General features: G+C 34.8%; 4 protein-coding genes across 4 annotated transcripts; 3 read left to right on the top strand and 1 right to left on the bottom strand.

The window, feature by feature from the left end:
• Positions 1-21,068: 21,068 nt before the first annotated feature.
• Positions 21,069-25,328, top strand: LOC120092164 (V-type proton ATPase subunit d2). The gene is made up of 10 exons (XM_039050393.1): positions 21,069-21,546; positions 22,450-22,570; positions 22,678-22,785; positions 22,925-23,027; positions 23,416-23,496; positions 23,586-23,671; positions 23,799-23,858; positions 23,940-23,988; positions 24,639-24,773; positions 24,906-25,328. The coding sequence occupies exons 1-10, from the start codon at positions 21,366-21,368 to the stop codon at positions 25,035-25,037; spliced, it is 1,056 nt and encodes a 351-aa protein (XP_038906321.1). The 5' UTR covers positions 21,069-21,365; the 3' UTR covers positions 25,038-25,328.
• A 2,478-nt stretch (positions 25,329-27,806) lies between these two features.
• LOC120091060 (uncharacterized WD repeat-containing protein alr2800-like) lies at positions 27,807-33,754 on the top strand. Its single transcript, XM_039048867.1, has 8 exons — positions 27,807-28,084; positions 28,172-28,364; positions 28,525-28,622; positions 28,973-29,078; positions 29,393-29,611; positions 31,575-31,616; positions 32,239-32,486; positions 33,139-33,754. Exons 1-8 carry the CDS (start codon positions 27,918-27,920, stop codon positions 33,542-33,544), a joined length of 1,479 nt encoding a protein of 492 aa, XP_038904795.1. The 5' UTR covers positions 27,807-27,917; the 3' UTR covers positions 33,545-33,754.
• Positions 33,755-34,622: 868 nt separating this feature from the next.
• LOC120091059 lies at positions 34,623-37,087 on the top strand. Its single transcript, XM_039048866.1, has one exon. It carries the CDS (start codon positions 34,919-34,921, stop codon positions 36,935-36,937), a length of 2,019 nt encoding a protein of 672 aa, XP_038904794.1. The 5' UTR covers positions 34,623-34,918; the 3' UTR covers positions 36,938-37,087.
• Positions 37,088-37,247: 160 nt separating this feature from the next.
• Positions 37,248-41,248, bottom strand: LOC120091062 (AP2-like ethylene-responsive transcription factor At1g16060). The gene is made up of 8 exons (XM_039048868.1): positions 41,023-41,248; positions 40,366-40,448; positions 40,223-40,231; positions 40,033-40,121; positions 39,725-39,798; positions 39,583-39,633; positions 39,386-39,462; positions 37,248-37,896 (listed from the first exon to the last, which is right to left on the bottom strand). The coding sequence occupies exons 1-8, from the start codon at positions 41,238-41,240 to the stop codon at positions 37,316-37,318; spliced, it is 1,182 nt and encodes a 393-aa protein (XP_038904796.1). The 5' UTR covers positions 41,241-41,248; the 3' UTR covers positions 37,248-37,315.
• Between the last annotated feature and the right edge of the window lie 30,841 nt (positions 41,249-72,089).

A 72,089-nucleotide genomic window follows, 5' to 3' on the forward strand; every position in this document is an offset into this window, starting at 1 on the left:
ATATGAAAGTAAGAAGTGATGTCCAAGAAAGAAAAAAAAGGAGATAGGTTCAACAACTTAATACTATTTTCTTTCTAATTAATAAAATTGGATTTCATTTTTAATCATATGCCATCAGCATGACAACATATGTTGGGTTTTATGTCCTAAAACTCGTTGTTTGTAAACAATAAAACTTATTCTGAAAATTCAATAAATTGTTGTTGAATATATGTATTGCTTATTTCGTTTTAGAAATCCAATAAACTAAAAGACTCATGACTATTACATGAGTACTTGAACTTTATGTGGAGACATAAATGTGGATCGGGTTCAAGTAAAAAGTCAAAATGATCTATAGTATATAAATGAGGTTGGGTGCTTATTCTAGGAACACTATAGGATGCGGCCCACTGGGTTTGTATAAGATCATACCACAAAATAAGTCACTCTTATTCCATAACGTCGTTTACTGTTTAAGACTGACTATTTCAAAACGATGACCTAGGTAACTTGACCTTAATCCTGAGCTAACTATGAACTCCTGTTTATTCAGGATTATCCTTAGATTTGCATAGGGGTGGGCTCAACAGCGCCGACTCAATAAACCTCAATTTCAGGGATAAGACCGGGTAGATAGCTAAGGACATAGGGTGCAAGACGGAATTCACTCCTACCCGCTTTCAGAGATAGCAGAGAGGTTGAGCAAGGGGCCCCACCCTCTCACTGGCCCAAGAGGACTCGGTTTATTGATTGGATCATAAATCAATTGTTCATTAGAGGATCAGTGAGACTTAAGGAACAAGAGTTAATATCGGAGGTAAAACAAACATTTGACCCAACCGTTATTACAAACAACCCGTGAAGGGTTAACCTACTAATCATGGTTATATCAAGTGGACATAATATATCTAGGGGAGTGTAACTATGGGTTTTAGTGGAGTGACTAATTAGTTAACGAATGAGTGTTAATTTGGTGTAAAAAGTTTAGCCAATTAATCTCGGATCGTTGGAGCTCATGATCTGTAGGTCTGCGAGTTCTCTTTACTAGCTCGTAAATGAATTACCTTTAGGATAATGTGATAAGTTCAAATTAAAATTAACGGAATTAGTAATTATATAAGATATAATTACGCGTTCAATTTTGAAATTAAGGAAATTGGATAATTAATTAATATTTAAATATGATTTAAATATTAAATTCATGAAGGTGGAATTTTTGTAAATTAATTTAATATTGGATATTAAATGAATTAGAATTAATTAAATTATTTAATTAATTATCAATTAATTTTATTTAGAAAATTAGTTTGTGAAATTAATTTTTAAAAAATTAATAAAATTTTCAATTTTCAAATCAAATTGATTTTTTAAAATCATTTTGATATTTGAAAAAATTGAAAAACACAAACTTTTTGGAAAGTTGGATTTCTCCACTATCCTGAAGAAGCTAACTCAAAACCCACTTGACTCAAGCTTCAATACTTCTAGCATGAGCTGCATCTCATGCAGTCATCTTCTTTGCATGGATGTCCTGTAATAAATAGAGAAGATAGAAGTGGAATTGAGACATGCATCAATAGAGTTTTTGCTGAAAAATTCGAGTTGAAGAAGTTGTTCTTCAAATGGGTTGTTGCAGTAACTTCTTCTCCAAGTTTCCTTCATTCAAGCTTATTTTGAGTCCCACAACTCAATCTAAAACTCCAAGAGAATAGTGAGGAAGATCTTGAGGTGGTTCACGATGAGATTTGGAGTTGAAAATCAAGATTCTAAAGGTTCTACAAAGGTATTGCTTGAAACTCTTTTATTATTGTATGAGCATGTTTTAGTTACAACCAAAATTAATGAATTAGAATATTTATTGATCCTTGTTGCTTCCGCTGCATGCTGACATACTCTACATCATAGTCTAAATAAACCAAATAAAACAATAATTCGATAAATATCAACTTTTTTGCCAAAAAAAAAAAAAACCAGAAAAGTTTTTTAAAATTTATTTTTTTAAAGAAAATAATATTTATGTATTACTTGCCACAAGGGCATGATTTTTACAATTCTCCCGAAGGAGTTGATTTAAGAGCCATTCGAGATAATTTGAGAACAATTCTCATTTAGGCCACATATTTTTGCTTTTTTTTGCTATACAATCTACCAGATAATTTCCATATCTTCTAAAAAATTTGAAGCTAATTGAGGAAAATTCTTCGATCTTGTCTCTGATTTCTTCTATCCAACATTCAACTATGCAGTGTTTTTCTCCTTCATTTTTGAACAAATTGATTGCTTGAATGTAGTCAGATTCTACCATTAGTCTCGGAAGATGTTGAGTTGTTGCGAAGCGTATTCATGCTTTTAAAGCTAAGGTTTCTGCTAGTGGAGGATTGAAGGTCATCTTCAACGATCAAGCTGAAACGCCTAAAAGATCTCCTTCAGAATTCAAAGAACAACACTTAATCCCGTAGAAGGTGTAGGGATCGAATCCCAAGCAGAAGCGTTTGAACACCTTGCATCTCAAAAGTCGATTGTTTGAATAAACAAAAACAATGTTCTAAATAGAACACATGAAGGATAAACATATGAAATAACATGTTTTGGAGGAGGAAAACTAGGAAAGAACCATTTTTATATTTGAAGATTCTCGAGCTCCACGAAAAATCCTCTCGATCTTGGCACGAACTTTTTATCTATCGAACTTGAATACAACCATAAGAATAGCGTTATTCTCATAGATTCCAATAGAAGAATAGGTGGTATCCAACTAATTGGAAGAGGAAGCGGTAAAGAGATTTCTCTTAGAAGAGTAAAGAGAGGATTTGTGTTTTGGTGGCTACGGTAAATTCACCAAAATGAAATTCTTACCTTAAAAGGGTCACAAGGAAGAATTTATATGGAGAAGGGTTAACCCCTTCTCCAAACCTTTCTCAATTTATCCTTGTGCCTAATTAATTAAATAAATTTTATTTAATTAACTACATTAATTAAAAAAAATCTATACATTAAATCCAATTTAACGTATATATTTAATTAACATAAATAAGCATCATATGTTTCTATGCATCACTTCTTTATTAATTTAATTAATTAATTCTTTATGAATCTAAATCACTTGAATTAAATATTTGAATCTTCTCTCCATTTAATTTAAATTATAGATCACATCCATAATCAATTACATATTAATCACATTAATATACGATTTCCTCAAATTAATTTGAACAATTCAAATTATTCCTCTTTAATATCCTTTAGTGAGTTAACAAGGGGACCTCGTGGACCTGCAGATCAAAACCTCCAAGATATGAGATTGATTGGTTAAACTCATTAACCAAATTAATCAATATTCGTTAATTGTGAGTACACTCCACTAAAGACTTACAACTGCACTCTTCTAATTGCAGTTATATTTCAGTGTCCGCGGATATAGATCAATAACAACAAGTTAGTTCTTCATGAGTGTCCACAACATCAACTGGGTGAAATTACTGTTTTACTCTTGGATTACCTCAATATCCTTAAATACTAGTGTTCCTCTAATGAACAACCTGTTTATAAGAAATCCTTTTCGGGCCAATGAGAAGGTAGAGCCCTTTGTTTAAGTCCCAGAGACACCACCTAAGGAAATACTCATTTACTTACCGAGAAGCCGGGAAGGAGTGAATTTCATCTTATATTATTATGTTTCCAGCTCTCCACTCGTTCTTATCCCAAAATGGTAGGCTTATTAAGTTGGAAAACTGGTCACTCTCACCCATGTAAATCAAAGGACAATCTCTTATGAACAGAAGTTCATAATACACTCAGGATTAAGACTAAGTTGCCTACGCCATCCAATTGAAATAGGATCCAAACTAGTAAACGACGTTACATTTAGTGGTTACTATTTTGTGGTCCGGTCTTATGCAAACTCATTGCATAGGATATCCTTACTCGTGTGTCACCTAAACGAACACATTAAATCATTGCATTTATATTAAATGCAAAGTTGGTCGTATCCATAGTGTTACCAAGACAAGGTACCCAGTCTTATCCTTATACTATAGACTCTTTAGGTTGTTTCTTGAACATTGATCCCTATATGTCTTCACATATAGTTCAAGATTCATAAGGCAGCTTTGGATGTTAGTGTATTAGATTTAGGGTTATTAAGAAAAAATAGAATAGAATACAATCAATACCATTTATTGAATTAAAATCGATAACTCTTTATTGATGACAGTCAATTGATAACATTTACTATCTATGGATTTTAGAGCATAAAAACCAACAGAAGGGAATCTAAAATCCCATGTTGCGTCTACATTCAATTTTATAAAATTTTGAGAAGGAGCTATTCATATGGGGGAGTTTAGGTAATTCGGTCTTCTTCAGAATATCAGATCTTCTATTTTTTTTTTTCCATAGCTTTTGAGAATTATTCATGATATCTTAGAATCCAATATGCTCTCAAATCGTGATCAGAGGTTGGTTGTTCTAATCTTATTTTTTTTCTGTCATTCCAAATTGCTCAGCATGCAACTGCGTAAATGCTCAATTTCACCATAGAGTTGGAATGGTTGATTGCTTGCCATATGTTCTTGAAGCTTTCTTTATAATTTTCCTGGAATATCTTCTAGGATGATAATTTGTTCCAGATTTGGTTTGCTCGTGTATAGCTGATCAACGAGTGATCTGTGGATTTCGAAAAGCTATAACATAGAGGACATTTAAGTGTGGTACTAATTCTCTTACGCTGAAGATTTATGTTTGTTGGAGTTAAATCATGAATTGCCCTTTAGCAAAAGATTTTTATTTTCTTTGAAGTTGTTAAACTCCATATTTTATTCCATAAATCTTCATAATAGTTTCTGCTTGATGATTCTTCTCTAATTTTTTGAATTAATGAAGACTTTATATCGGCTTCTAATCGAATAAAAAGCTTTTTTTTTTGGTCAAAATGCCAGATCCATTTATCTTGAATTATTTTGATGGTGGATAGGTTCTTAATCACATCAATATCCTCTTTCATTAAAATTTTTTCTAGTTTTTCAAGGAGCCATTGGCCATCAAAATCAAGTAATTCAGAGACTCAGACATTGCTGAGATTTGATAATGGAATAATTTGTTTAAAAGTAGAGCTTTTTGGTATCCACGGATCACTAAATAGTCTAATTGATTTTCCATTTTCAATTCTATATCTCACTCCTAATTTGAGTAAGTCCCAACCCCACAAAAGGCTTTTCCATAGATAAGAAGGATTAAAGCTCAAATTGGCTTCTAGAATAGATGAATATGTATGATGTTTACTCTTTATAACCCTTGCAATAAGAGAATTACATTTTTTTTTAATAGTCTCCAAACTATTAAATTTGTGACGTGATTAAAACCCATAATGTCTCTGAAGTTTAGTCCACCTAAGGCTTTAGGTAGACACAAATAACTCCATTTCTTCGAATGTATCTTCTTATTATCATCAGTTGATCTCCTCCAAAATCTAGCGAAACTACGGGTGATTTCTTCACAGTTTGTTTTTGGCATTTGGAATAGGCTTATTGCATAAGTAGGTAAAGCTTGACCCACACTTTTGGTCAAAGTTTCCTTTCCCGCCATTGAAAAATAGGAAATTTTCCATCCTTTTACCGATCCCCAAACTTTCTCTAAGATATGTTGAAAGTCCTTTGTTTTATCTTTGGTAAAATTTCTCGATAGACTAAGATAAGAACTAAGATTATCCATCTTAGTGACACCCAGGATATCACCGAGATAGATTTTTCATTCTTTTTTAACATTAGTAGAGAAAATTATGGTTGATTTTGGGTAATTGACTCTCTTTTGAAGCTTTATCGTAGAATTTTAAAATGTATTTGAGATTTTTGTAATTCTTTTCATCCGTTTGACAGAAAATCAATTGTCATCAGTAAGTAAATAGTAAGTGAGATATTTGTATACATGATCTGAAACATTCAATACCACAAAGTGCTCCTTCATTGTTTGCTTCTTACACAAGAGAAGACAATCTTTCAGTAATGATTAAAAATAAGTATGGAGATAAAGGATCACCTTGTCTCAAGCCTCTACTTGGAACAATTGATCCTTTAAATTCTCCATCGATAATGTTGGAGAAGGTAATTGTTGATATACAATCCATAATCGGAGAAATCCAACTAATATCATATCCAAGTTTAGCAATGATATCCTTGAGAAAATTCCATTCCATCTTCTGAGTGTTGTTCCATTTTCTGATGCTTTCTTTTTTTATTCAAAAGGTCGAGGCAAATGCTTATTGTGTTGGGGCTAACTACATCCTAGTAGTGTTGATAGAATAAAGCTGGATATCCGTATGGTCCTGGGGCCTTTGTGGGAAACATTTGAGCTATTGCTTTTTCCATTTCCTGCTTTGTATATGGGGTAAGCAGTTTGTTATTCATAGTGCTATCAAATTTTTGTTTTATTGATCTGAGCACGTCATTGATAACTTCCTGATTTGGTGATGAAGTTGAAAAAACTCTTGAAAGTAGTTGATAATTGTCTGCCCAATAGTTTTAAGATCTTCTGACTAGATTTCCTGGGAATTAAGAATTCCATAATCTCATTTTTCCTTTTTCTCTTTGTAACTTTTTTATGGAATCACTTGATGTTTTGATCTCCCCATTTTAACCACTCCTCTCGAGACCTTTGTTTCCAATGTTTTTCCTCTTCTTCCAATAATTTATCAAGCTCAAATTCAATTTCATGAATTTTTGTGAAAGTCAATAGAATGAAAATTGCTATAGACATCTTTAATAGCCTTTTTGCATTTTACTATTTTGTTTTTGACCTCTTTTGTTTTGGTTTTTCCCCAGCTTCCAAAAGCTAAGGAGCAGCTATGAAGGTTCTCTTGAAGGAAGGATGAAGATGAGTCACTTTGATTCCACTTGCCAATTTTTTTCAATAATTTCTTTACAGTCCGAGTAAGTAGTCCAACTTTCTTCAAATTTAAAATTATATTTTCTAGTTTTCCTTAAGGCTTGTTTGTCAGAAAGAAGATTGAATTTGATCGGTCTATGGTCAGAGTTGGTCCAATCAAGATGGTAAACTATATAGTGGTTAAAAAGCGAGTCAAATACTGAATTACATAGAAAACGGTCTAGTCGTTCCCAAATGTAAGAATCCTAAATTCTTCTAAACCAAATGAATGTCTTTTAGGTTGCAATCGTATAATGTTTCCTTGAAATTCTCAATTAGCCTTTTGTCTCTTTGAGCTCCACCTAATTTTTCTTGATTTCTCAAAATTTTGTTGATGTCATCTCCTAACAACCAAGTCTCTTTCATTATGAAGGTACCTTATGAGATTCTAAGTTAAGTTTTTTTTTTTTATCGCTTTTAGGATGATCATAAAGACCAGTGTGTAAGAATGTATTAGCAAGCAGTGGAAGCAACAACGATAAATAAGCACTCTAATTCATTAATTTTGGCAGAAACTAAAACATGCTATTTGCAGAAACGAGTGGGTTTCAAATCATACCTTTGATCATGGGCTCCAACAGTTTGAGATTAATTGGCTAAACTCATTAGCCTGAATCTTCATTAACTAATGAGACACTCTACTAAAGCCCATAGTTGAACTCCCCCACTGTAGATATATTATCTCCACATGATTTAACCTAAGTCTTCACAGGTTGTTCGTAATAACAGCTGGGTCAAATGTTTGTTTTACCTCCGAGATCACGTCTTGTTCCTTAAGTTGTTACTGATCCTCTAATGAACAACTGGTTTGTGATCTAGTCACTAAACCAAAACTCTCTCAACCTAATGAAAGGGTGGGGTCCCTTGTTCAAGACCTGGATTCAGTACTTGAGAGAACAACTTTTCTCCTATCCCTAAATCGGCTAGGCATGAACTCCGTCATGCACCCTATGTCCCCAACTATCTATTTGGTCTTACATTTGAAATGGGAGGCTTATTGAGCCGGCGCTGTTGAGCCAACCCTCACCTATGAAAATCTAAGGATATTCCCGAATAAACAGGAGTTCATAGTTAGCTTAGGAGTAAGATCGAGTTACCTAGGTCATCTAAGTGAAATAGTCAGTCTTATACAATAAACAACATTATAAAGTAAGCGTGACTTATTTCTTGGTCTAATCTTGTGCAAACTCATTGCATAGGACGCCTCTCACTCCTCATGTCATAACATGTACGAATTAGGATCACTTCGTTTGTAGCACTTTACAACTCTTTGTAACAATTACAGAGTAGGCTGCATCCAATAGTGTTACCAGAATAAGGCACCCAACCTTATTCGTATACTATAGATCATTTTGACTATTTACTCAAACATGATCCACTTTTATATCTCCACATAAAGTTCAAGTACTCATATAATAGTCATAGGTCTTAGTTTATTGGATTTAGACTTTTATGTATACAATTTATAAAATCAATAATAAATTTATTGCCTATAGAAAATGTTTATCTTTTTACAAACTTCGAGTTCTAGGACATAAAATTAAATACAGTGAATCTACAATATTTGTTATTCTAAGCAATATCTGAGTCGATATGGTTTTGGGAATAAGAAATAATTTTTAAGTTCACTGAGATGTCCCATAATAAACATAAGTCTTCTTTAGATCCAATTCTTTTCACTGTTAAACATCTATAAAAGTTCCTGATTCGCTTAATTTTTTCAGTTTCTTCTTTTCCACATTTAGTTTATGAAAGAAATGGTATTAGGGGACGTCTAACCCTACTTAGATCAGACAAAACTCAGAATGCTCTATGATTTCTCACTCCAACTTAGGATTTTCATTGTTCCAGGCGGGACTGCGAAGCAACCACTGCCATTTGGTTTTGATTATCATTCAGAATATTTGTGTAAGATGATTCTCGTCTCCTTTTAAAATACAAAGAATTGGACGATGATTCATTCTTTCTCTTTTGCTCACTTTGAATTTCCATTAGTAGACTCGTATGTTTGTTTTTTGACTTTGATTTTCTTTTCCATGCTTTCTGATTTTTTTATTGGTAAATCGTTTTTAATCGACTGAAGTCTATTCTAATCATTGGTCTCTTTATTACGTGGGTTCTCATTGTGAATCTCTTGGTTATGCAGATTTTTATCATCTTTAAAGGTCAAATTTTCAGGTTCTGCATTATTATCTATTTCAATAGGACCAATATTCATTATGTTTATCCTAATGGTAAGTTGGCATGTCCTCATGTTGATGACGTGTACAACAATTATAAAAAGTTTATATAATATTAATTACGGAGTGGAGTTGTGTGTTGCATGTGAATCACTTAAGATAAATCTCATTAATGTGGTCCACAAATATTTGTAAATTTCTAGTACGATCACAAGGTTATGATATTACTGGAGTATTATAAATTTTTCCCGTGTAGTTGTATCCATCTATGGTGCAACTTATATTGCACCCAATTAAAGACTGTTATGTGGTCGTTAGAATTTTTTTTAAAAAAATTATTTCTTATTTGGATAAGAAAAGAGAGAGAATGAACTTAGGTGCAACCTAGATTACACCTAAGTATTGCACTTTATTTTATTTACATTTTTATCCATATTTTTAACATTCAAAATTGACTATAAATATAAATCAAGTGAGTTTATATTCATAATAAATCTGACATGCACTGCTTTTTCTATTGTTCTTCCATTTAAAAAATTATTTTGATTTATTAAACATTTGATATAATACATTAAAACAAAGATACTTCGATATACAATCGTATCCTTAAATATTGAAAATTTGAATCTTTAACTATTTAATTAAGACACTAATATTAAAATATAAATATAATTAATTTAATCATAACTTGTAAGTTTAAGTTTATGATCTTACATAATATTAAATTAATAGTAGGACCAATATTCATTATAAATTTAGGTACAATTAGGTAATTATTATTATTATTTTTTTAAATTAAGTCCATTTCATTGAATTCTTAGTAAAATTTCAAAAACAAAAACAATTTTTTGAAAGCTACTTTTTTTAGTTATCAAAATATGGATTAGTTTTTAATCCGTTAATAAAAAGTAGATTACTAAAGAAGAAATTTGGGGGTGAAAATAGTGTCCATAGGTTTAATAACAAAAACAAAAAACGAAATGGTTATCAAACATAATCTTAGATGTATTTATTTGAGAATTTTTAATGAGATTTATACAAAAACGAATATATTCTTTTAATTTTAATCAATATGTTTATCTTAAACGATTCACATGCAACACGCAACTCCACTCCGCAATAAATATTATATATACTTTTTATAATTATTGTACACCTCATCAACATAAGGACATGCCTACTTACCACTAGGACATAGATATATATATGGATTTTTACGCTATAAACTAAATAAGCAGAATTAAATTGTTTTAAAGAAATATAATTAACTACACTATTATCTAAATTTTCATATACCCATTTTTTCGTGATTTTTTAATGAACGTCGACAACTCAAGATATTCAAATACATTTATACGTTCGAGAAAAAAAATAAAAGTTGCATTTTCATTATGGTCTATATAATCCAATGAATTATTAATTTTCACAAAAATAGAGTCTGAACTACTTTTTCAATTTTTCTTACCATCAAGTTCTTTTTTCAAAAAAACATATAATATTAATATCAACATATGTATGTAAGAGAGTCTCATCGTGATCATGAACTTCTAAAACTGTCTTATTTTCAAAACCTACGTAAATAATGTAAAATTTATTAAACAATCTAAAAATTATTCCTCTCATAAATGAAAGAAATGGATAAAACAAAGTATATTTATTATATACAACACAATAATCCATATATATTATCTGGTAAGTGCACAAACTAACAATTTGTAAAATACGTCGTTTATATGTCAAATGATATATACAAAGTATATCTATATTTTTCAATTTATTTGTAAATACACCAAAAATAAACAATGGTATGTGCAATATATATTTATTTTTAGTACATTACTAGTGTATTCGACATATACTTGAGATCTCAATTGAGAAACAATCAACTTTTAGCTAAGAATATGGAAGAACATAAATGAAATCTCCTATAATAATAAATGAAGCATTAATTTGAAATATCATGCATTAAATAAATCTCAACCAAAATTAATAGATAACAAGAACAAAGTCAAAATTTGAAAATAATTTTAATAAGAAAAGAACTAAATATTAAAAATTATGAAATAATGGTGAAAATATTAAGTTGATCCAAATATTAAAGTTAAAAGCTCTTATGGATCATTTGGTTCATAGGAATAAGAGGTAGGAATGAGAAATGATATTATGTCACCATGTTTGTTATAACTTTTTAACCTTGTGAATGGGAATATCTTATTCCAATGCATTTCATATTCGCATCAATGGAAGTTTTTCATAACCACCCAAATAGATAAGTTTTCTCCATTTCCAATGGTTTTTTCTCTCTACCTTTTTATCTTTCCATTTTATTTGTTTTTCTTCTTCATTGATAGTAGTTAATATGTTCAATTTTTATAAATATGTTTAAATTAAATTTATAATTGACACATATAATTAATTTTATTAATAATAATGCTAATATAATAATTTATTCTATTATTATGAATTAATATGAAAAACCATAATCTTTTTTTAAAAAATATGAATAACCATAATTATATTTACTTAAATCCTTTTTATTGGTAATATATATTGACATCATAAATTGTTTATTAAAATTATTAATTAGTCTTTAAAAAATATCAATTAGTTAACTAATAATAAAATAATTTGTTTTTTTTCAATTAAACAATCTTGTACACTTGTACTTCAAAGTTTTAATCTATAATCATAGTTATTTTTAAAATTAAAAATATTGTTTGATGATTTAACATCAATTAGTTTATATCAACTTCTTTTGTATATATGTGGCTTATAATTGACATTAAATAATTAGTTAATTAACTCTTCAATTATAAAACTACATGAATAAAAGAAAATATATATTTAAATTAATTAACAATATTTTTTAAAAATAAAATTGATAATATAAATGTGCAATATAAAAAGTTTAATTGATAATAAATATATTAAATTGGAGGGTGAGTGGCTAAATTTAGTTAAATTCTAATGGCTTAAATTTGATTTAATAACTTAATGTAATAAAAATAAATTAACAAACGAAAATTGATTATTGAAATTAAATTTTATTGATTTTATATTTTATAATTGCATAAAAAAGTATAACACATTTTCGACATTTTATCCCTATCCTTATACATAACCAAACACAGTCAAATTTCATTTCCAGACCACCTTTATTTTCAACACTTTTATCTAGAATCATCACTATATGCTTGACTTTTATAATAAAACTTGAACTGTAAATTTAACTTCACTTTAAAAGGAAGGAGTGGAAAAGCATACATAACCCACTTTTAACCAATATTTTAAAAAAATAGGTTTGCATTGGCACCCTACTAAAACAAATAAAGAAATGGTTCAAATAGGAAACAAATCTGCCAATCCTAAATTTTAATATATGCATCTAAATAAATTTAAAAACAGGACTAAATGGGAAGGAAAACAATTCTAGTCCCATGACATTGTCAATAAACCACCTTGACACACATTTGGTACGTTCTTAAAATGAAGATTTTAAAAAGGATGGGTAAATACTAAATAAAAGACCCACGGCTGGGATCGTTACATGTACATACACAATCAACATGCAAGTACAACTATAATGATACTTAAACTTTCCTTCTTTGGTTTCTAGTCATCTTAATCATTCAGAATATGCACATCTTTCATACCTATAGTTATGTATACATCTCTTTCATATACATAGAACTCAGTGGGTGTGCATATCTTCTATACACCCTACTCTCTCTAAGTATGCATCACTTTCATATGTACCGATATTGTTACATCATGTTCATGCACTGGAGTTTTTGGATATGCAACCTCTTCTATACAATTCAAACTCCCGATGCATAATATATGGCGTCAGGAGTTGAACAAACTCTTGATGCATAATATACGACGTCAGAAATTCATTCACTCCTTGATTTTTATGATACTGCATATCTATCCAACCGACATGCTTGAGCTGAATTAACAAGTTCATCGTAAAGTCTCTGAAGTTCCCTCAAGGTGCCTACCTGCAATAGGACTATGAGAATTAGTCTCAATAGGTATAAAGCAGATAGATAGACATGTAATTTATCAACAAAAACATAGTTTCAAATCAAAATAAAATAGCATTAATGTTAAGCCAACAATATCTTCACAAAGATGTAGTGCAAAAATTCTACATACTTTATTTATTCCTGTTTGGGTTGATTAGCCATTTTGATTCTTAAAAGCATGCAGAGGCAAAAGGAAAAAAAACATAAAATAAAGTTTCCAAAAGTGAATTATCATGAACTATTCCATATATAACTCACTTTCATTTCTAAATATAAACAATGAAGATGTAGGGAAAACTGGTGACCTTACCTAACAACTATCACCATCCACAAGCTCATTAGCAGCAATTCTTCATTCATACTCAACAAGTGGCCTTGCCACGTTATAATATGCAATTAAACCCCCAAATCCAAATTAAAAACGGAAGTATCCAGTTTCACTCATACAACTTAAAATGCTAGGTTATATTAATGGGAAAGGACAGGGGGAGAGAGATATAAACCTCCATTAGACGAACGAACATGCGGATGAACGAGAGTTGGGTTGACCGGATGGATAAACGAGCATGCAGACAGATGATGATCAGATGAAGGTTGAAGATTTGGGGAAGTGGCGGATGATTTTCGCTGCTGTGCTACGGTTTAGAAGGGAGAAAATGAGCAGATTTGGGGAAAAAGACGAGAGGCTGGGATTTAAATGGGAACTCCCAACAAATTATTTAATTCATCGGGAGTTCATAACATGGAGATTGTCCTTTGTCCTCAATGCCCGACGGACATAGTTAAGTGTCAGGAGTTAGATCGAACTCCAAATGCCTATTTTTGAGGCGTCGGGAGTTTTAGCCTCCTCGTCGGGAGTTATTCCGAACTCTCGATGGCCTTTTTACTTCGTAAGGAGATGGGCTTTCTCTCGGCGACCGATGTTTCAACGGTTGTTTTAGGCGTCTTGAGAGTCCTTTTTTTTTTTTTTTTTGTAGTGTGGGTCACATATGAAACATCTTAGTTTGTCCCAAAATGCTGCTACATTGTTGCTTGAATATGCTAAAGTTTATCTAGTTTCTAAGCATTGGGTAACTCGATTTAGTCCAAAGGAAGGATTAGATTACGATAACCTCTCGCGATCGAAGATTGGGAGGTAAAGAGAATTAGTTACTTACTTAAGGTTTGAATATTCCACAAAGAAGTTGATCAAACCTACCTAAATATTCTTGAAATGAACCTTAATTAACTAAAAAAATTGCAAAAACATGGGATGAATTTATCATCAAGCCCAAATTTCATTGAACAAACTAAGAAAACCTAGATTTTAAATAGCGAATTTTAGGAATGAAGTCCTAATTTGATGTCAAATCATCACTCTAAACATAGAGACCCTTACTTAACATGCTTAGAAGGATAAAAATAAAAAACAATAAAAAATCTCAAATAAAAATATAGATCATAATTAATGTTTTTCTATCTATTCATATAATACGAAAATATATGTCAATTATCGTTGAATTATATTCACTTTAATAGGTAAATTTATTTTTATTAAAAAAAAATATAGACAAAGTTCAAAGGTACTAATACAACATTTGAAATAAGATATAAAGTTCAATGGTATAAACAAAAATAAATATCTTCACTTTCCTCTTATGAAAATCAACAGGGTATTTTTGTAATAACACCTATAACTTGAACAACACCATCGTGCATTTTTTTAGCTATTCCTCGTACTTTCTCTATTTTCTAATAAATGATGGGTTTTTTTATACATATAATATAAATACATAGATATAGTTACATAGCTGTTAAACTTCCCATTTTCTTTCATTAATAGTCTTGCTATTATTTTATGCAAAAATCTAACTTAATTTATTTTTTTTAGCCATCCCTAAAAATTTATTTTTTTTAGATTATGTATATGCTAAAAGAGACATGTAAATGAAATTTCTCAAATCAGAAAGCTAAAAGAGGAATGAAGAGGCAGAGACAACACTGATATAGTCGATGAAGGTAATTTTCTTTTTCCTTCTCTTTTTCATATATTGAAAGCTTTCTTCTTCTTTTCAATATGTATTGTACAGAATGAATAAATGATATTTATACATCAAAAGAGTATATAAAACGACAAAGGGGAGGAATCTGTTATAAACAAATTTTGTCTTTTTGGTGTGCAGGTGAAGGAGTAGGCGACCGTTGTACCAGAATTGGTTGGGGAGAGAGAGATGCCACGGTGGCTGCAGCGTCAGCTCCACATAGGCTGGTTCCACCTACTGTTGAAGCCAATGTGTCATCCTTGTCATCCCTCCTCAAGCGAAAGGCTAACTATATTAGATCAAGCTTGCTTCGAAGATTTGAAAAGGTGTGAATTGGAAGAGCTTTGGTGAGGCAATCAGAAAGCTGCTCTATAGAGGGAACATACCGCACATGGAGTTGGTCACTTAGGACAAGATCTCGAATGAAATGCACATCAATTTCGATATGCTTAATCCGAGCATGGAAGACAGGATTGGCGGCCAATGCACCTGCACCCATATTATCACACCAAAGAACGGGGATGCCAGTTAGGGAGAAGACAATTTCAATGAGAAGGTTACACACCCATATGATTTCAGTGGCAGCATGAGCAAGGGCTCTGTACTCTGATTATGTGCTTGAGCGTGCCACAGTTGCTTATTTCTTAGAGGACCAAGAGATGAGAGTGGAACCAAGGTAAATGTAGTAGACTGCTATAGACTTTCGATCATCAAGGCTTGAAGCCCAATCAGCATCAAAATAGATTGAGATGTTAAGATGTGGATCAGAATTGATGGTTAGACCAAGCTGAGTTGTTTCAGGTAGGTAGCGAAGTACTCGTTTGACAGCTGACCATTGCACATTAGTGGGAGATTGGAGAAATTGGCTTAACTTGTTGACAATGAAGGCTATGTCTGGTCGGGTATTGGTAAAGTACTGAAGAGCACCAACTGTGCTTCAATAGAGAAAAGGGTCAGGAAGAGGTGTGCCTATATTAAGTGACAATAGGGTGCCAGGAGCAGTAGAGGTTGGACAAGTCTTCACGTGTTGAAGGTTAAGCTTGGCTAACAGATCAGTGATATACTGAGCCTGATGAAGGTGAAGACCAGATGGCGTATAATGTATTTGAATACCTAGGAACTGACTGAGTATGCCGAGGTCTTTAAGGGAGAATTGTTTATTGAAGGTTGACACAAGATAATCAATGTGAGCTGGATCACTACTTATAAGATTCGGATCATCCACATAGACAAGAAGTATGGTAATTGTAGATGAGGTGCACATATAGTAAAGAGAGGTATCAAGTGAACTTACTTTGAAGCCGGTTCGACAGAGGAAGGCTTTGAGTTCATCATTCCAAGCTCGAGGAGCTTGTTTAAGCCGTAGATAGCTTGATTGAGCTTGTAAACATAGTAAGGGTGAGTTGTACTTTCAAAACCAGGAGGTTGAGACATGTAGACAGCCTTCTTTAGTGTGCCATTGAGGAGGGCATTATTGAAGTCTATTTGACGAAGTGGCCAATGATTTGATATTGCCAGTGTGAGGACAATTCTGATAGTAGAGGCCTTGACAATAGGATTGAAAGTGTCGAAGTAATCAAATCCAAGGTGTTGATGAAAGCCCTTGGCAACAAGGCGTGCTTTGTACCGCCAAATAGACCCTTTTGCATCACGTTTTAAACGGTAAACCCAGTTGCGTCCAACAACAGTGTTAGCAGAGGTATGTGGGACTAATGTCCAAGTGTTTGTGCGCTGTAGGTCTGCAAGTTCTTCAACCGCTGCTCTCCATTGTGGAATTGATAAGGCTTGAGAGACAGTGCACGGTTTAGTTTGAGTAAGGTCGGTGACAAGCTCAGCGGTCCAGGATTTTGGCTTGAAGACACCAATCTTCCCTCTAGTGATCATAGGGTGATTGCCTATTAAGGGTTGAGTAGGAGGTGGTAAGTGTTGTAATAGGGACGGTGGGGAAGGATTTGTTGGAGGTGAGTCTGTAAGAGGACTAGGAGAAAAATGTAAGGACTAAGGTGATAATATTGGAGGAGAGTTTGAAGAAGGTAAGCGAGGACTGAATTGTGGGGTGGTTAGAACCAATAAGGGATCAGGGAAGTTATGTGGGGGCTGAGATGGACAAGGAGAGTTGGTGACAGGTGAATGACAGAATGAGGGCAAATTTATAGAAGCTTGGGGAAACCAAGTAGTGATTGGGGGAGCTAGGGTGGAAGGGTTTGAGGACTGGACATTTGTAAAGCCATTTTGAAAGGGAAAATCTTTTTCATTGAATATCACATGACGGGAGATGACAACTTTCCCATCATCAGTGAGACAGCTGTAGCCTTTGTGCATTGGTCAGGGACCAAGGTACACACATTTTTTGCTGTGGAAGTCAAATTTGTAAGACTGATAGGGTCGGAGATGAGGGTAGTAGGCGCAAACAAAGACTCTGATGGATGATAGGTCCAATTGGCAAGTAGTTCTTCCATTGTGCTGATGTCCTGAAGAGTAGAAGAAGGAAAGGCGTTAATAAGTAAGACAACAGTTTGAAAAGCATACCACCATAGATGCAGAGGCACCTAGCTTGAGCAAGGAGAGTTAAGCCTGTCTCAACAATGTGCCGGTGTTTACGCTTAGCACGACCATTTTGAGCTGATGTATATGGACAAGACATTCGTATTTGAATTCCCAGCTAATTGTACATGTGAGCAACAGGTTTATATTCATCTCCTCCATCCATTTGTAAAGTCCTAAGGGTTTTATTAAACTGAATGTGAACAAGAGCTTGAAAATTCTGAAAAGTAGCAGTGGTTTCACTCTTTCTTTTTAAAGGGTAGAGCCAACTGAACCTACTGAAGTCATCCACAAATATTACATAATATCTATATCCATATGTTGATAATATTGGAGCTGGTTCCCAGAGATCAGTATGAACCAAGTCAAAAGGTTGCTTAGCACGAGATAAAGAATCAGAGAATGGCAAATTGTGTGACTTCCCAAATTGACAGGCTTCACAAAAAAAACTTTTCATTAACAACGTTTATCAGATTACATCCACTAATAAGTTTAGACAAAATTTTAGGGGATGGTTGGCCTAATCGCCTATGGAGAAGTGACTTAGAGACAGTTGTGCTAGTTGCGAATAGAGAGTGTGAAGAAGACTGATATGACCAAGTAGTCAAGCGAGCACCTAAGATCCTGATGTAGAGGGTACATTATTTATCAATTGGTTGAAATTGTCCAATTGGTAGAGTCTATCTTTAAGCCGGCCGGTCAGAAATGCCACTCCCGAGTCTTTGTCCTTAACTATACAGAAATCAGCATGAAATTCAACCACAATATTATTATCATTGGCTAATTTGGATACACTGACTAGATTTTTGGCAATATCAGGCACATATAGTATGTTTAGTAAGGACAGGATACCATTCTTAGTATGTAGATTTGAGTGTCCAGACCGAGATATAGTGAGAGGAGTACCATTACCAACTACAACTTTATCAGTACCAGTGTAGCTGGAAGAGGATTCGAGGAAGGTGGGGCTACTGGTTACATGAGTTGAGATGCCGCTATCAGCATACCAGTTGGAGTCAGCTACTATTTTAGGGGAGGCAACCGTCGAGTGAGCAAGTAAAACAGACGTAGGCTGTTCTTGTTGTTTGTTTGATGGAAGCTGAGTAGATTCAACTCGAGTGTTTGTCTGTCGAGGGTTGTTGAACTTCTTATTATACCTGAAGTAGCAAATGTCAGCATTGTGGCCTATTTTTCCACAAGTTTGGCAAGTTGGCCTAGTTATAGAAGCACTATTCCATCGGCCACGCCCTCTATTTCTTCCTCCTCCACCCCTATTGTTTGAAGACTGGTTGTTCCCATAGGGATTTCGATAGGTATTTGATGAAGTGTTGGGACTATTTTGTACGACATTGACTGAGGGTGAGCTAGAGGAGATGGACACGTTTTTCATTCCAGTAATACTAGTTTTGATACCAAGTTGATACTCAAGTCTCTTCTCATAGGACAACAAATCAGATTGAAGATCAGACCACCGAGTTGTCCCTTTGCTTTACACTGCTACGACAACTGGATTATACTCTTCATAAAGACCAGACAGCACTTGGGATATAAGATAAAGAGGAGACACTGGTAAACCTGCAAGAGCAAGACCGTCAGCATACTTTTTCATTAAGATTAGGTACTCGCTCATCTTCAAGGCGCCCTTGCGAGTTTGTTGAAACATCCTCTTAAGGTAATCAGTTTCATCCCTTGACTGAACTCCAACTAGTACTTTGACAGCTTCCCATAATTCTCTGGTAATTTGGTATCCCATTACCTGTGTAGCAATCTCTTGGTTCATCGAATTGTAGAGCCAACCTAGAAGTAATTGGTCGACAACTATCCAGGCTTCATAAGCTGGATTGGGTTGTAGTTCAGCCTCTGTTAAGGTTACAGGGCTTGGGTCAGCACTCGAGCTTTCACCGGAATGCTCATTCGTTTGTCTGATGATGAATCGATTGGGGTAGGGGTTTTCTCTGGTTAGGAAACCTTCCAATCGATAGCTTCTGAGTATCGACCAGGCTAAATTTTGCCAGAGGAGAAAATTTGACCTATCCATTTTTATGGATGTAACCTGGTTTAGTAATTGATTTAAGGGTGGACCTGTGATATTTCCATTGCTGATGATTCCAGGAATGGTAGGCAACAAGGTAACTGGTGGGTTTGCCATTTTGGATCATTTTTAGCTTGTTAAAAGTTGGAAGAGCTCTGATACCAAATCAGAAAGCTAAAAGAGGAATGAAGAGGCAGAGACAACACAGATATAGCCGAGGAAGGTAATTTTCTTCTTCCTTCTCTTTTTTATATATTGAAAGCTTTCTTCTTCTTTTGAATATGTATTATACAGAATGAATGAATGATATTTATACATTAAAAGAGTATATAAAACGACAAAGGGGAGGAATCTGTTATAAACAATTTTTGTCTTTTTGGTGTGCAGGTGAAGGAGTAGGCGACCGTTGTATCAGAATTGGTTGGGGAGAGAGAGGTGCCACGATGGTTGCAGCGTCAGCTCCACGTAGGTTGGTTCCATCTGCTGTTGAAGCCAATGTGACATCCTTATCATCTCACGATTATGAACTTCATAAAATGATATTTTTTTTCCCAAAACCTATTCAAGTAAGAAAAGTTTTTTCAAAAATCTAAAAATTGTTTATCTCACAAATGAAAGTAAAAACCGGCAAGAAGCTCCAAAGGAAAAAAATAGTATATGTTTGATATATACAATATAATACAATCGGTGCATATTTGAATTTTTTAGAAATAAACTAGGGAATATTTGATAAATGCAAGAACATAAAAATTGTAAAATATATCGTCTTATATACCAAACAATATATGCGATATATATTTACATTTTTCTGTATATTTGTAAACACATTAAAAAGTAAACCATGATATATGCTAGGTAAATTTACATTTTTACAGTATATTAGATATATACTTGAGATCTCAATGGAGATGTGATCAATTTTTAGCTATAAATGTAAAAAAAAAAAAAATGAAATATACTAAAATGAAAGAAACATTAATTTGAAATATTATTTGCATTAAATAAATATCGAAACTAATAAATAACAAAAATGAAGTCAAAAATTGAAAATGATGTTAATAATAAAAGATTTAAATATCTCGAAAATTTATTAGGAAAGATAATGTAATTAGTGATATTCTAAAAAAAAAATCGTTATATAATTAGTACTAAATTGCTCATATATATATTTTAAATCTTTTGCAAAGGAACATAGCTTTGGAACGCAATAAAGCCCGTTTAGTGAAGACGAAAACCCAAAATAAAAAGGGCCGAGACCAACACTCCCAGTCCAGCCCATTTGTTCCAGCTGGTCTATTCATACAGATAATAAATAATAATAAAAAGGGTAATACGGTAATATCACAAATTATTCGGACTCTTTCTCCAATCAGAATCAGATCGATCGGCATCATCATCATCTTCTTCCATCTGTTCTTGATAATCGAATTGCTGATTCTGCAACTCGGATCGCAAAAAAAGAGCTTCAAATTCTCCGATTCCCAGGCCCTTCTCTTCCTTCGTCTTCAACTAGCCTTGCAAATTCCCCCTCACAGTTCTGCATCGTTAGGTTTCTTTCGGAGGAGGCGTTTGGTTTCTTACCATTGCTCTCCCCTTCCCTTTCCCCACTCCAGATCTTCTCCTCTTTCAATTCCTTACCGTTTCGATCATCTTTTAGAGAATGTATGGTTTCGAAGCGCTTACCTTCAACATTCATGGAGGCTATTTGGAGGCCATCGTCCGGGGACATAGGGCTGGGTTGCTCACCGCCGCTGATTATAACAATTTGTGTCAGTGCGAAACCCTAGATGATATCAAGATGCATCTCTCTGCCACTGAGTATGGCCCTTATCTCCAAAACGGTGGGTCAGCCTTGATTTTATTTCATTTTATTTTTTTAAAAATTATTATTGTTATTTCCATACATGATTTATGAAATTGGATGTGGAAGTTGGGGGAATTTTTGTATATTTAGATCGTTGGATTAGTTGTAGAGGGAGCAAATTGGTACAGTAATTTATTTGCTGGGAAACAAACTGGTAATGAAATATGGAAATGGAAGGCTTGGATCTTGTAATGGTTTTTCAGGGAGTTGAGTTTATCGGTGTTTTGACACAGCTAGAAATTTGACTTGAACAAAGAATATGGATTCTGTTGTGATATTTGGAACTTGAACTTAGGCCTCTGGTTCCACCAGATTTGCAGTATACTCTCGAGTCCCATGTCTTCAATGTAAAGCATAATCATTAAGTAACTATTTTGTGATTTACTGTTTAAATGCAATTCTATTTTTGGCAATGTAGCTGGTGGGTACAATAGTTAACACGGCCTCTTTGTGATTGACTTTTGAGTCATGGAGCTGATGGGCTATTTTTGGAACTGGTAAATACAGAGGATCGATGTGGTTTTGGTTGAGACTCTCCGTTTTTCTTTTCTAATGAACGTTGAGGCATCACACACTGTATCTATCCCTGCCTTTCAAGGAGAGAGACTGTCTTTGCTGTTGTGTGATAATTCATGATGAGAAATTGTAATTCAGAGTTCATTAAGGACATGAAGAAACCACAATTATAGTTAATAGTATGAGAAATAGAATGTTGTGCAGTATTTAAATTTTGGAACAATTAATATTACTCTGTAAATATCTTATGTGATTAGTGCACAGGTGAGTCTAACTCGTCAAAAATTTCCTGCATGGACAAGCTACATTTCTTACTTGAAGGTGTCAGATGTTGTTTACATGCTAATTTCAACTTATTTTGCAGAACCATCTCCATTACATACAACAACCATTGTGGAGAAATGCACCCTTAAACTGGTTGATGAGTATAAGCACATGTTGTGCCAAGCCACCGAGCCTCTGTCTACCTTCTTAGAGTATATCACGTATGTTGAGTTCCTTTTCTGCAAGTTAGTTTTGTATTTTCAGCGTCTGGTGTTTTGTTGCCCTATCATAATCTTGAACTTTCAACTTGATGGCATTTTTTACTCAGATATGGTCATATGATAGACAATGTTGTCCTTATTGTTACTGGAACCTTGCATGAGAGGGATGTTCAGGAACTGTTGGAGAAGTGCCACCCTTTGGGCATGTTTGACAGGTACTATCAACTGATAACTTTTATGTTCTGATTGTGTTGCCTGATATTTCCTTCCAAACAAGAAAAATTGTATATCTTACCCTTAAGTTGACAGTATCAGAAAATTTTCTCACTTTTTCTTCTCTTTATTCTTTGCTAGCATTGCTACCTTGGCAGTTGCTCAGAATATGCGGGAACTTTATAGATTGGTGCTTGTTGACACCCCCTTGGCTCCATACTTCTCAGAGTGTATCACATCTGAGGTATAATGCTCGATTCCATTCATTTTCCATTATTGGCTTCAATTATTATTATTATTTTTGCATTTTACTTTAAAATAGTAGCATATATTTCATGGTATGATGATTGTTGTATTTACAGCCATAAGTGCATAATTAATTGTGTTTCATTTTCTTTTGTAAAAAGAAAACAAAGGCACCGGTGTCGGAGAACTCAATTAGGGAACTGAATTTTTCGTTGTAGTTTTGATTTAAACTAGGTTTGTATAATTACTTCTTCCCAAGTCATATCAGATGATGCGAGACACCCTGATGCATTTTCATGGTATCGATCTGCAATGATTTTGTCTATTAAGTACAGTACATATTCATGCTGATGCTAGGGTTTGGTGTTTGCTCTTATTTTTGCTAGGATTTGGATGACATGAACATAGAAATTATGAGGAACACTCTCTACAAGGCATACCTAGAGGATTTCTACAGGTTCTGTCAGGTGAATGGAGATTAATAAGATATAAAGTCTTCATTTTCTATCATAAATATCCCAGCTTCTTATCTATTTGTATTTGATTTTGGTGGTAGAAACTGGGTGGTGCCACTGCTGAGATCATGTCTGACCTCCTTGCTTTTGAGGCTGATAGAAGGGCTGTGAATATTACCATAAATAGGTATCTTAATGCTGGTCAATAAATGTTTGCTGGGTCACCAGATTTCTTGTTTATTTTAAAAAGAAATCTAGTGGTGATTATTATACTTCAGCATCTCCTTTAATTCAGTGCATCTCATCTATTGTAGTATTGGCACTGAGCTTACCCGAGATGACAGGAGGAAGTTATATTCCAATTTTGGCTTACTGTAAGCAGTTTCTTAATCAATATATTTTAAATTACATATATACTGAGTGGACCATCGTCTAATGAGATTCCATATTAACAGGTATCCCTATGGGCACGAGGAACTTGCAATCTGTGAGGATATTGATCAGGTACTCGTGAATTTGAGTCTTAACGCTGGGAACTCATGAATTCGAGTTTTAACACTGGGCTTATGGTTCGATTACTATTTTTGGAAAGTTAACTTGCAATGAATATAGTAAGAATGTAAAAATGCAGATGATTTTTGGTTAAGTTAAAAGTTTACTACTTGATCTTTGATGGTTGTGTGGTTGTGTTGTGCCTATTTGGCAAGTTTGTGAGCTTTAAAAAGTTTGAAATAAGTGCTTTAGTTTTATACTTTCAGGTCATACTCTAAGCCCCCTTGCAAACTTTGGTACTTAAATTTTCACTGACAGGCTGATTATTCCAAGGATAGATGAGTAAAAACAATTGATGGAAGTGGGTGGATAAAACCGAACTAGCTTCTGGCCTTCTTGGTTTTATTTTTATCAAATTGGCTATGTCAAATCATCACTAGGTATTTAATTAAAACAAGTCATCACCTCAGCATCCATGTGTATAAGTAACCATGATGATACAACAAATATAATCTAGGGACTAAATTTATGTCAACCATGATGATTTGTTGCTTGGAAATTTTGATAAAAAAAGAAGTTACGAAATTATGTGATAGTGTAGTTTATGCTAATTCGGATTAGTTTGTAACTTAAACCGAAGCCTCTTTTACTTTGTATTTCAGGTTCGTGGTGCCATGGAAAAATACCCTCCCTACCAGTCAATTTTTTCCAAGCTATCATATGGAGAGAGTCAGATGCTTGACAAGGCATTCTATGAAGAGGAGGTGAAAAGGCTATGCTTAGCATTTGAGCAACAGGTTTGTTCTAACTCCCCAATCAATATCCCATTTCCAATTCTACTTCGAGGTCGGATAGAAGTTTTGGTTCATACCTTACACAAGTGTGACATGATTGAATCGGGGTAACATTTAGTTCTTCCTTACATGCAGTTCCATTATGGTGTTTTCTTTGCATACATGAGGTTGAGGGAACAGGAGATTAGGAACCTAATGTGGATTTCGGAGTGCGTTGCTCAGAACCAGAAATCGAGGGTTCATGACAGTGTTGTCTTCATATTTTAGGCTGATTATTAAAAAAGCAAAAGCTGTCTTAATTAATCATATTTGTTTCCTGTTTTTGCATAATTCACTGTAAAATCTTGTCTCCATCTTATCCTATATTGTGCTGCAGAGATGGGGGTTCATACATTCTTTCCATGCAAGACTTTGTCTAAATAAGTGCGCTCTTTTTGATGTATTAATGTCTTAAAATTGAGTGAGAAATCATTGTACTCAGAAGAATTATATCAGATACTGTGTGTGAAAGAAGAAAGATGAAATTGAGTTTATATAATAAAGTTTTTGTATACATCAGGTATGTTTGTTGGACTCCAGATGAGGTTGGTAACAAATAGAAAGGTAAGTTTCAAGTTTCGCATTATGATTTTGCGGTAATCTTTTTGTCATTTGAATCCTGAATTTTAATTTTCGTCTAGGAGATTTTAAATTTAGTTGATATGTTTTTTATTGTTTGCAAGTTTGAGCCAATCTTTTCACTTCATCTATTTTTAAACTAAAAGAGGGTTGATTCCTAAGGGTTGACTTAGGTCGCATTTAGATATTTGAGTTTCAAACTCTGATATTTTAAGGTTGTATTTGTATTTTGTTTTTTTTTATTTTTGATTTTTAAAAATTAAGCCTATTTTTTAGTTTGCATCTTTATAGAGTACCCGAGTTGAATTCTTAGTCCATTTTTAAAATAAAAAACAAGTTTTTAAAAATTGACTTGGTTTTTAAAAACATTGGTAAAAAGTAGACGATAAAGCAAAAAATAGGCTTAATTCTTAGAGATTAACTATAAAAAACTAAGGTCTTGTTTAGTAACTATTTAAGTCTCGTTTGATAACCATTTGGTTTTTTGTTTTTGTTTTTTAAATCAAGTTTATTTCATCAATATTTCTTACAATAATTTGCATTTCTTTAGTACAATGGTTGAATTCTTAGCTAGATTAAAAAAAAAAACTTTTTGAAAGTTACTTTTTTTAGTTCTCAATATATGACTTGATTTTTTAAACTATCGATGAAAAGTAGATAATAAAATAAGAAATTTAGAGGTGGAAGTATTGTCCATAGACTTAATTTTTTTAAAAAAAATAATAAACAAAATGGTTGTCAAAGAGGTCTTAGTTTTTTTATTTTTGTTCTTTTAAATTAAGTCTATAGAGTTTACTCCATCTCCAAATTTCTTCCATTGTTATCTTATTTTTTTTTTTAATCAATGGTTTAAAAATTTAAGCCAAATTTTAAAAACTTAAAAAAATAGTTTTCAAAAACTTGTTTTTGTTTTTGAAATTTAACTAAGAATTCAACAATTGTATCAAGATGCAAATCATTTTAAGAAATGGAGAGGAAATAAATCATTTTAACAAAAGTAGTCATTCCTTTGAACTTGGGATCCTTTGAAAAGTATTATTCCTCTGAAGTTAGACTCTCACGTAAAGCATTTCTATCTTGAAAACAAGATATGAAATTGAATTGAAGTTTCAAATTTAAGATATGTGAGTTAGGTAGATTGAGTGATTTCATATTCAAAGTTAAGGGACAAAATGGTATTTTCACGTGGTGGGTCTCTCCACTCAAAGACTGAAACGATGAAATCCAGTCGAAATCAAAGAGAAAATGGTAAGGCCTAAGGGTGACAGAGATCGAGATGGTTTAATCATTTTGGAATAGAGAAGAGAGTGAAGAAGAAGTAGAGAAAGGAAAGAGGGAGAAAAACTTCTCAAATTCTCTCAAAGGTAAAAAGGTAATTTACATATCTATTACCACTGAAAGGATCCTAAAATCTTAACTTTTTTTTTAAAATGGGACTAAAATTCCAAACTAAAACCATCCATGGTAAAAAATGTCAATTACCCCTATGTATAATGATAGCATTTAGCTATGCTATGTTGATAGAAAAAATTCAATAAATATATATATGAAGACTTTGATCATAGATTTCCTGATATGAGATAAAATTAGAGACCGGCTATCCATATCTAGAGATGTCTATATGACGGGGTGGGGTCGGGATGCCATTTTACATCCCCGTCTCTGTTTCCTATTTCATTCCTCATCCCTTAAAATTTTCCACGAGGATCGGGGTGAGAATTTCTCGCGAGTTCTCCAATTTTTTTTGCAGGGATCAAGTTCCTCGCAGATGATTTTTTCCCTGTTATTTTTTTCGGGTAAAAAGTTAATTAATTTAAATCACTAATGTGAGCAAAATTTAATTAAATAATTAACTTTATCACTAAATTGAATGATGATTTGAATTTAAAGATAAATTACTCAAATTTTGGCATAAAAAAACTAATTAATTTTTTTAATAGAAAGAAATAAATATAAATAAAATTATTCACATATATAATCTAAATTTAAACATATTCATTATCTTTTCTAAAGAAATAATCAAATTTGAAATTTAAATGTAATATTTATATAATAATAATAATAACATAACATTAGATAATTATATTAAATAAATATGTAGAAACTAANAAATGTAATATTTATATAATAATAATAATAACATAACATTAGATAATTATATTAAATAAATATGTAGAAACTAATCGGGGTAGAGACAGGGAAGGGGGTAGGGCTAGGGGTGGGAACGGGAAATGCATTCCCCGCCCTCGTCCCTATTTAGCTCACGAGAATTTTGTTTTCCACTCCCTTTCCCATTCTTCACCTAATTGGAGAATCTCGCGGACCCTTCCATGTGAGAAAATTGGAATCTCTATCTACATCCCAAAATCTCTTTAGGTCATATTTCAATAACTTTCGATCATATTTGTGTTTCTAGCCGTCCAAACCAACCAATTTCCCATTATTGGAATCAAAATACTAATTTTTCGATTTCTCAAGCCTTCGTAAATTGTGAAGCCTGCGAAAACCAATCACTCACCAACAACGTCGATGGACCGGAATCAGAACTTTCCGACCACCATCACCGACTTGGATGAAGATTCTCTCGCTCACTGCGCTTCATTCCTCAAGCGCCACGACATCTTCAATCTCGCCGGCACCTGCAAATATCTTCAACAAGTCGCAAATTCCGACTCCATTTGGCAACGCCTTTACAGGTTCTTCACTCTCTTTTCTGATTCCATTCTCTTCTTCAATGAATTACCACCCACTCAACATTCAGGATTCTGGTTCTGTTTCTATAGGGAGCGATGGCAGCATCAATTACCACCTCTTGCTTCTTCCTTAGCTTCAGGAGGAGCTAGGAATGCCTACTTCGCTAGGCTTTCCACTTTGTATCAGTGCAAGTTTGAAGATCCTTCCGTTTCTAGTATCTACACCCAATCCCAGCCTTATGGCCCCGCGCTTTTGGATAGCGATAATTTATTCGTTTCCCAGGTACTGGTTTGAATTCTTTTTGACATTATATATGGGACTTTTTGTTTTTTCTTTTTATTCTGGGGTGCTTTCAGTTTTGTTGTCTACGTTGTTTGGAGTTGATCACAAGTGAATTTGACTGTTTCTAGTCGTCCACCTTTTGATTTTTCTTGTTGATTAGGGTTCCTCAATTCACATGGTGACTACCTCCAAAAATATTAGCAGAAAATTTTCTCTTGCCACTCTGAGTGATCACAATGCGCGTATAACTTGTATGAGGTGAGATGTTGAGTATTTGCCTTGAGAATTGGTATTAACCAATATTTGTGAACTTCTACTTCTGTGTTAAATACTATCGTTGTGCTTTTGGTTGTAAAATTGCTTTGAGGTATCTTGTGCAGGATAACTTTCTCGAATTTAACCCTTTTTTTATTTTTTATTTTTTTAAAATGGTTGTTTCTGTCCTTTGCTGCATTGAACTTGATGAAATGTGCTCTAAGAGGCCCATGCTTAATTTGATGGTTTCACTTCTAGCTGGTTGTTGACCCTGATTTCATATGCAGGTCCGGCCCATGCTTAATTTGATGGTTTCACTTCTAGCTGGTTGTTGACCCTGATTTCATATGCAGGTCCTTTCCCCTTCATGAAACTTCATTTCTTAGAAGTGAAGGGCAAAGATCAGGAAATTTTTTGGCAACCTCAAGTTCTGATCACTCAATTCGATTGTGGTGGAAGGTACAGGCTAATACAATATCATTTTCTTATACGACAGAAATCATGAATTGGTCCTCCTATAAATTCTCTTGCAGTCAGAAGAAGTAGATATTCGTTACCTTTTTGGGCACTTTGTTTTTTTTCCTGTCCATACTTTATTGGGTCAAATTTGAAAATCAATTGGAAAATTTCATGAATTATCAAAATTTTGAGCCCATATCACTATTCTTTAATCGTTTAATTTCGAGGTCTAAATGCCCTTAAGCTTTTGAAAATCTTTTCTGACAAAGTTATGTCCCAAACTCCTAACCCTGATCTGTCCTTGCCTTTTTTAGGGTTCTTGTCAGAAATGTTTTCGAGGTCATAATGGCCCAGTTTCAATTCTGTCAGATAAACTGTTAGGTGATGGTAGCGGCAAAGCATTGGCCAGTGGAGGAGAAGATGGTACCGTTCGCATTTGGTCTCTTAGTTCCAGTGGTAAGCGAGGCAAGAGGGCTTTAAAGGTTACACTACATGGACATGAAAAACCAATTAAATTAATGTCAGTCGGGGGGGTAAGCACTGTTCGCTTTATTCTTCTTATAAAAATCCTTGTTTACCACTTGATTCTTTGTAGAGCTTGATGATGATTTTATTTTATTGGCTCTGATAATTATGTGGTGTATTAGTATAATATATGCCTATGTAGTATGCCTTCCCCTGTTCTTCACGTTCTAAAGCTTGTAGTAAAATTCTCCCTAATGAGCATTTTCTAGATCTTTTATATCCACATCAGAGCCCTTTCTATCCCACATCAGTCGCCGGCTCCTTCCTTTGTCATTCATTGCCTTGATAAGATGGTCCGTGACTTCTTTTGGGAGGGTTCTTGGGGTGGGTGGTATGCGCAATGTGAAGTGGGTGATTTCTCAACGACCTCAGTATTGGGAACTTTAAACATCGTAATTCTGCCCTTCTTGCAAAGTGAACTTGGTGTTTCTTATCATAACATGATGCTTTATGCCGGAATCTCATTGTGGTAAAATACTACTCCCTGGATTGCATTTGGCCCACTTCTATCTCTCGTGGTTCTTTCAAAGCTCCCTGGAGGTTTATTTGTTGGTATACTAGTGTGGTTGCTGCTCGTTTTTGTTGTCGGCTTGGTGATGGTGCTAATACATCTTTTGGCATGATTCTTGGCTTATTTATGGTGTTCTCTCCACCACGTATCCGCGGCTTTATTGTCTTTCACAATAGTTGGAGGTAACTATGGCTAATGTCTAGGTTCCATCTACTAATGCTTGGGATTTGAACTTACGTTGTAATCTTATGGAGTTGGAGATATTTGAATAGGCTTCTTTATCACAATTTTTGGCTTCTATCATATTGCATTCCTCCTCTGATTTTTGGTTGTGGCCTATTGATCCATCTTCCAGCTTTGCTGTTAAATCTCTTATGAATGATCTGGTGAGTGCAGTGGATTCATCTTTGACTGACCATTATTCGGTGATTTGGAAAGATAGTATTCCCAAAAGGATTAAAATCTTTCTTCGGGAGCTTAATTGGGGGGCTATCGATACCATTGACCGTTTACAACGCAGAATGCCATACATGTCTCTTTCACCCTCTTGGTGTCACATGTGTTGCAAACATGCTGAATCATTGGTGCACTTGTTTTTTCATTGTCCTTTTGCCACTACATTTTGGGATATTGTTTTGCTTGCTTTTGGATGGTCCTTTACATGTCCTAATTCCATCATTGATATTTTGGCTTCCTTGTTGGTGGGTCATCCTTTTGGTGGTACTAAGAAGACGGTTTGGTTGGTTCTCTTGCTTGCTTTCTTTTGGACTTTGTGGGGTGAAAGGAACAGTTGACTTTTAAGTTACTCTTTTTCTTCTTTTAATCATTTTATGGATCTTGTTCTGTCAACTGCTTTGTCTTGGTGTAAGATTAGGCATCCCTTCTCTCATTTCAGCTTATTTTTTTTAGTCAGTAATTGACGACCGCTCCTGTAAGCACCTTTTGGTGTTTGGGGTTCTCACCTATTTTTAATGAATTGTATCTTTTACCCCCAAAAAAAAAAATTATGATAGCAAGAGAACATTGACTTGGTTATAGTCTTGAAATCCTATCTAATATCATCAAACCTAGATATCAGAAGGATATGGAATATTGAGGCTGGTTGAATTTGCAGTGGACCTGTAGTGCATAAAATTACTTTGAAACTTAGATTCTGCCATCCAAAGCTGTATTGATAGTATTTGGCTGTCGTGTTAGTGCTTTGCCGATTAACTGTGATTAGTTCCTCATAGTAAATTTGTGTCGGCATGTGGATTATCCCAGAACTTTGTAACATATGCCTCAATTCTTGTAGTATATGCATCTCTGTTATTGCTCATAGTGTTCTCTTCTTTTGTTCCTTAGAGAGAACTGCGATGATACATGTTAACACTCTTTTTTTTTCTTTTCTTTCTTTCTTTCTTTCTTTCTTCTTCTTCTTCTTCTTCTTCTTTTTTTTTTTTTTTTTCAATGCATGCAGGCATAAGACGTCTCTTTTGGTTAGCATTGCAAGAGATTCCAAGGTACTTCTACAAATTTTTTAATTATATGTAATTTAGCATTTTCTTGAGCAAGTTCAATATTAGGGGAGGTGAGAGGTTTATTGTCATGTTCTTTCTCGTAAACAAGCTAAGCTAACTGTGTTGTCATAATGTTTTTGAACTTTATCTTTGTTGACTGGTGCTTATGGCGACACCATGACATAATTAAGGTGCTATGTTATACAGCAGTTCAGTTGTCTTATTTAACTCGCCAGCCCTGGTTATTTTATTTTATTAGAAAGCTAGGAGCAGGTAGATTAAGTGAAAACTGAGAAATCAATTCATGAAAATTCTGGAGTGCTTTTAGCAAATACTAGCAAGTATACAAAGTGTATGGCATGCGTAAAGTGGAAAAGAATTTCTTGGCCCTTTAATCCTTTTGAGTTTAGATATACGGATGCTTGACAGAAACATCGAGGTTGAAGTTTATAGAAACATCAATATAGGGTGGAGTGGATGTTCTGATCAACCAAATAATTTATATAAATTATTTCAGTCAATAAATAGGTATTTACATTTCTGAATTAAGTTATGGTTTTATAGTTTTAGTTGGGTTTTAATTTATTCCCTTCTTTCTTCTTGACTTGTATTGAGATGGAAGTAGGTAAGAGTTTGGGATGTTACATCAACTATCCGTTCGTCTTGTTGCGTTGGATTAACTTCTCTTGCTGGTGCTCCTATAAACCTTAAGTGCCATGAATCATTGGTCTATGTTGCTACGACTTCCTCCGTTATTGCAATTGATTTAAGGACTATGCAGAAAGTTCTAACTGCTGCAGCTTATCAACCGTTTTTATATTCATTCGACATGATTCCCTCAAAATCCGTACTATGCACAGGTGGTAGCGGCAGGTATGATTCAGTTCATAGTCACACCACGCGCAATGTCCATATTTCTTTACTTTAGAACTGACCAATATATAGCCTATCCAATACTAATACAAAATATATATTGGCTTGAGTATTATTTTTAGTTTATTATATTTTGGTTTCTAAACTTTTGTAATTTATATTTTAGTATCTGAATTTTCATGACAACCATTTTTGATCTTTAATTTGATTATGTATATTTAATGTGTTGACTTAGGCATGTATTAAAGCTGCTTAAGCTAATTAAGGGAAACGGAAATTGACAATTAGAATAAGGATAAGGGCCATATAGTTTATTTTTGTAGAGTTCAATACTAAATAGAGTTTGTTGAAAGTTTGTGACCAAACGTTATGAATTTGAAACTTTAAGGATAAAGTAGAATAAATCTGAAAGTTTAGAGCCTCAATTCCTTGTTGGAGGAGTTTCTTACCCATTCCCTGTTTTGGTTTGATTTTCTTTGTGTTATTGTGTAGGGTTTTTGGGAGAAAGGAATAACATACTTTTTAGAGGGATTGAAAAATTATGTGGAGTTGTGGTTCCTTTCTAGATTTCATGCTTTTATGTTCTTTTCATTTTTTCTCAATAAAGCTCTGACTTTTTATTAAATAACATAAAGCATACTGTTTCGTGCAGTGCAAAGCTTTGGGATGTAAGAAGAAACCAGGATGTTCTTAAACCTAAACCATTAGCTGAATTGGATGGACATAGTGGACCAGTGAACTTCCTGCACATGGATCCCTACAAAGTTGTTACGGGATGTCCAGATGATGTTTATGTACACGTCTGGGAGGTCAATTCAGGCGCACCGGCGAATTCTTTGAGTTGTTGGTTCGGTGACTATAAAGAGGGCAGCACGACATTATCCTCAATTGCTGCTGATGGGTGTAGAATTGTCACTGCCTCTTATGATGGTGATATTGGAATTATACGTTGTATAGATTATACCAATGCTCTTCGTCCGATCATTAAACACGACGAGGTTGTCTCAAAATTTTGGGATTCACACTGCTACAGTGATAGCGATGATTCAGATCTTTAATACATGTCATCAGTGAGTTGCGAGGGTTTCGTTTTCTCTTAGTTCCTACCGTTATTTAAAGCCGTAACTTCTCTTTACGTAGGTTTTAGAAGGAATGAGTTTTTTTGTTGTTGTGGTGGTGGTGGTGGTTTGTGTGGATTGTAGATAGTATAGTGGGATATACAACTATTGAAGGAATTAAAGTGAATTTGAGATGGCAGATTCTTTCCCCTTGCAGTGATAGTTGAAACTAAAGTAATTCCTATCCCAGAGCTTACCATTTTATGGGAAACAAAGTTCATTGATAGTATGCAATTTACAAAAGGGAGAAATCACAAGTTACAGAAGAAAAAATTTCCCCATATTGGATAATAGAGAGCTTAAGCTATACTCGTTGAAAGGAAAAGCATGTTTATACCAATGTAGATCATGCAAAAGAATGTAATCAATTAGGACTTCATGGAGTCTTTCTTTGTCTTGAGAAATGTTTCAATTTCTTTCTCATCAGATAGAACAAAAAGGCCTTGTTTATGTTTAACCACAGAAGAAGCTGTTTGGCCTCCTTGAAAGGGTGATGTCTAAACACAAGTTTAAATTGATTCAGACCTCTTCACTCAATGTTGAACTAAAAAAGGACTTAGCAAGCTATCATTTTCATGAAACGAACATCTCCATTACTTTTTTCACTTGATTCGGAAGAGAAAGTGCCATGTAATTCTCTCTAAATAATTAGAGAAAAATAGAGGAAAAAAATGAAATAGCTGCCCAAATTGATGAATGTTAACTATATTTGATCTAAATATTCCATTCATCTTGTATTTAATGAAGTTTAGATTAGCAATATATGATAACAATCTTTTAGTACAAAATTAATAGCTCAATGGTAATTGATACGATATTTTTCATTAGAGATTGAAAGTTTGATTTTCATAATTGTTGTACTTAAACAAAGTCTAAATTAATTTCTGATTAACAAAATTGAGTGTACCAAATTTATAATTTTAATTGTTATAGTTAGTCTAAAATTTTAAAATAATTAAGGAGAGAAATTAGTTTCTATTTTCCAAAAATATAATGTTTTAAAAGATAATTCTCTCTTCTCTGCAGAGGAAAGAAGAAGAAAAAGAGGAGGAATCAATAATCTAATTTTGTTGCAAATTCCAATGTCCTGGTTGACTCGTCAAGAGACAACACTGGACTCGCTCCCACTCAATACGATCATCTCCGCCATTCTTCTTCCTCAATTCCTCTTCAATTCCTCTTCAATTCTTCCTTAATTGTAATGGGTTTTCTTCTGAATCCATAACAGAACCATAATCATCTCATAATCACATCCATTTCCTCCATCTTCTCCATTTCCAATCAATCAATCCAATCCAATCTAAAACCCTAAAAATGCCCACCACCACCTCCGCCGCCGTCGCCGCCGCGGCGATCCTCTTTCTGTTCATCATCGCCACCGCCACTTCCGCTCCGATCCTCGGCCTCGATTCATTTCTCGCTCAGCAATCTCGCTTCGACCCACATGCCTCCAACGACACATTTCTCTCCCTCTCATCGTCCCTCAAGAAATCTCTCTCGGTTTCTTCTTCTCCTCCTCCTCTCATCCCTGCTTTCATCTCTTCTCTCCTCTCTCTCTCCCTCTCTTTCTCTCTCCATGTCCGTCTTGTTGGTGATTTTCCCTCCGATTCATCGACCCATCTTTCCTCTTTCCTCTCTGCTTCTCTCCCTTCTGATCATTTTCATGTCATTGCTCCTTTTGATTCGTATCAACACCGTCTTGCGGTTAAACATTCTCTCCATCTCGATGTATCTCATGCCCCCTCTTTGGCTTCTCATCTCTCTGAGATCTTGAAATCTGAAATCTCTAATACTGCTTCTAGCCTCCGATCTTCGCTTCTTGCTGTTCCTTATGAGTCTGTGGACCGTGTCATAAAGCAGGATTATGAGAAGGAGAAATCCGGTCAAGGGGTTTACATATATTTGCTTAATTTGGGCTCTCAATCGAAGCCATATGCTTACAATTATGTCCACGGGGAATCATCCCCTGGTTTTACCAAGTGTTTAGGAAGCATTTGGACTGGTGGAGAAAGGTATTTGTGGGTTGATTTGGGTGCAGGGCCTGTTGATTATGGACCGTCGCTTTCTGGAGATGGGGTTCTTCCTAGAGGAGAGTTTCATCCTTTGGCGACCTTGCATGGCCGGCCGAAGTCCCAGAAGGCGCTGCTGGCGGATTTGGCATCGTTGGTTTGGAGTGCTTATCAGGTTCATTTAGTTCCTTCTATGAGAATTCCTGTTCCTTTTGAGAGTTCATTGGTTGTTCAATTTGTACACATATATGGATCTGAGAGTAGTGATGGAGGTGATTTGGATTGGAAGTCTATTGAGAGAACCTTGAGGGATGGTGGGATGTTGTTGGGTGAGCAATCTTTGAGCTTTAAGACTTATAGTGTGAGCTATGCTAAGTGCCCAATTTGTGCTTTTGCCATTTCTCGGTCTACGAATTCATATACTTCGAGGTTTTTGTTTGATAACTATACTTTGATTGTGAACGAGTATTTGGATTCTAAAAGATTGCATCAGATTCTGTCTGATTCTGCTGAGGAGTTTAGAAGGGCTGGATTCCCCGAGGAGGAGGAGATGGCTAGAGTGATTCCGGTCTATGTTTTCGATTTGAATTTGAATACAATCTTGTTGCTTGATCGTTACCATCAATCTGTGGCATTTACAGACATGGTTATTGCTGTAAGGACTAAGAATACTCAGACTGTGAGTGATTATAGCTGTAATGGGCGCCATGTATTTACACATACAAGGGACCTTGAGAGGCCACTTATTGGTTCAATTTTACAAAGTATGTGGGGAGTGTCGCCTACCCACTTAGCTTGGAGCTCAAGGCACAACGACACCATTGTCGATTACTCGTGGAGCATCGGGCAAACTCCTTTTGGTCCATTCTCAGAGGTATCATCCTTATCTTTTGTTCAGAAGGATGCAGGGAGGAGAAACCTTATATTGACAACATTGAATAGCAGTATCACTAGTGCGATTGATGTTCTTAACTCTGTAGCTGCTCATGGTGGTGATAGAAATCTGCTAAAACCGAAACAACGCACTGAGTTCATACAGCGGTGGAATCTTTTCAAATATAAGCTGGACAAAGTGGTGTCTGCAATGTCGCATTTTGACTTCGAGATGGCTTTGTATTACGTAAGATCTTCAGATCATGACCTTTACACGCTTCACTCCATCGTCTACAATGCATCTCAAGAACTGGAGGCATCGTTGGTTTGCTTTAAAGACCCTCCATTTCCCTGGGGTTCTGTGTCAGTATCTGTAGTACTTTTCTTTGCTTTCTTATATGTTTACACAAAAAGGGATAGAATTTTGAAGAACAAAAGGAAGCAATTTTGATGCTAATTAATGGGTTGCAGAGTATGTATTACCGACAGCACATTATAAATGTAATTTCTTTGCAGAGTTAGATCGAAGCATTAGGATGTTGAATTCCATCACTGAACCGATTACTTTTTTGATTTGGCAATTTGCTTGAGTTCTGGGTTATTACTTTTCTGTGATTCTGCAATATTTGAGATTCATGTAGTTGTTTTCTCTTGGTTTATCCATATTCGTTATAGAACAGATCTGAATAGAGAAGAGGGAAATGTTGAATAGTTGGTTTACTTATGTCCACAAAAATACAAAGAAAACTGTCGACCGATCGAGTCGAGTTCTAACTCCCATATTAACATGTTCAATACGATGATATTAACAATGACATGAAGCACACTTTCAGGCTGCTTTGAAACGATGAAATGTGCCATTGAAGTACGAATGAAGCTCACTTTCTTGCAGCTCTTTGTTGGAGCTGCAAACTAATGGTACATCTGTAAGTCTATCACAGAAGATATCTCCAAACTCGTCAAATACACTGTCGAGCTGCACTCGAGTCTTTGCCTCTTCTCCATTATCAGCCTCATCCACTGAGAGATTTGAGTTGGTCTCGACCAGTTTCTTGAAAATTGATGATCGAAGAAGGAGGTCGAGTGCTGATGCAGAAGAAGATCTAGCATAAGCATTGAGCGGGGCGTTGCAGCTCTCGAGAAGCTCTTGCTTTTGAAGGGAATGAAAGGAATCGATGTCGTAGTGATGGTTTTTGAAGAGTGAAGTTTCATCAGCTGGGATTGAGCTGGAGTTGCAGAGCTCATTGTGGGGGTCTGTTGCCATATGGGCTTCGCTCTGGGTGGCGGATGGCGGCGGCGGAGGCTTTAGCCAGGCCATGTAATTGCTCCAGTCGAAGTTGGTGACTGCATTGATCCCTCGGTATTCAATAGCGGCCATATCATAAGCTCGAGCAGCTTCTTCTTGAGTGCCTGTGGTGGAAAGATGAAACAAATTTGTGATTAGTATTCAAATTCAACATGACAAATCTTGTACTCTTTACTCTATAAAAGAGAGTATTAAGAGTAACATAAATTTAATGGTTATATTAATTGTATTTCTGAATGACTTAAATTTATCTTTTTTCCACTAATTTGACATTATACTTTCTATGTTATTAGAACAAACGATATCTACAAATAATTTGATTTGATCTTCTTTAACCTTTCACCAATTACTAAGATGACTAATTTATACTTAAAACATTCGAGTAGTGAAGAACATAGTTATGTTAATGTTTTGTTAGAAGAGTTATTTTAAAGAAATATTTTTTTGTCCCTAAGTTTTGTATATAGTTTCTATTTGGTCTATAAAATTTAAAATATTATGCTTGTACTTAGTTTTGAGGTTGGTTTCTATTTGTTAACTATGTTTCAAAATTATACATTTTTTATACTTAGTTTTGAGTTTAGTTTTCATCTAGTTATAGGCTTTGAGTTTTACATTTTTATGCTTGAGTTTGTATTATGTCCGCTTCTAGTCCTTAATGTTAATTTTCTATTAGTCAATTAAAAATTGAATTACTTATAATTAAATTACTTTTCAATAATTTGTATTATTATTTTTTTTTTGTTTACTATCAGGAATAGAACCACAGACCTCGTGGTTACTAACACACTCATATGTCAATTGGACTTAAAATTTGGTTATTGAGCTATGATGATTTGACCGCTAATTTTTACTCGGTGTTAGAATTATTTCAAAAATCAACATCATAATTATTTTAAATTAAATAGTGGAAAGTTAACACCAAAGACCAAAAGCAAGTATTAGTTAATCAAGAGTAAAACTGAAATCTAGGCCAAATGAAAACTAAACTCAAAATTTAAGGGTAAAAATATGACGTTTTGAAACCTATGGATCAAATAGATACTATACTCAAATACTCTTTTTTATTTTTTTTATTTTTTTTTAGAAAAGAAACATTTTAGTCAATAAATGAAATAAGAGAAGACCCCAACTAGATCCATGAAACTATCAAAACTAGAAAATGAATCTCAGAAAAGATGTTTATTACGCTCACCGCATAAAATCTAGAGAAAGACGCGAATAATAGCCAACCAAACAATCTTCCGTGTACCATAAAACAGATGACGCTTTGTGATATTATACTCAAAATTTAAGAACTAGAATGTAGCTTTTTCATTATTTTATTTATATATCAAAGTATACATTTTTTTAATATAATAATCATGAGTATTTGAGTTAGTTTGTGCACAATCTTCTTACAATATAATAATCATGAGTACTTAAACCTATTATTCCCTCTGAGCTAGATTCTTATTAGCTATTAGGTGAACCCAACCCACAAACTAAGGCTTAATTTTGAAAAATATCGTCAAAATAGGCAAAAGAAAATCATTATTAAATAATTTTTTAATAATAAGAAAGAAAATAAACTTTTTGTTTAGAATTACTCACCGTAAGTTCCAAGATAGAGGTATTTGTTCCCATAAACTCTCCCTATTCTTGCTTCCCATCTACCATTGTGATGGTGCCTGCATTAATTAAACATAAATTCACCAAAATTTCTATTTGATTATTTCCCCTTTTTGATTGGCTGTATAAATAACTTTCTAAGGAACATCACCAAATATAAGAACAAAAAAAACCTTCACCTTGCAACTCCTCTATACTTTGATACACCTCTTGAGAAGCCACTGCTCTTTCTGAAAACAAATCAGTTTATCATATGTAAATCAGACTTAATTAAGCTAATTAAAAACCTAATTATAATCTTTAATTTCAATCCAAAATTACCTTCTTAAAGAGGCTAAATATTCCTCCTTTGTCATTGTTTGCATTATCTCAATCTCTTTCTCATACTCTGATATCTACATTCATTAAATGAGATTGAAAATATTCATATTTTTTCAGTATACATATATTTAAGTAATATTACAAACCCTCAAGTTTAAAGGTATAACGACAACTATTTTCCTTTTTCTTCCTGTTTTGTAGTAATAGTTTATTTGTTAGACCTCGAGTAATATTCAAGTTGTAGCCTATCAACTTAAAATTTTTTATTATTAAGAATGAAAAATGGGTTATTTAACAAGAAGTCTTACAGGGAAATTAGTGATGGTTGTTACACCCCAATACTTGAGTGCTGCTAAATCATATGCTCTTGCAGCTGATTCTTCTTCATCATAAGCTCCTATCACACGTATATATATAACCAAACACATGAGCATGCTATTTAATTAGAGAGATTAAAAAAGGCTTGGAATATTAATTTGAAGTTAATTAATTACTCACCAAGATAAACTGTTGGGAGATCAAAAGGATCGTCAAGATGAGATAGAAAAAACAAAAATTCAAAGAGATTTAGATCGCAATTAACCCCATAAGAAATTAAGTAAAAAGAGAGAGATCTATAAATTTGAAAATATTGTTAATACCTTGTTTGCCCTTCTTCTTCTGTGTCATATTCCAAGAAAGTTTATCCCATAAATGAGCTTCAAATCGACCCGTCCATCTGTGTCTGTTCATTACAATAGAATTGCTATGAGCACAAACGAAGATCATTATGTTTGATAACGTCTTAAATTTTCAAAAATCATATGGTTATCCGATAAACTGTTAATCATAAAGAACATTTTTATTTTTCAACATTGTTATATTAAATGAGAGTGTAGTGTTTTTAAACTTAAAATACAATTTCAATAATAACTTTCATATTTGTTAACGAAACATTTGAAGTCTTAACCAAATTTTAAAATCATAAATAAATAAAATCTAAAAACTTGAGACATATTTGTTAACTATTTGACGGTATAAAATTATGTTTGTTTTTTTTTTTACCCTTTTCTTTTATGGTGGTTTTCATTTAATTTCATAAGTCATTTGAATTCTTAATCAAATTCAAAATAGGAACACAAATTTTTTCATCCTCGCTCTCGTGGGCTTAAAATTTAAAAATATTTGTAAAAATTAGATAACTAAATTAATATATATATATATATATATATATATGGGTAGAAAAAAATATTTATAAGCTTAATTTAGATTTTAAGAATATGCAACTTAGATAACAAAACGAAGAAATTATGAATTACCTGCTAACGCCACGAAATCTTGAACTACGCTTCATAGTGGTGGTCGGAGCTTGATCAGATTGTTGCTTCGGCGACTGCTGCTTATTAGTTTGACCGGTGGTGGCGGCAGCTGGGTCTCTCCGCCGTCTCTTGACACGTCTTATGGCCTGAGTTTGACCTTCCGTCCAACATATTCTTAGATTCTCCTCGTTCTTCAGTACCAAAGCTGTCGCCTCCATTGCTAATTTTCTTCTATACCTCTGCTTTTCTTCACCCTCTAATCTCACTCAGCAAGGTCTTCTTCAATTTCAATATATCTATCTATTTATATATATAGTATATATATCTGGTTTCTTTTTTCCTTTTTTTTGTATTGTTTTCAAAACCTCTTGTCATCTTTCTGTTTTTTAAATTAAAATTTACTTTTAAGACGAAACCAGATTGATGTTAAGTTAAATATTATAATAGTAACAGTTGTTGTTCGATCTTAATTTACTTTCAAATTAGTTCTTATGTATCGAGATAATAGGTCCGTCATTATTTCTAGAATGGTATGATGTTATATTCTCTTTAAATTTGGTATGTTTGTCACATGGGATTATATTGACTTATAATTCTCAACTCTCTCTAAAGAATTTATGTGGTAACTGTATAAAAATGAGTGTAAAAAAGTTTTCATCTTTCACAAATAACACATTTTTTGGTCAATTATTTTAATAGGTTGCTATCTTGGCTGAGATCGATAATGAGATCAAATTTTTAAAAGTGACACATTTGAACCATCAATTTTGTGTTTGGGGAAAATTTCGGTCAAGATAAGGATAGTGACCAATATAAGACTTATAGAGTAAAAGTTTTTAAGATTTTATTGTTTTGATTTTCTAGGTAAGTTGAAAATTTTAAGAGATTTTACGTGTCTTTTAAAGATATTTTTTGAAAAAAGGTCTCGAAATTTAAAAAAAAAAAATCTAGTGTGAACAACTAGAAACCAAAATGGGAACCAAAAGAATAGAAGAGAATAAACCCTCCTTCCTCGGAGGAAAATTGACCCTACATAATGCAATAATAATGGACCAAAAACACTTATTTTTCTCTTCATTTTTATTCAATCTTGATCTTCTTCCTGGCCAATAATCACCTAGAAAGTCCAAAAAGTTGGCCATTCGAATGTAAAAGAAGTTAAATTTTTATTCTGGTCTCAGTATTGATTTTGACCGAGATAGCATCGAGACGAATCATTAAAATAATTGGTCAAAAAGAAAGTTATATTTTGTAAAAGATGAAAACATTTTTGTACTAATTGTAACAATTACCCAATTTTTGTCATCGAAAATATTTTCATTTATTTTTATAGAATGAATCTTCTACTTTTGGTTCATGCGAGATTATGTTCGATCCTTAATAATTTTTAGGTTAAAATACCATTTTGATTTATGTAATCTGGAGTTTGTTTAATTTATGTTCTTGTAACTTCAAATGTCTAATTTTAATCCCTATACTTTTAATAAATCTTAAATTTAATTTTTCGAAGTTAAATTTTTTTTATCAAAATTAGTTAAATAATAATAATTATCATTTTTTTAAAAATACAATATACGATTATGTTTCTAAAAATTATTGTGAAAATATCAATTGATAATTAAAAGTTTTTGAAACAAAACAATAATACAACTATGTTATAAAGACTAAATTTATTTAAAATGAGTGCAAAAACTAAAATTAGACATTTGATAATATATAAATTAAAATTGAATAAATTGTAAAATATAGATACCAAAATAGAGGTTAATCTATAATTGTCCCATTTTTTAAATTAAAATTTACCCCGAAGTCCTTATGGAAACACCATTATTTGTTCTATTAAAATGGGGATTAACTCTATTTTTATTTTTTTTTTGACACAACTCTAGAATTTCTTTCTACCTTTTCTTAACTCAAAATAATTTCATGTTTTTCATGACTTATTTAAAACAAAATATCACACTTATTTGTTAAACTATCATATTTTAGATCGAAAAGATGAGAGACTTCATAATCTTTAAAAATATACGAATTATTCCTATTATTAATTAGGCTTAGGATGAAATTCTATAGTCTATATTATTTTAATGTGGTATTAAAACTAATATAAGTCGAACGAATAAATCTAAAGAGACAATATTGGAATGGAAGTAAACAACAACATTAAAACTTAGGATAAAAGTAAATATAAAAAGACAAGTGGAACAACAGCCAAGAATTTGAATGGTTGGCTAACAATATTAGTTAATCAAGCATTTCAATATACAATTAGTGGGGATTGGAACTCCATAAGAGGAGGGTTGATAATATCAAGGTAATGTTATGAAAAGACAAAAAAAAAAAAAAAAAAAAAGCCTTTGTTGTCTACATTCTGTCTTCTTCCATTTTTAAAACACACAAGTTTTCAAGTTTGTTTTTGTGTCAGCCGGTATTCTGATTAATTTCATAGCTAAATGTCAACAAAGTGCTTCCAAAAATCACTGAAATTGAAAGTTTTGTATTGTTGTGTTTGGATTTTAATGCTAACTTTATGTCTCAAATTCCCATTGACTATTTAATCTCATTTGGAAGATTGCTCAAATCAACTCTCTCCTGAAAATGTTTTTTTTTGGAAAATGGATTGAAATAGATCTTATTTGATAACCGTACAGTTTCTAGTTTTTATGGTTTTAAGTCTATAAATACTACTTCTAGCTAGAAGTTTCTATATTTTGTTATTCATCAATATTAATTTTTTTAAAAAATGAAGTTAAGTTTTAAAAAAATTTAAAATAAAATTCTGGTTCATGTTCTTGTTTTTAGAATTTAGCTAGGAATTCAAATGTTCTTTTAAACAACGAAAATCATGATTGAAAAATTGAAATAAAACAAACACAATTTTTAAAAGTGGAAAACTAAAAATGAAATTGTTATCAAATGAATCTATATTTTTAGGGTTATTATAAAAATACTTTTAATAGGTTTTTGAATTTGCTTTATGACCAAATTAAGTTAGCATAATTTAATGAAAATTGACAAATACTGATCTTCTCCTTGAAGTTAAAGGTTCAAATACCTATGCATCTACTTTTTATATAACTTCACGACAAAATTCTAACACATTTAAACATTTAATATCATATTTAATAGACTTGTTGGTTAAAATTTTGTTTTAAAGAGAAGAATGGAAAGTTGAGTTTTTCATGGATTTTGTGAAAAGGAGAATCCCACATTGCTTAAATCAAGAAAGGGGAGTTCCTTCATATATCCTCACCTCTAATTTTGGTTTTGGGTCCCAAGGGGTACCTATATTTTAGAGGGGTGAGAAGATAGACAAATGAGGATTGGTGGTCTTTCCACATGCATGTCACAACTGGTCAGGCACGATGAGGTGAGGTTTAAATAAAATTATTTTTTGTTCTATTCCATTTAATATTATTTCCCACCCATTAGAGAAGCAAAACACAATCCATTCTCTCCTTCTCTTCTTTTTGTTCTCTGATTCACTTTTGTTTCTCGAGCAAAAAGTAGAAAGGGTGTGAGTTTTTTGACCGGTTCTAGTGCAATTCCATTTGAGACAGTACTATATGGGTTGTTTTATCCTGGGGACAGCGTGGCCATTGTTGAATTGCTTGCACAAGGGCAGAGCCACAAAACGTCTTAAAAAGAGTGAGCTCCATGACTCAATCTGTAATAGTTTTCTCTTTTGTAGGTTCATTTTCGACGTCCCATGCCGTTCAAGCCATTCGATCGCAATTATCTTTTGTCTACCGGAGGTAGCCGTTCCTACAATTTTAAGACGCTCGTCTATCTACCGCTGTTGTGATGGTTCTTTCAACTCATAACGATGTTTACATATCCTCACGTCTGGTTTTGGGTTTGGGCCAGGGGTACCCATGTTTTAGAGGGGGTGAGGAGATAGGCAAATGGGGATTGGTGGTCTTTCCACATGTGCGTCGTCGCCGTCCGGTCGTATAGGGTGAGGTGAGGTTTAAATAAAATTATTTTTTCTATTCCACTTAATATTATTTCTCTTTTTTCTCAAACATTCCACGTTCAACCGCGCGATTCGTCCATTTTTTCCTACCCATTGGTGCGCCTCTCGCGCTTGGCCACTCATCTCCCCACTTTTCGCGCGTTTTCGTTGGCCCTCAACCCTATAAATTGAATCGTTTTCAGAGAAGCAAAACACGATTCATTCTCTTCTCTCTATTCTTCAATTAATTTTTTTTTCCGGAGCAAAAAGTAGAAAATAGTGTGAGTTTTTCGACCGGTTCCAGTGCAGTTCCATTCGAGATAGTACTATCTAGGCTGTTTTATTTTAGGAATGGCAGGCCATTGTTAAACTACTTGCACAAGGGTAGAGTCACAAAATGTCTTAAAGAGAGCGAGATCCACGACTCAACCTATAACAATTTTCTCTTTTGTAGGTTCATTTCCGACTGTTGGGCTTTATGCCCTAAAACTTGTAGATAGTAAATGTTATCAATTGACCATCATCAATAAAGAGTTATCGATGTTAATTCAATAAATTTTATTGATTGTGTTGTATTCTATTTTGTCTTAATAACCCTAAATAAAATAAACTAACATCCAAGGCTGCCTTATGAGTCTTGAACTGTATGTGGAGACATATAGGAATCAATGTTCAAGAAACAACTTAAAGGGTCTATAGTATAGGGATAAGGCTGAGTACCTTATCCTGGTGACACTATGGATACGACTCACTTTGTACTTGATACAAACAATGATCCAACGTGTTCGTGTAGGTGACACATGAGTGGGGGTAGCCTATACAATGAATTTACATAAGATCAACCCGCAAAATAGTAACCACTAGATGTAACGTTGTTAACTAGTTTGGTTTCTATTTCAATTGGATGACCTAGGAAACTTCGTATTAATCCTAAGTGTATTATGGACTCCTGTTCATGAGGGATTGTCCTTTGATTTGTATGGGTGAGAGTGGCCAACTTGCCGACTCAAGCCTATCATTTTGGGGATAAGACCGAGTGAGGAGTTGAGAACATAATAATACAAGATGGAATTCACTTATTCCCGACTTTAGAGTAAATAGATGAGTGTTTCCTTAAGTGTTATCTCTGGGACTTGAACAAAGGGTCCTACCCTCTCATTTTCCTGAGAGGAGTTTCTGTTTATTGGTTGGACCATAAATTGGTTGTTCATTAGAGAAGCATTGGTAGTTAAGGATATAGAGGTAATCAAAGGGTAAAATGGTAATTTGACCTAGTTGGTGTTATGAACACTTGTGAAGGACTAACTTGCTATTATTGGTCTATATTCGTAGACACAAAAATATATCTGTAGTGAGAAGAGTGTAACTGTGGGTCTTTAGTGAAGTGTACCTACAGTTAACAAATATTGATTAATTTGGTTAATGAGTTTAGCCAATTAATCTCATATTGTTGGAGCTTCTAAGCTGCAGGTCCACTAGGTCCCTCTTGGGTTTTATGTCCTAAAACTCGTAGATAGTAATGTTATTAATTGATCGTCATCAATAAAGAGTTATAGATATTAAATCAATAAATATTATTGTTTGTATTGTTGCCTATTTTGTCTTAATAACCCTAAATCCAATAAACTAACATCTTGTAAGAGTTAAATAACATGCAGCGGAAGTATCAAGGATCTATAAGCATTCTAATTCACTAATTTTGACAAAAACTAGAGCATGTTCTTCATAAAAAATGGGTTTTCAGAACATACCTTTGATGAACTCTCCAAGAAAACGTTTGTTCAGCTGCTGTCTTCATTTGATATCAACGTGACCCACCTCAAAGCCTTTCCTACTATGCTCTTGGAGCTTTAGCCAGAGTTGTGGGACTCAAGAACTGCTTGAAGATGTAAAGAAACAAGAAAAGCTCATAGCAGCAAATTGAAGAAGACAATTTCTTCTTCACCGAAAATTTTCTCTTCAAAATTATGTATTCTTCTTCTTCTCCAACAACTCCAATCTTCTTTATATATTTAGATGAATATGCAAAGTGATGGAATGCATGGCTTGCAGCTCATGCTTGGAGAATCAAAGTAGAGAAGATAATGGTTTTTGTGTGAGCATAAAGATGATGGTAATGAAGAAAATCTATTTTCCATTTTGTGCAACCATGCAAATTGTTTTTCCATTTTCTTTCTAAAACACAAAATGACTTTTAAACCATTTTAATTCAAAAATTGATTTTCTTAAATTAATTTTTGCACAATAATCATCTTCATATATTTAAATCATATTTAAATATTTATTCTCTTGTTTCGTTTAATTTGAACATTTCAAATTAATTTCTCAAGCTACCCTAAAGCTTACCCATTTACGAGCTAGTAGGGGGACCTCGCGGACCTACAGATCATGAGCTCCAACGATCTGAGATTAATCGGCTAACTCATTAGACCGATCTAACCCCCATTCGTTAACTAATGGGTGATTCCACTAAAGCCCATAACTGAACTTCCCTCACTGTAGATATATTATGTCCACTTGATATAACCATGATTAGTAAGTTAACCATTCACAGGTTGCTCGTAATAACGGTTGGGTCGAATCTCTATTTTGCCCCCGAAATTACCTCTTGTTCCTTAAGTTCCATTGATCACCTAATGAACAATTGATTTGTGATCCAGTCGACAAATCGAATCCCTCTCTGACCAATGAGAGGGTGAGACCTCTTGTTCAAGACCTAGAATCAGCACTTAAAGGGAACAACCTCTCTACTAACCTTAATCGAGTAGGAGTGAATTCCCTCTTGTACCTTATGTTCCCAACTATTCATCTGGTCTTATCCCCAAAATGGTAAGCTTACTGAGTAGAAGCAATTGATCTACTCTCACCGCTTGCAGACTAAAGGATAATCTCGAACAACAGGAGTTCATAGTTAGCTCAGGATTAAGGTTAAGTTACCTAGGTCATCGCTTTGAAATAGTTAGTCTTAAATAGTAAACAGCGTTATAAAGTAAGAGTGATAGGTTTCGTGGTCCGATCTTGCACAAAAATCATTTGCACAGGACACCCCCACTCCTCATGTCTCAACATGCACAAATTAGGATCACTTCATATGTAGCACTTTACTACTCTTTATAACTACAAAGTAGGCCGCATCCAATAGTATTACCAGAATAAGGTACCCAACCTTATCCATATACTATAGATCATTTTGACTATTTACTCGAACCTGATCCACTTGTATGTCTCCACATAAAGTTCAAGTATTCATATAATAGTCAAGGGACTTAGGTTTATTGGATTTCTAAAAAACAATATATTCAACAACAACTTTATCGAATTCTCAGAATAAGTTCTAATGTTTACAAACTACGAGTTTTAAGACATAAAATCCAACACATCCAAGGCTGTCTTATGAGTCTTGAACTATATGTGAAGACATACAAGGATCAATGTTCAAGATATAGCCTAAAGGGTCTATAGTATAGGGATAAGGTTGGGTACCTCATCCTAATAACACTATGGATACAACCCACTTTATATTTGATACAAACGTAATGATCCAACACGTTCGTTTAGGTGACATGTGAATTAGGGTATCTTATGCAATGAGTTTGTATAAGACAAGACCACGAAATATTAACCACTAGATGTAACACCGTTGACTAGTCAGGTTTCTATTTCAATAGGATGACCTAGGCGACTTAGTCTTAATCTTGAGTATATTATGAACTCTGATTCATGAGGAATTTTCCTTTGATTTGCATGGATGAGGGTGGCTGATAACGGGTAGAAATGCACGTTATTACAATGCTAAGTTATTAAACAGTGCATGTTTGCGTTGATAAAATATATAAGATTGCGTCTAAAAAACATCAAGTTTATAATATTGCGATCGCATACGTTCATCGCATAGAAACAGTTAAATTTTGTATTTTTGTGCAGAATATGCGTTGACGCAAAGCGTAAAATGAGATCACAAGAAAGCAAGGTCGAGCGCAGTGTTACCGCAAGGTTTTGCGGTGATTTGTGCTCACAAACATTTGCTCAATAAGGATTACCGCATAGAGCCAGCGCAACTTGGTGGGCGCATCTGGGTGAAAAGCATAATTAATCACGATAGGACAGAAAGCTGATGACGGTCGAGTTCGAAATAAGTTGACAAGCTGCTAACGATAACAAGTATATTCAGCTTTTCGGTGACAAATATTTGGCGCATCAGACAGAGAATTAAAGCCATCCCATCAGTGCAATTATAAGAGAGAAAACTCCTTTCACCCCGAAGCTCTATAAATACCAAAGGCAATCTTTAAAAAAGGAGTTTAGAATCAGATAGTTCGGATAGTTTGGGTAGTTAGAGAATTTTCCCTTAGATATAATAGCCTCGTTCTTAGTTTTTCTTTTATTTAAGGCGGGAGCAAGAGAAGCGAGATTGTGCGGAGAGACCATTCCGGTGAACTTGGAAGAGTGCCGGAAGCATCAAGATCAGATAGAGGGCTAACTCCTGCGGAAGCAGGAATATCATTTGAACATAATAGAATCAACAGTGTAAAAGCCTTGGGAAGCAAGGGATTGTTACCAGGCTCTCTATCCTTATCTTCCATTGTCATTTTGTACTTAAACTCATCTATAGAAATGGAATTTATTTCTCAATATATGTTCACTCTCTGTTTATTATGCATGAGTAGCTAAATCTGTCGAATGGGTTGAGAAACACTTAGCTAGCATAACTGGGGATCTTTATTCTATGCGATTATCTTGTATTATGTATGCATCATTCGTCCATTAGAGATACTCGGGAGGGTAGTCTAAGGGCAGAATCTAGGCTTGAAAAAGTCAGGTTAGAATCTAGGCTCGGGAGAGTCAGATTAGAATGCATAAACAAGAGATAGAAGCTTAGGAATAAACACTGTTTGCTATTAATGCATCGCATGCATCCTAGAGATAGGATATGATTGTGTGCGGTCACCTTGTCTTTGTGTGCATCTTGCATCATCGCATAGGAAAAGAGGCTCTATGGACACTATTGCATTCAACACATGCATCCTAGAACTAGGAGCATCACATTTGCATTGGAAAATGATTTGCTGTCGCATGAGTGTAGCATGATCGTATAGTTTGACGCACTCCCAGGAAATGCTAGCTAAAGACCTTCTCAACCCGTTCCTCCGCATACTCAGTGTATCTACCGTATAATCGATCTTTTCTCAAATACGTCGCATACATTTGTTTTATACCGCAAACAACAACCCAAAACAACAATTTGATTATTTGGTTACCGCAAAGTCTTCTTAAAAATTATCACCGCATATTGTTTTCCCTAGTTCCTGAGTTCGACCTTGAACTTACCAGGAAACTCAGTGGAGTTTATATTTGGATTCCGTTGAGAAAACCTGTTGCTCAACGCATTCCCATCACCGCATTTCATTCCATTATTTCATCACATAAAATAACGCATCAGTGGTCGGTTCACCGACCCAATATACCTACCATTTTGGGGACAAGACTGAGTGGGAAGTTGGGAACATAATAATACAAGATGGAATTCGCTCATTCCCGCATAAGGGTAAGTAGATGAGTGTTTCCTTAATTGGTGCCTCTAGGACTTGAATAATACCCCTGTAGATACATCTCACTTCTTAAGTACCACTGATCCCTCTAATGAACAATACAACATAGTTCAACTATGTGTGAACACCTTTCGGGCCATGAGAAGGTGTGTGGCGCTACATTGTTCAAGTCTTGGAATCAGCCCTTAAGGAAGCTATCTATCTACTTACCCCTGCTTCAAGGAAGGAGTGAATTCCATCTTGTGTAGTTGAGTTCCCAGCTCCCAAATCAGATGAATTCCCAAAGTGGTAGGTTTGAGTCGGCGGCCTACTCACACCCATACAAATCAAAGGACCACTCTCAATGGTAGGAGTTCCCAACTCACTCAGGATTGAGCTCATGTTACCTATGGTTATCCTAATAAAGTGAAGTCTCTGTCATGAACGGTGTTATATAACGAGACGTTAACACTTCGTGGTTAGGTCTTATACAAATTCTTTGTATAGAACGCCCCTACTCGCATGTCCCCTACACGAATGATCAGGATCAAACCATCAGTGACAAGTCACAACACTTATAACTATTCCACAAAGTGGGCCGCATCCGTAGCATTACCAGGATAAGGTTTACCTCTTATATTCATATACTACAGACCAATTTGGTTATCACTTAAGACATGATCCACTTGTTGGGTTTTATGTCCTAAAACTCGTGGTATGTAAACAATGGAGCTTATTTTGAAAATTCAATAAAGGTGTTATTGAATAGTTATATTGCTTGAATATAAATCCAATAAACCTAAAAGTCCCTTGACTATTGGATGAGTACTTGAACTTTATGTGGAGACATAAAGGTGGATCAGGTTCGAGTAAATAGTCAAAATGATCTATTGTATATGGATAAGGTTGGGTACCTTATTCTAATAACATTATTGGATACGGCATGCTCTGTAGTTGTTACAAGGAGTTGTAAAGTGCTACAAACGAAGTGATCCTAATTCGTTCATGTTGGACATGAGGAGTGGGGGTGTCCTTGTGCAAAAGAGTTTGTACAAGATCGGACCACGAAATGAGTCACTCTTACTTTATAACGCTGTTTACTGTTTAAGACTGACTATTTCAAAGCGATGACCTAGGTAGCTTGACCTTAATCCTGAGCTAACTATGAACTCCTGTTTATCTAGGATTGCCCTTAGATTTGCATAGGTGAGGGTTGGCTCAATAGCGCCGGCTCAATATGACTGTCATTTTAGGGGTAAGCCTAGATAGATAACTGGGGACATAGGGTGTAAAAGAAAATTCATTCCTACTCACTTTAGGGATAGTAGAGAGGTTGTTCCCTTAAGTGCTGATTCTAGGGCTTGAACAAGGGATCCCACCCTCTCATTTGGTATGAGAGGGACTCGATTTTGTGATTGGATCACAAAAAAATTGTTCATTAGGGGATCAGTGGGGACTTAAGGAACAAGAGGCAATTTCGGGGGTAAAATAGAAATTTGACCCAGCCGTTATTACAAACAACCTGTGAAGGTTTAACTTACTAATCATGGTTATATCAAGTGGACATAATATATCTACAATGAGGAGAGTTATCTACAATGAGGAGAGTTCAACTATGGCTTTAGTGGAGTGACCCATTAGTTAACGAATGGGGGTTAGATCGGTCTAATGAGTATAGCCGATTAATCTCGAATCGTTGGAACCCATGATCTGTAAGCCATGAGGTCCCCCTACTAGCTCGAAAATGGATTAACTCTAGAATAGTGTGATAAGTTAATTTGAAACGTTGAAATTAGAATCAAACGGAATTAGAGAAAATATATTTAAATATGATTTAAATATATGAAGATGAATTTGTGTAAAAATTAATTTATGGATATTAAATTAATTAGAATTATTTAAATTGTTTAAATAATTATTTATTAATTTTATTAGAAAATTAATTTAGGAAATTAATTTGTAAAATTAATAAATTTTTATTTTAGAAATAAAATATGATTTTAAAATCAAAATAGATTTTGGAAATTGAAAAATTACACAAAATTGAAAATGAGTTTTTCATGTTCATCTTCAACTAGCTTACAAGGAACCCACCTCTTCCTTTGTTTACTCCAAGCATGAGCTGCATCTCATGCATCACATCTCTTTGCATAATAGTCTGCAATATATTGAAGAGATTGGAGTGAAGAAAGAATGATGAACCGATTGAATTTTGCTGAAAAATTCGGATGAAGAAGGTGTTCTTTAATGGGTTGGTTCAGTGAGCTTTCTCCATATTCCCTTTGATTCCAGCTTATTTTGAGTCCTACAACTCAATCTAGAGCACCAAGAGGATAGTAGGGAAGATCTTGTGGTGGTCTACACAAGAATTTAGAGGATTTAGCAGCTGAAAATAAAGATTTCAATGGTTCATTGAAGAGATTGGAGTGAAGAAAGAATGATGAACCGATTGAATTTTGCTGAAAAATTCGGATGAAGAAGGTGTTCTTCAATGGGTTGGTTCAGTGAGCTTTCTCCATATTCTCTTTGATTCCAGCTTATTTTGAGTCCTACAACTCAATCTAGAGCACCAAGAGGATAGTAAGGAAGATCTTGTGGTGGTCTACACAAGGATTTAGAGGATTTAGCAGCTGAAAATAAAGATTTCAATGGTTCAGCCAAGGTATGTTCATGAAACCCATTAAACTCTATTTTAGCATTTTTCTTTTCAACCAAAATTAATGAATTAGAATGCTTATGAATCCTGTTCTTTTCTGCTGCGTGCTGGTGTTGATCCAACACCACTTGTATGTCACCACATACATGCTTAAGTTACATAAAGACAACCAGAGATTTTAGGACTTCAACCCCAACAGCTTCATCACTTTAAGTAGATTTCTCCGTTAAAAAAGCTTAAATTTTATAATTTAAAAAGATTATGAATTTTTGCATACTAGTGATCGCATAATGTAATTAATTGCATGATTTTCTTGTTAAGCTAACCCATTTTATATGATTTTTCCTAATTGTTTTAGATAAAATAAATAAATAAAACTTGTATTTCTACAAGTTATTAGTGATAGTGTTAGCCAATTTGAGTACGCGAGCATCATAGGCAGTCTTAGATACGCTGCCTGATATAGTTTATGTTGTAGGATTACTCTGTAGGTTTACAAGCAGACCTAGTATAGAGCATTGGAATGATGTAGAAAGGGTTATAAGGTACTTGAAGAAAATCCTGAACCTAAGATTGCACTATCAAAAGTTCCCTGCTATCATGGAAGAGTTTAACGATGTTGACTAGAACTCCCTCTCAAATGATTCAAAACTACTAGTGGCTCTCTTTAATATAGCAGGTAGAGTTGTTTCTTAGAAGTCCAAGAAACAGACTATTTTAGCCCAATCTACGATGGAGTCAAAAATAATAGCACAAGCAATAGCTAATGAAGAAGCAGGTTAGCTTAGAAGTCTACTATCAAAGATTCCCTTATAGGAAAGACCAAAACCATCCATATTGATCCATTGCGTTAGTACTGTGTTTGAACTTGGAAATCGATGTCGTTAATTCGATTCCAACCCGAAACAAAAATATTTATAAATCACGAAAATCTATTCTTATTCCAACAAGTAGCATAAGTGGCAAGTACGTGGTTGAACTACAAGGAGGCGTGATTTGTTTTGTTAAATCAATTTTTTAACTAGAGCAGTAAATGTGGGGTTTTGGTGTGAAAGAGATAAACGTATGAAACATAAAATGCAAGGATAAATGTAATCTAGGATAGGGGTCTATCTAATTTGTAGAGCAAGAGAGAGAACCCTATGCAATTTCTATCATGGAATTCAATAATTAAACAAATATTCCATTCCATGCCTCACAACTACTAAATCGATCTTGCTTAACTAGTTTCTACAAAGGCCGACAACCAACTAAAATCGAATCGATCTAGCATCCTAATTATTAATCAAGATTTGAAAAGCAAACCTTAACTAAACTATATGCTCTTAAATCTATTGAGTTCGATAGCATCCATATAGAATTAAAGTTCATATGCATGAAGATGGAGGCTTTAATTGTGTTGACTAATTGATTAGACAACCTAATTCAATTGATCAATTTGTTCTTGGAACCTAGGTTGAATATGCATTACTAAGATTCAAATCCACCCTATAAATCTAAGCATTCACATTCAATCCTATGCTCTTGGGGTAAATTCAAGCATAGACAAACATAAGGAAATGCGTGAGCTCGAAATTAACTATCACATTCAATCCTATGATAGGTCGTCAGTCCAACACATAAATGCAAATCTAAATTACATCAAAATTCAAAGAAGGTATATAGTTGAAGAATATAAAATTTAATCAAGGAAATCTTAAGAAATTGAACATAGGAACTCTTGCTCAAAGAAATTAGATAAGAATTACCTAAAAGGTTCATAGACAAACTCGAGATAAAGTTCTAATCCATCGATTACAAACCAAAATAAAATGTAAAACCTAAGCTAAGATGCTAAAATCTGAAGGGAGAAGAAGGAAATTGAAGCTCCACTTCGGCCTCCATAAAATCAGCCTTTCTCCCTTTACCTAATTCGAAAAGAAAATATATATACCATAGGTGCAGCGTTGCAATGCTAGAAAGAGCGTTGCAATGATCTTGTCAGCAACAACCCTCGAGCATTGGAGTGGCGTTTAACTCTAGCACGACGCTGCCTTGCGCGTGTACGTTGGCGACATTCCGTTAAAAGTGTAGTGTTGCAATGCTCTTGGGTACCGTTGTAACGCTACTTGCATCCATGTGTTCTACCTTTCAGCGTTGCACTGGAGCGTTGAGCGAAGGTTGCGATGCTCCAATCAGGGGAATTTTGGTCATTCCTCCTTCTTTAAAGCCCGAGTTCTCAAATCACCTCCAAATTGCTTCAAATTAATCCCGTTTGACTCCAATTGCTCGATTCTACCTCCTCGATGCTCAATACCTACAAAATAGGATAACTGACATTAAGAATTCATTAATGAGCCTAAATTAAGCTAGGAATTATAGCTCTTTTTTAGAGCTATTATACTACAACAATCGCAAAAGTTTAGATCGTTATTACAATGAAAAGAGACAACAAATACGTCATAAGTACAATACTATTAGAGAGTTTCTCATACAGACTAATGAAAACTTGGCAGATCCTTTGACGAAAGGACTAGCCAGAGAGAAGGTTTTCAAAACCTCAGAAAGGATGGGGCTCATGTCTATAGAAAGATGAATTACGTGTGAGGAAAACCTAACATGTAAACTGAAGATCCCAAGAAACAAGTTCAACGGGTAATAATTGATCACAAGTGATATTAAGTGAATCATGCTAATGAGATCAATATTTGCTGCCAAGTGGGGTACCTAGCTACAGGAGTACTCCTGATAGAATCGCCTATGTGAATGTAGAAGTGGGGGCTACTTCCTATGGAATTTTAGGCAAATTCTCTAAAGCATTCACTAAATAGGGATACACAGTTAGGCCTTAAAGCACGAGCTTTCAAACTGCACCCTAACAATGCCGTGTGTGAGATGTTGTTAGAGATAGATTTCAAAACCAATAGTTACTCTAGTATATTCTGAATCATCTATACTACGTAAAGGTTTAAATCTAAGACATCTATGCTTATGCACAGTGTTACACATACTGATATTGCTCGATGAAAGTGTTTTTCTTGTGTTCCTTAAATTTTCAAGTGGGGGATTGTTGGTGAATTTTTTTTTTTTTTTTTTAAAGAGAAAAATGAAAAGTTGAGTTTTTCATGGATTTTGTGAAAAGAAGAATCCCACATTGCTTAAATCAACAAAGGGGAGTCCCTTTATTTACCCTCACCTCTAGTTTTGGGTTTGGATCCCAAGGGATACCCATGGTTTAGAGAGGGTGAGAAGATAGGAAAATAGGGATTGGTGGTCTTTCCACACGCATGCCGCCATTGTTGCAATCCGTCCGGTCAGTCTAAAATAATTTTTTATTTTGAAAAAAATAAAAAAATAAAATTATTTTTTCTATTCCACTTAATATTATTGATAACAGGTAGAAATGCACGTTATCATAATGCTAAGTTCTTAAACAATGTTGGATTGCGTTGATAAAATATGTTAAATTGCGTCCATTAAGCATAAATTCTATAATATTGCGGTCGCATACGTCCAATGCATTAGAGCAGTTGATCTTTATATTTTTGTGCAGAATAATGCGTTAACACAATGTGAAGAATGCGATCATAGGAATACATTGGTTGAGCGCAACTTCATCGCAAGACTTTGTGTTAATCGTGCTCGCAAACATCCACCCAAAAAGAATCACTGCAACATGGTGGGTGCATCTAGATTAAAGGACAATTAAGATCGATGAGACAAAAAGTTGACGACAGTTGGATCCAAATTAAGTTGACGACCGATAATGGTCACAAAGTACATCTAGCTTTATCGGTGACAATTATCCGGTGCGTCAGTCAGGAATTAAAGTTGTCCCATCTGTACAACCCAGGAGAGAGAAGCACCTTTCACCTTTAGTAGCCGCTGATAACCAATACCAAGTGCATTCTTCAGAGAGGGTTAAGCAGTTGAATACTTCACATCACTTTACAAGTTACAACCTCTGTTCATAGTTTCTTTTTTTCCATTCACGGCGAAGCTAGAGAAGATTGGTTGACGAGCCAGGGTCGGAAGATCGTCACCAATGGCGGGGCGCGAAAGAGAACCTTGGGGCGTAAAGTAGAGAGCGGGTTGACTCTCGCGAAAGCGAGAATATTTTTAGAGCACAAGTAGAACAGTGCAACGCCTGGTGGCAAGAAATTGCTCAAGGCACTTTACTATACTTGCATTGTTATTCTGTACTTCATCTTATATCTATTCAATGGAAGTTCTATTTCTACATCTGCTCACTCTCTTAATACGTATGAGTAGCTAAACTAGTTGAATGGGTTGAGAAGAACTAAGCTAACATGATTTAGGAAGTTCATTGCTTGCGATTGTCTTGTTTTATACTGTGCAAAATACCCCTTTAGAGTTACTCGAGAGAGAATCTAAAGAAAGAACCTAATGTCTCGAAAGAGCTAGGTTAGAACCTGACTTGAAAGAGCAAGATTAGGCTTGCATAAATAAGAGATAGGGACTTAGAGATAAGCTCTGTTTGTCAACTTGCATCGCATGCATCCTAGGAATAGGAGTGATATTATGTGGTCACATATTTGTGTGAATGTCATGTTGTCATCGCATAAATAGAAATAGAGGTTTATGTGTAAACTCTATAGACTTATTGCATATTTATCGCATGCATTCTAGCCTTAGAAGTCGTGGCATTCACGCCGAGAGGTGGTTTATTATTGTATGCATGTTGCACGATCGCAAAGCATGAATGCATCTTAGGGAGTGTTAACCGAAACCCTTCTTAACCTGTTCACCACATATTCATTGTATTTCCCGTTTACCAACTTTTCTTAAACTCTGCTGCATTTATTATTATTTTCATCAACGCAACAACTACCCAACACATGTTTATTTCACTGGTTACCGCAAGTTTTCATAAAAATCTCCAACGAAACTATTTTCACAAGTCCCTGTGTTCGACCCTGGACTTACCAGGAAACTCAGAGGAATTTACACTTGGATTCCGCTGGGGAAACTTGAGTGCACAACGCTATCCATCAACATATATCATCCACATTTTCCACACCTCATAAATTTAAGCATCAAGTTTTCGGTGCCATTGCCGGGGACTTCGGCAAAATAGTTATTAACGGTAATTTTTGTGATTTCTTTGCAGAACTCTCAATCTCTGGCGAACTACGACCTAGAGATTGAGAGAACATTTCGAAGGAGACTGAGAGAACGCCAACACCAACCACAATCTGATAAAGAAGATATGGCAGAGCAGCCTAGGAATGAAGCACCAAACAACAACAATGTCATGGCAAATCCAATTTTGTTGGCAAACGATCGCAATAGGCCCATTAGGGACTATGCATCGTCAAACCTTTATAATTTCTCTCCAGGAATCATGAGGCCTGCCTTAGATAGAAGTAGATTTTAAATGAAACCGGTGATGCTACAGATGATCCAGGCTGCAGGTCAATTCAGAGGAAGGCGTGGCGAGGATCCACATGCCCATCTCCGAAGTTTTATCTAAATCTGCAATACTTTTGTGTTCCCGAACATCTCTGCTGAAGAAGTTCAACTAACGTTGTTTCCATTTTCTCTTTGTGATCAGGCTAGGAAATGGGCTTATTCGCTCGAACGAGGAGAGATCACTTCTTGGGAGCAGATGGTGGAGAAGTTTATGAAGAAGTATTTCCCACCTACAGAAAATTCCAGAAAAAGAAAGCTTATTAATAATTTTGAACAAGATATGGACGAATCGCTCAGCGATGCTTGAGCAAAGTTTAAAAGGTTGGTCCGAGATTGTCTGCATAATGGGCTGCCAGACTGCCTTCAAATAGAAATTTTCTACCACAGTTTAAATCCTGCTTCGCAGACCACTGCCAATATGACAGCAGCTGGTGGTCTGCTTGACAAGACTTATGATGAGGCGAAGAATATCCTGGATTGCATCTCTAAGAGATTGAGACTCAAAGAGTCGGATGCAAATAACGGTGCTATTGTTTCATTGCAAAACCAAATGACCGCAATGATGAATTTGATTCAAGGAATGACGATCAGCAGCCCAATACCGCAAGGTGAATCAACGCAATAAGTCAAAACACTGCAAGATGTGCGACTTGCGGTGATGGGCATGCGATGGAGGATTGTCCACAAAACCAACAGTCTATATATTTTGTAAAGAATAACCTTTTCCGACACCTACAACCCCGGGTGAAAAAACCATTCAAACTTTGCTTGGAAGAATCAATAACAAAATTTTCAATCTGTGGCACAAAAAGAAGGGCCACCAGGGTTTAACGCAACAATGGTCAATGGAGCAACCAAGAAAGTAGCTCACAACAACCACCGCAATCTTCTTCCCTAGAAAGTCTATTGAAGTAATATATAGAGAAAAATAACAGTGCTTGAAAGTCAGGCTACGTCCATCCGCAATCTTCAATTGCAAATGAGCTCAAAAGTAGACTGCAAGGGGCGCTCCAAGTTCAACTGAGCTTCCACGCAACCCAGGGGGTTCAAGTAAGGAGCAATGTCAGTTTGTGACATTGTGCAGTGGAAAGACTGTGGAGGGAGAAAAGAAGGAGCAGAACAGATCAACCTCCATCGCAGCTGAACCTAAGATTGCGACAATGCAAGAAGAAGAAAAAGAAAATGAAGCAGTAGAACCTGAGGTTGCATCAACCTCAAAGTCAAATGAAACGGGAACTGTGAAAGTCTAGTTACCATCTTTCCCTCAGAGGCTAAAGAAGAAGAAGAGGTATAATACCAACTTTTCATGTCTTTGCTGAAATAATTACATGTTAATATTCGTGAAGCGATTGAAGAAATGCTTGCCTATGCCAAGTTTCTGAAGGACATGGTAACCAAGAAAAGAGGCACTGAAAAATTTTCCACGGTGGCACTACGCAAAGTTCCAAATCTATTATCCCACCGAAGATGAGCGATCTTGGGAGCTTTACTATTCCTTGCTCCATAGGAGGACTCTATATTGAACAAACCCTGTGTGACTTGGGAGCCAGCATAAATTTGATGCCGCTATCAATCTTTCGACAACTAAATGTGGGGCACTTGTGCCCACATCCGTGACTCTCCAACTGGCCGACAGATCTCTGGTTCATCCAGAGGGTAAGGTTAAGGACGTGTTGATCACGATTGATAAAGTTATTTTGCCAGCTAACTTCTTCATCCTGAATTATGAAGTCGATAAAGATGTGCCCATCATTTTAGGGTGACCTTTTCTATCAACGAGTCATGCTCAAATTGATGTGCACAAGGGCGAGATCACTTTGAGCATAAACGGACAGAAGCTTAAATTTAATATAATTCGTGCCATGAAATTTCCTGATGAGGAAGACCTGCCATATTCGGAAGATGAATTGAATTTGATTGAAGAAGAAAAGTCTGATGAAGAGTATGAAGAAGAGGATGTCGATGCATCCGTGGCTGTCTGCAATGTGATCGTAGCAAAAATGAACAAAGAAGAAGAACCGATCGCAACGCAAGAAGAAGAGTTGAAGGAAGAAAGGAAAATAATGCAACCTTCTCTCGTGTAGCCACCAACCCTTGAACTAAAAACCCTACCAACACATCTGAAGTACGCATTTCTGGGGTAGAATGAGAAGTTGCCAGTAATAATTTCCTCTGCGCTCAACGCAGATCAAGAGAATGCGTTGATGAGCATTCTCAAAAAGTATGTGCGAGCAATCAGCTGGACACTCGCTGATATCAGAGGAATTAGCCCCGCGTACTGCATGCACCACATTCGTTTTAAGGACGACCACAAAGAAACTATTGAAAATCAACGCAAACTTAACCCTGCGATGAAAGAGGTCGTAAAAAAGGAGATTATCAAGTGGCTGGATGCGAGCATTATCTATCTCATTGTAGATAGCACGTGGGTCAGCCCCGTGCAATATGTGCCGAAGAAGGGCAGAATGATGGTAGTCCCCAATGAGAATAATGAATTAATACCGCAGAGGACCATCACTGGATGACGCATCTGTATGGGCTACCGCAAATTGAATGTGGCCACAAAGAAAGGTCACTTCTTTCTGCCATTCATCGATCAAATGCTGGACAGATTAACAGGGAATGATTTTTACTGTTTCTTTGATGGATACGCCAGATACAACTAGATCATGATAGCTTTTGAAGACCAAAACAATACCACATTTACCTACCCATATGGGACATTCGTTTTTCGTCACATGTCGTTCGACCTTTGTAATGCGCCAAGCACGTTCCAGAAGTGCATAGTGGCTATCTTTTCAGATTATCTCGAAGACTCAGTAGAAATATTTATGGATGACTTCTCCATTTATGGGAATACTTATGAAGTCTGTCTGGCCAATCTGGAGAAAGTTCTGAAAAGATGTGAAGAGACGAACCTGGTGCTCAACTGGGAAAAATGTCACTTCATGGTAACAAAAGGTATAGTGTTGGGACACAAGGTCTCCCGAGAAGGGTTAGAGGTGAACAAAGCAAAGATTGACGCAATTGAAAAGCTTCCACTCTGTGAAGGCAGTGCGAAGCTTCTTGGGGCATGCTGGATTCTACAGACAATTCGTTAAAGACTTTTCTAAGATAGCAAGACCGTTGAGTGCGTTACTAGAGGCAGACAGAAAGTTTGAATTTGACAACAATTTCCTCAACGCACTTCGAATTTTAAAGGATACGTTGATTACCGCATCCGTCTTAATTGCGCCGGATTGGACACTGCCGTTTGAAATCATGTGCGACGCAAGTGGGTATGCAATGAGAGCCGCACTAGCGCAAAAGAAGAAAACAATTTTGCACCCCATCGCATATGCGAGTAAAACTCTAAACCCTGCTCAAATTAATTATACCACCACTGAAAAAGAGCTCCTGACTGTGATTTTTGTGTTGGAAAAATTCCGGGCATACTTGTTGGGAACCAAGGTGCTCATTCATACTGATCACTCGACAATAAAATATTTGATGACAAAGAGGGACGCGAAGCCGAGATTGATCAGATGGGTTCTCCTCCTTCAAGAATTTGATATCGAGATAATTAATCAAAAGGGGACAGAGAATCAAGTTGCGGATCACTTGTCTAGATTGGAAAATCTCGAGGTTGACCGCAATGAATCTGAAGTGAGTGTCGTGTTTCCGGATGAGCAGCTATTTCACATAGAAGAACTGCCCTGGTATGCAGACATCGTTAATTATTTGGTCTGTGAACAATTTCCTGGAGATTACACCTACTATCAATGGAAGAAGCTCAAGAATGAATGCAGACACTACTATTGGGATGAGCCGAATCTGTATAAAAGAGGTGCAGACCAAATCATTCGATTATGCGTACCAGATGCTGCTCAACAACGCATATTGTCACAGTGCCACGATTCACCTTATGGAGAGCACTTTGGAGGATAATGTACTGCAGCCAAAGTTTTACAAAGTGGATTCTTCTGGACTTTGTTATTTAAAGATACTGCTAACTACACAATGAAATGTGATCGGTGTCAGTGCACTGGCAACATTTCATAGAAGAACGCAATGCCGATGAATACTATCTTGGAGCTGGAACTATTCAACGTATGGGGGATTGATTTCATGGGACCATTCCCTTCTTCAAACGATAAGCACTATATTTTATTAGCCGTTGACTATGTCTCTAAGTGGGTAGAGGCAATTGCATGCGCCGTAAGTGATGCGGCAGTAGTCTCCCAGTTCCTGAAGAAAAATATTTTCACGTGTTTTTGTTAGCTCCCCGTGCATCTATAAGTTGATGAAGGATCACACTTTGTCAACACACAATATGAGAAGGAGTCTGTTCCAAGTAAAATCTCTCACAAAGTGCCCACTGGCATAGCATCCGGTAAAAAAATGCAGCTGAGTTCGTCCAATTCGTGATAATTTAAATTGATACTCGAGAAGGTAGTTCCATAACTTTTGCAGTAGCATTGGGAAATGAAGCTTAAATGACCGTTATGGGCATATTGGAACCGCATTTTAAAACACTTATAGGTATGTCCCCCTATGCGTTGGTATTTCCACAAAGGCATGTCACTTCCGCTTGGAGCTGAATTATAAAGCGTTGTGGGCGGTTAGAAACTGAAATTTCGATTTAAAGAAAAGTAGGGAAGCGTGAAACAAATGCAAATTGACGAGGCTAGAAGAATGGAGGTAAGCAACGCATATGAAATGCGAAAATTTATAAGGAGCGCACCAAGGCTGGCCTTACGATCAACGCATGGTAGCGGCAAGAACCTCCAAGTCGGGCAGAAAGGTCTTGCTTTTTCAATTTACGTCTTCGACTCTTCCCGGGAACGCTAAATCTTGTTTGGTTCGGATCGTTCATAATTCGACAAGTACTTCCGCATGGCGCGGGTGGAATTATACAAATGACGGTGTACCAACATATTCAAAGTTAGTGCGAGGGCGAGTAAAGGCATACCATGGAGAGATCTGGCATCGCCAAGTCGACTCCATGGGATACTAAGAAACTTTGAATAAATAAGGAAGTAGGTGGTCCCTGCGTTGTCAAATGATCGCAATTTCTCAGGGATGCAAGTTTTGGAAAACTTCAAGTCTTCAACTCTTTTCTCCATTACTCAGAATCTTCACTATCTTTTCATTTTTCAGTACTATTTCTGGAAAAAAAAAAACTTCTCTTTTGTTTAAAATAATTTAACCCTCTCTTTGTTTTCCTTACAACAATCGAGATGTTGGATTGCGGGAACGTACGCGAAGCAACACTTATCTTATTCCATCACCGCAATCCAACGAAGAATGATGCCGCAAGATGGATGCGTCAATACAATGCGAGCGACAACGCTAAATTTAGGGGTGTACTCTTCCTTATCTCGACTTCAAATTTTACGCTATCACATTGCATATTATTTTTCAAAGTTTTATCACCGCATCCTCCTTGATTACCACAATCATATCACCAGTAGATAACTTTAGTAGTTTACCGCATGTTGTTCTTTGCCAAGTATGATTTCAATGATGAAAAATATGCTTCTATCTCTTTCGTATATACTAGAGTCAACGTAAATCTTAGGATACTCACCTCATGAAATATTTCTCAAAGTTAGGGGTTTGCTAGCTTTCTTTCAAACTTTCTTTACAATGCATTTTTTTTACCATCGCATGACTTATTTTAATCTTTTAGCAATGAGGACATTGCCGCATTTTAAATTTGGGGGTGAGGTATTTGTTTCCGACCTTGTTACAAAAAATTAAAAAAAATTAAAAATAAAATAAAAAAGATAATTTTTTAGAATAACAACTCCACTGTCAATGCAATGGGAAACCCTTGATTGATAAGAGTTAAGTTGTAAAAGGCACTTACCCGTAGTTGGATGTCTGCATGACACGCATGGGGGTAAACCAAAACGAAAGTAAGTCGCCAGGATCAACGCATAAATAAATGACCGCAACTCCACTGCAAAATTGGTATGAGTTTAGTCTGAGGAAGAGTGCATTGCTTGTAGTTGGATGTTCGCATGACATCCATGGGGGCAAGACAAAACGAAGGCAAAGCACTCGGATCAGCGCAAGGTCAGAAACAAATAGGAATGAAGAAAATTTTTGTACAAGGATAAATCATTTGACACCCCGATAGAAAATTTTCTTTTTGAAATAAATCATGCGATGTTCCGAAATTCAATAAAGTCCTTTTGAAAGTTAAGCTTGCAATCCCTAAGTCTTAGAAATATTTTAGGAAGAGATTTGAATAAAACTTAAGGAAATTCTAGCATATAGGATCTGAACAAAGTATCCTTGAGAAATCTAGGAAAGAAAACTTTGCGGTTAACTTGCTAAAGGAATCTTTAGCTTATGCTTGAGGACAAGCATTATTTAAATATGGGGGTGTGATAACGGGTAGAAATGCATGTTATCATAGTGCTAAGTTCTTAAACAATATTGGATTGTGTTGATAGAATATGTTAAATAACGTCCATTAAGCATAAATTCTATAATATTGTGGTCGCATGCGTCCAATGCATTAGAGCAGTTGATCTTTATATTTTTGTGTAGAATAATGCATTAACGCAATGCAAAGAATGCGATCATAGGAATAAATTGGTCGAGCGCAACTTCACCGCAAGACTTTGCATTGATCGTGCTCGCAAACATCCACCCAAAAAGAATCATCGTAACATGGTGGACGCATCCGGACGAAAGGACAATTAAGATCGATGGGACAGAAAGCTAACGGCAGTCGGATCCAAATTAAGTTGACAGTTGATAACAGTCACAAAGTACATCTAGCTTTATCGGTGACAATTATCCAGTGCGTCAGTCAAGAATTAAAGTTGTCCCATCTGTACAACTAGGAGAGAGAAGCCACCTTTCACCTTTGATGCCCTATAAATACCAAGTGCATTCTTCAGAGAGGGGGTTAAGCAGTCGATTACTTCACATTACAAGTTTACACCTCTGTTCATAGTTTTCTTTTCCATTTCACGGCGAAGCTAGAGAAGATTGGTGATACCGGAGATCGTCCAAGGTGGCTCGAGAGAGAACCTTGGGGCGTAAAGCAGAGAGCGGGTTGACTCTCGCGAAAGCGAGAATATTTTTAGAGCACGAGTAGAACAATGCAACGCCTGGTGGCAAGAAATTGCTCGAGGCACTTTACTATACTTGCATTGTTATTCTATACTTCATCTTATATCTATTCAATGGAAGTTCTATTTCTACACCTGCTCATTCTCTTAATACGCATGGGGAGCTAAACTAGTTGAATGGGTTGAGAAGAACTAAGCTAACATGATTTAGGAAGTTCATTGCTTGCGATTGTCTTGTTTTATGCTGTGCAAAATACCCCTTTAGAGTTACTCGAGAGAGAATCTAAAGAAAGAACCTAATGTCTCGAGAGAGCTAGGTTAGAACCTGACTTGAAAGAGCAAGATTAGGCTTGCATAAATAAGAGATAGGGACTTAGAGATAAGCTCTGTTTATCAACTTGCATCGCATGCATCCTAGGAATAGGAGTGATATTATGTGGTCACATATTTGTGTGAATGTCATGTTGTCATCGCATAAATAGAAATAGAGGTTTATGTTAAACCCTATAGACTTATCGCATATTTATCGCATGCGTTCTAGCCTTAGAAGTCGTGGCAGTCACGCCGAGAGGTGGTTTACTATTGTATGTATGTTGCACGATCGCAAAGCATGAATGCATCCTAGGGAGTGTTAGCCGAACCCTTCTCAATCTATTCACCGCATATTCATCATATTTCCCGTTTACCAACCCTTTTCAAATTCCGTCGCATTTATTATTATTTTCATCAACGTAACAACCACCCAACACTTGTTTATTTCACTGGTTACCACAAGTTTTCATAAAAATCTCCAACGCAACTATTTTCACAAGTCCCTGTGTTCGACCCTGGACTTACCAGGAAATTCAGAGGAATTTACACTTGGATTCTGCTGGAGAAACTTGAGTGCACAACACTATCCATCAACACATATCATCCATATTTTCCACACCTCGTAAATTTAAGCATCAATTATCTCTCTTTTTTCTCAAACGTTTCATATTCAACCACATGATCTATCCGTTGCACCCATCCATTGGTGCGCCTCTCGCACTTGGTCACTCGTCTCCCCACCTTTCGTGCATTTTCGTTGGCCCTCGAGCCTATAAATAGAATTGTTTTTAGAGAAGCAAAACCCATTTCATTCTCTCCTTCTCTTCTCTCTGTTATTTGATTCACTTTTGTTTCTCGAGCAAAAAGTAGAAAGGGTGTGAGTTTTCCGATTGGTTCCAGTGCAATTCTGCTCGAGACAGTACTATCTGAGTTGTTTTATCCTGAGACGGCGTGATAATTGTTGAACTGCTTGCACAAGGGCAAAGCTGTGGAACGTCTTAAAGAGAGTGAACTCTGCGACCAGCCTGTAATAGTTTTCTCTTTTGTAGATTCTTTTCCGATGTCCAACGTCATTCGAGCCATTTGATCGCAGTTATCTTCTGTCTACCGAAGATAGCCATTCCTACAAGATTTCTCTCTTAATTCCATCTGCTCGACACATTTGAAATTTACATCTATGACAAAATTATAAAATAATACAAGCTTGCAATTTAACTTCAAAGCATTTGTAGTGAGCCAAAATTGGGAAAGAAGAAGAAAAAAAAAACTCAAAATACTTAAATAATAACTGTCTATTCCTACCATGAGGCTAAATCCAACTATATATTGTTGTTCTGTTTCACATGAAAGGCGTTAGAGTAATAGATATATTGACCTTATGATTTTCTTACTTCTAACCAATTATCTACTTTCACATCTCAATAACAAAAATAATTAATTAAACCACCAGCTTTTATAAGAGTATATTTGGTTTGACTTTTTAAGTATTTAATTTTTTTAAAAAATCATTTTAAAAAAAATTAATTCTTTGACAACCACTTAAAATATATATATTTTTTTTAAAAAAAATGAGTGTATGAAATATATATTTTTTTAAGAAATGAAATAAGTTGGTTTGAAAGAAACACTTGAAATCAACTTTTTGAAAAATGATTTATAAGTGTTTAATGTTAATCTCCCTCTAATTTGTATAATTCATAAAATTACCAAATTACCTCAGTAGTCCTCTACCTCATTTCTACCGTATTGTTACTGGCTACCAACTTTGGCCACCACCACCGGTGTCCGACTCCGACGACCAACTTCGGCGACTTGACCTCTACTGGTGGCCACCTTCGACAACCACCACTACCAACTCCAACGATGACTATCTCAAACAACTAACTTCGGCGATCATTATTTTAAATTGGGGTCGTTTGGGGCACCAACTATAATAATGGTGTGTACAATTATTTATAACCTACAATTAAGTATAGTAAATAATATTTCAAAACCCCCTTTTGCTACATTATTTACTATTTATCACTTATTCTTTATTTTTTTTATTTACTACAATGTTTACTATTTCCTACTCAAATAAAAATTACACTCAAAACACAAACTATTGTAACCCAAATTAAAATAGTTTACACCCCAAACACTAACTATTATAATCTATCAATTATCATAATCCACCAACTATAATAACCAACTCGGCGTCCCAAATGTCCTCTTATTTCTAGTGTTTTATAGTTGTCTAATTTGACATTAATATAAACATTTTTATTATATAACAAACCAAACAAACTTGTATATAAAAACACTCTAAAAAAAGTGTTGTAAAATTTATGAGTATTTTTTTAAAAATTTTAAGTTATCTTTATAAAAAAATGACTCTTTAAAAATATTTTTTTTAACAAGAATTTATAAATGAATTGAAAAGGAAGCATAAATGGGTCATAAATAAAAATAATAATAATAACACAATTTACATTGTATATATATATATATATAAAGTTGATGGTGATTGAAAGACTTGTTAGTTAGCCAAATCGTGTGTCTTCAAATTTGGCATCAAATCAACAACTAAGTAAAAACTTCCTAGTGAGCATCGCCAATCTTTAGTTTTGTTGGAATCGATAGAGAATGATTATGATATTTCGCTTTCTTTGTGTTGTGTTTTGTGTGTTTGTATTGCCTTAAACTTTGGAGAGCAATAAGAAGCCAAAAGGAATAAGCCGTACGATTACCCTCACAAACCCAATGTTATTTGCTTCCTTTCCACTGTCCAAAATTCCATACGCTTCCAAATTATGCATCACGATGTTTCCCAAGACAAATCACATTCCCCCATACATTACTTATATAATTAAGTTTCTATTTTGTCCATTGTCAAGAACAACAATCCTGTGAATATATACTCTTATGACTTTACTTTTGATTTCAGCTAATTCGTTTGTTTAAGGGACGTGAGACTTTGATCGTAATCCTAACGATCATCTTTAGATAAATTTAAGAAATGCGAGAATTTACGTGAAATTTTTTTAAATAATAATAATAAAATATGTTACACACCAAAAGCAAATTAAACTTCACTACGTGAAAAATTTATTATAATTGATTGCACATAATTCTCTCGTTGAATCCTAATTATAATGAATCACTCTCTTAAAGTTTCATACTGTTTACACCAGTCCACTACAATAAATTAGACTTTTTTTGACGAAAAAATCGTTGGAAATAGTAAAAGAAAATAAGTGTTGGAAAAGACTTTTCCGACACCACTTTTACTGTCGGCATGGTCATCGAAAAATCTTCTTTGGTAAAATCTTATCCCGATGTAGAAGAGCTCCTTCGTCGAGAATAAATGATCTTGCAACGTCATAAATGGGGAGGACTTTTGCCAAAGCTAATATGGTGTTGTGTGGGCGAGAGTGGAAAAAAGAAAGGGAGAAGAGGGTTTTTAAAACCCTCTTGCCAACACTTCTTATATAGCACCGTCGAGAGAAGGTGTCAAAAAAGAATAATAGGGCATTGATACCTGGTGTTGGGAAAGGCCACCTATCCCAATGCTATGCAATTGACATTGGGATAAGTCCAAAAAGTTTTATTAATTGAATTTTCCTCCGACGTCGAGAAAAATGGCATCGGGAATACTAATCCTATCCTTACAAACTTTTAAAAAAGTGTTGAGATAGCTTGTCTCTTGATGCTTTTTTAAGCATCAACAAAAAATTTATCGGTAAAAACAAAAATTCTTGTAGTGACCCTTTTTCCACTCTCTAAGACAAGAGAATACAAAAGAATTTTACTTGAATTAGTAACCAAAACTTAGACAGTTTGAAACCCAATCCTTACTTCATTGTAATAGAGATTAATAAACTTTAATTATATATATTATTAATATATTTGATATTATTTATTTGTGGTCATACTTTTGTTTTTAGTATAGTAACTATAGAGATGAGGAATCAAACCTTCGACCTCAAGAGAAAAGGTCATGCATGCTAATTAATGTCGAGTTAATTAAGCTTACTTTGGCTTCTAGTGATACTTCAAGTATTTATATTGTGTACAATCATATATTTCAATTATATATAGAAAAAAAATACCTTTTTAGTCTCTATATTTGAAGTTTAGTAAATTCTATTTGATCCCTAGGTCTTAAAATGTTACCCTTTTACTTCTAAATTTTAAATTTATTTTTAATTTTGGTTTCAAGGTTTTTGTTTTTTTTTTCCCTTCAGAAAAATAAATTTTCTTACATTTTGGCTTCTCTTCGGTCCAAAGACACCATGCTGTTGAGCTTAGTTATTTTGGATAGGCTAGGACATCGATAATGGGTTGGTTTAGATTCAAACAATGTTTTAGCTAGGTTAGCTGATGTTTTAAGTAGGTTAATTTAAAATTTTGGTTTGTATAGTTTATGTATAGTTTCATTAGGACCCTCGTGAAGTTTTAATTTAGTTTCTATTTGAGTTATATTTTAATTTGATTAATATGATCCTAAAAAAATTCAATTTAGTTTTTATGGCTTTAGGTTTAATTTCAATTAGGTTCTTATCATTTAGTCGTTAAACTTTATGAGTTTCCCTTAATTGTGTTCAACCCACTTGAAAAACTCATACATTTTATTTTATTTTATTTTATACTTGAACCTTAAATCCTAATACATTCCATTAAAATAGTCGGTTAAAAATAATATATCACAACTCCTAGTTATACGACACAAAAATGACCTTAACTATTTTAAAATTACTCCAAACATGATCTCAATACGAAAACAAAACATGCATAAAAGAGTGGGTAGATAATGATTACTTTTTCCTCTTACCAAAATACTCTTGCATGTAATAAATAAAATCATATTTAATATAATTGTTGGAAGAATATTTTTTAAAAATCAAATTTTGCCACCTCATTATAACAAAATCAAATTTATAAATTTAAAATTAAGAATTATCGCATCCCTAAATCAAAATTTTGGAGAAAAGAAAGAATGTTACATGTCTCTTTTTTAGCCATCTTATCGTTTGATTTGAATTAAAGGGTGGTTAAGCTTGAACCATGATCGATAAATTTGACTAACCCACTTACACTTAAAATTGTAAATAGAGCAATTTAAGTCATCCACGCTCAAAGTCTAATTTAATCCAAGTTCGAGCCAATATTTGGGCCAAAGAAAAGGTTGGGTTCAAGCCAGCTATGCCTCAAGCCCAAATCCAATCTTTGGGCCGTAAATAGCTAGACCCATTATTTTATATCAGATCATTCCTATTCTGATAGTATTTATTGCAGTTTGTAGCTGTTATGAGATATATATCAATTCAAATCCAATAGTGTTTTTATTTTAGTTTGTAACTTTTATTTTGGAACATATACTCTAACTTGTAATTCTCACGTAATATATAATCACATGTTTATATCCTATAAAGATTGCATTGAATCTTAGTTCCATAAATATATGCCTCATATTTTATTCATATAGGTAATATTTTTAGTTCGTCAACAATAACATTTTCATCTTTATCTCTAAAAAAATATTAGTTAAAAAGAAACATTATCAAAATTTATACCCAATATGGTTCAAATGAAAATTTTCAATCTCTAAAACATATGTGATCGTCGTAGATGTTGTTTGTGTGGACTAACTTGAAGGATTGATCGTCCTATCTACCTACTATTTCAATGTCGTCGATTACTAAAGAACCTTTACCGACTAGAGCCAACCAGCTCATTTTCTCTTCGTCAGTTTCAAACAGTCTTCTCGATTATCTTGCCGTTGCGTTACACACATCTGTACTTTCTTAGTAGTGTCAGATGCTCCTAGCTAGTGTTAACATTGTTTTATTTAATCTCATCTTTTATGCTCTTCTCAATTATCTCGTCGTTGCGTTACATACATCTGCACTTCCTTAGTAGTGTTAGATGCCCGTAGCTAATATTAATATTGTTTTATTTAACCTTATATTTTGTACTCATCTGAAGCGAACTTTTTAAGTAAGGACAATCATAAATCCGTTGGGTTAAAAAATAAGAATTACAACATGGGTAATAAAGGGTGTAGTTTAAGAAAATGAAAAATATTTGACTCAATTATTTTGGTATAAAAAAGATTTGAATGAATAATGAATATTTCATTTTTTCCGAAAATT

This window comes from Benincasa hispida, chromosome 11, assembly GCF_009727055.1.
Source record: "Benincasa hispida cultivar B227 chromosome 11, ASM972705v1, whole genome shotgun sequence".
NCBI lineage: Eukaryota > Viridiplantae > Streptophyta > Magnoliopsida > Cucurbitales > Cucurbitaceae > Benincasa > Benincasa hispida.

Excerpts from the sequence above, each read along its gene's own strand:
- LOC120092164 (XM_039050393.1), top strand. The coding sequence starts at position 21,366 with ATGTATGGTTTCGAAGCGCTTACCTTCAACATTCATGGAGGCTATTTG. Across the intron at positions 22,786-22,924 it reads CCTTTGGGCATGTTTGACAG|CATTGCTACCTTGGCAGTTG; the intron begins GTACTATCAACT and ends ATTCTTTGCTAG. Across the intron at positions 23,989-24,638 it reads TCTGTGAGGATATTGATCAG|GTTCGTGGTGCCATGGAAAA; the intron begins GTACTCGTGAAT and ends TTTGTATTTCAG.
- LOC120091060 (XM_039048867.1), top strand. The coding sequence starts at position 27,918 with ATGGACCGGAATCAGAACTTTCCGACCACCATCACCGACTTGGATGAA. Across the intron at positions 28,623-28,972 it reads GCGCGTATAACTTGTATGAG|GTCCTTTCCCCTTCATGAAA; the intron begins GTGAGATGTTGA and ends TTTCATATGCAG. Across the intron at positions 29,079-29,392 it reads CAATTCGATTGTGGTGGAAG|GGTTCTTGTCAGAAATGTTT; the intron begins GTACAGGCTAAT and ends TGCCTTTTTTAG.
- LOC120091059 (XM_039048866.1), top strand. The coding sequence starts at position 34,919 with ATGCCCACCACCACCTCCGCCGCCGTCGCCGCCGCGGCGATCCTCTTT.
- LOC120091062 (XM_039048868.1), bottom strand. The coding sequence starts at position 41,240 with ATGGAGGCGACAGCTTTGGTACTGAAGAACGAGGAGAATCTAAGAATA. Across the intron at positions 39,463-39,582 it reads AAGTATAGAGGAGTTGCAAG|GCACCATCACAATGGTAGAT; the intron begins GTGAAGGTTTTT and ends TAATTAATGCAG. Across the intron at positions 37,897-39,385 it reads CCTCTATCTTGGAACTTACG|GCACTCAAGAAGAAGCTGCT; the intron begins GTGAGTAATTCT and ends TTTCCACCACAG.